This window comes from Phaseolus vulgaris, chromosome 1 (genome assembly GCF_000499845.2).
Source record: "Phaseolus vulgaris cultivar G19833 chromosome 1, P. vulgaris v2.0, whole genome shotgun sequence".
NCBI lineage: Eukaryota > Viridiplantae > Streptophyta > Magnoliopsida > Fabales > Fabaceae > Phaseolus > Phaseolus vulgaris.
The window spans coordinates 34,182,426-34,254,514 of NC_023759.2; the positions used below are offsets into that span (position 1 = coordinate 34,182,426).

General features: G+C 33.4%; 1 protein-coding gene across 2 annotated transcripts; it reads left to right on the plus strand.

The window, feature by feature from the left end:
- Nucleotides 1–20,757: 20,757 nt before the first annotated feature.
- LOC137813970 (ferredoxin-dependent glutamate synthase, chloroplastic-like) lies at nt 20,758–50,199 on the plus strand. 2 transcript variants are annotated; one of them, XM_068616477.1, is made up of 33 exons: nt 20,758–21,425; nt 23,069–23,381; nt 26,380–26,822; nt 26,903–27,034; nt 27,274–27,372; nt 28,702–28,772; nt 29,416–29,512; nt 30,080–30,172; nt 31,798–31,943; nt 34,042–34,201; nt 35,682–35,792; nt 35,897–36,112; nt 38,300–38,457; nt 41,320–41,449; nt 42,062–42,120; nt 42,280–42,385; nt 43,064–43,160; nt 43,291–43,406; nt 43,491–43,688; nt 43,844–43,954; nt 44,741–44,980; nt 45,067–45,165; nt 45,282–45,377; nt 45,473–45,670; nt 45,758–45,832; nt 45,988–46,116; nt 46,216–46,314; nt 47,692–47,834; nt 47,915–48,008; nt 48,403–48,641; nt 48,931–49,009; nt 49,433–49,516; nt 49,650–50,199. In XM_068616477.1, exons 1-33 carry the CDS (start codon nt 21,156–21,158, stop codon nt 49,809–49,811), a joined length of 4,863 nt encoding a protein of 1,620 aa, XP_068472578.1. In that variant the 5' UTR covers nt 20,758–21,155; the 3' UTR covers nt 49,812–50,199. The 2 variants fall into 2 exon arrangements, with proteins under 2 accessions (XP_068472578.1, XP_068472577.1); XM_068616476.1 differs by having other exon boundaries at nt 20,954–21,425; nt 23,054–23,381.
- The last annotated feature ends 21,890 nt before the right edge of the window (nt 50,200–72,089 follow it).

Below are 72,089 nucleotides of genomic sequence, written 5' to 3' on the forward strand. Positions count from 1 at the left end.
GTCAAGCATACCAATTGAAGTAGTATAATGGATAAATCAAGTCATTTTTATGGTAATTTTTACTTGTTTAAATAATTTGTATATTTACTAATAAAGACTTAAGAATCTTGCATTGGAGATTGATGTAAAAAAATCAATTATAGTTCTAGCATTAACACAAACAAGATAAATGAGTTTTTAGAAATTTTCCAAAGAATGTCAAGCACAAAAACAAATTGATGATGAATATAAAGAGATCATTAAAGTTGATTTCATGACGTCAAGTAAACAAATTTTAAGATTTTAATCCAATTTATCTCATTGTTCTTTCATTCATAATATTAGTTTGCTCAAAGCCTAATTCTTTAATGATTAAAGCCTAAACTTTAACATAAAAACACATTCTTTATATTTTTTTTCTTATCACAAGATTTGCATAAAAAATAAGTGTCACAAAGAATGACCAAGGCACCAAATATTATGTCTAATATAAAATTTCTTTATTGTTCAACCTGTAACATCCCTATATTTTTTTCATATCTATAACCATAATCTGTATGAAATATTAAAGTAAATATATAAACATAATACAAATATATCTAAAATTTCATTATTATAATGTTTCAAATTATCTCTCTCTTCATAGGACTTGAAACATTTACATAAATTTTAAAACAAAATTTCAAAAGAACAATAAACATTTTCCATTATCCATCTTCTCACCAAGAAACTTTATCACCTGTAACATCATCTGCTCCCGTGTAAAATACACGATCATCACAGATCAAAGAAAAACAACCACAAAACAAAACAAAGGGTAAGCTAGGTATTTTTAAAACTTATAACACAAATATGAGTTTAAACATCCACATAAATTCATCATTTCTCCTGCATTTCACATAACCATCAAGTGTCTATCAACAATTTCAATATTCATCTTTCTCATGTCAGACTTCTACTGACTCATAACACATAGACACTTGACTCTACTTCCGGAAGACTCGTGCGTTGACTTAGACTCAGAGATCTGCACCTGTCATACTACATCACTGTGAAATCCACACAGCTATGCGCATAATTAATCTCAATATCATCTCTCTCCTAGTATGACAGGGTTAATTCATATAACAGGTCAAGTTAATTATCTTTCAAACAACTTACCCATTCATATGAACCTCCTTCGACTCTCACCACCTGAATAACTTCATCTATATGATTTCATTATCTCAGGAGAGTCAGGATATCTCCTTCTAGACGAATCCCTAGTCAATGCACATCCTAAACAATCTTAACACGGTATTTTCTTTCCTGAAAATACTATGTCTTGATTAGAATTCATATTTTGAACCTCAAAATATCCACCATCAAACAATCAAATCATACCAATGTTTAAAATTTCCAAAATACACAACAATTCATTGACTAATCATATAAATGTCTAATTAAAGAGATTTTCAATTAACTATACATGAAATAAAAGTTTACATACTTTATAAGAAAAACTATATATAAATAAATAAATCAATCTTTTAAAAGCAAATAAAAATTAGTTTAATATATTTTATTTTTATTTATTTATTATTATTTTATTTTTTTAGACTTTAGCTTGAGCTAGAATTCGCTAGCTTGACCTAAAATCCACCAGAGAGCACCCAGAATTTTAGCTTGAACTAAAATTCACTAGCTTGGGCTAAAATCCTCCAGAGAGCACCCAGAATTTTAGCTTGAGCTAGAATTCGCTAGCTTGAGCTAAAATCCTCCAGAGAGCACCCAGAATTTTAGCTTGAGCTAGAATTCGCTAGCTTGAGCTAAAATCCTCCAGAGAGCACCCAGAATTTTCTAGCTTGAGCTAGAACTTGCTAGCTTGGGCGAAATATGCAGAAAAATTCTGCATAACTTAATATACCTATCAGATTATAAATCAACATCTCATTCGATTCATAAATTATAAATCTACACATTACATTGGTAGTTCCTGTTCAACATGATACAATCACTCTCATTGAATCATTGAGTTATTATCTCCATCTATACATATATATATGATTTCTAATTCTACAACCATTTAAATCAAACAACCAATTCTCAATCACAACACTTTCAATTTCAATCAAACTACAATCTACTCAAAACAAGAAATCTTGCAACAAAATTTGGAATTGGTGATCACGTCACACTCACATTCAAATCTTCTAACCTAGGGTTCTATTGAAGATTTTAAACTAGCTTCCCTTACCTGGACTTTAGCAGATGCTCACTAAGAGCTCCAAACCCACCAAAAGCTTAAGGATACCCTAACCTGCACCACAGAGTCCTGATCACAAATCTAACTACATCACTAGGACCCTGAGCTAACATAGACTAATTTTGAAGACAAAAACCTCACATGCAAACTTAAATTAAAAGGCAACCCAACCAGATCAAAACTAACTGAAAGGAAAAAGAGTCAAGAATGAACTTACTCTATCTAAGATTTTGATCGGTCAATCTTGTAGAGTTCGCTGCCAAGAGTCCAATGGCAGACTCTGATCATCAAACTGACGAAAGAGGAGGTCAAAATCTAAGAGAGAAGGGAGAGGAAAGGAAAAAGGGAACAAAAATGAACATACTCTATGAAAGATTCTGATCGGTCAATATTGTAGATCTCGCTGCCAGGAGTCCAATGGTGGACTCCAATCGTCAAACAGATGAGCGAGGAGATCGAGATTTTAGAGAGAAGGCAGAGGAAAGGAAAAAAGAGTTTTTAGAGAGATGATAGTTCTTTTTAAAATGAAACCTGAATAACTAAATTTCTATTTATATAGCCTTTTCACTTTAATAATAAAATATTCAGGTGCCACTTTAATTGTACCATTTCTACTCTAAGACTATTTTTCTCGGTCCTTACACAACCTTAGGTCTATGGCTTTCAAAACATTTTCCAATACAATGATAATTAAACAAGTATAGATAATTAAACCATGCAACACAAAGCACAAAGATAGAAAAAAAGAATAAGATAAGAAATATATTAAAACACATAATATTACATTCATTACATGCAATCCCAATAGATATGAGATTTATTATTCCAAGACATTTGGAGCACAAAAAGTGAGCAAGAAAATGTAAAGCTTGAAGTTGAACGTCCATTTGTTGCTTTCCACATCTCATACATATGCACTAAGCTCCCCACCAATGAAAAGTTGCTTCCATAGTAACAAAATCTTCCTTTTTTTTCTTATGTCCATAAAAACGAAGTTTGGATTTTTAAAGGATTTTCACTTAACAACATATTCATCTTGCTGGAAGAAAAATAAAAATTTGTTGTTCACTTCATGTACTAGTAGCTTAGCAAGACTCTCCTATAATGACTTCCTTCATCTCAAGTTTTCAAGCTCTCATTTTTTTACAAAAAAAAATATGAAAAAATAACTACTAGTTTAGTCAACAATGAATCTAGATGATTTGGTTATAATAGCTCACAAAATTAAGAAAAACTCATTTTCTAAATGTAAATAAAGAGGTTTAAAAAGTATTATGATATAAGTAATCACCATATATGTCAACCATGATCATTCACTCACTACCACCGTTGCACTACTAAACAACTACACCCAATAACAACTTATCACTGCATCATACCACTATCACCTTCTACTGATATTTACTACTAACCACCTAACACATCAAAACTTCCATAAACTACCACAATTTTTAAACCTTTCACTACACACCATCATTTATGTTCCCCAACCAAACCACTACAAACTATCTTCATGACACCCACAACCACCATATTTATACCATGTCCAATGAATGAAAACAATTCCTTTACTAACCAATACTCCCGCAAAAGAAATACTTATAGAGGGAGTTTTCATAACTAGTTACATATGTTAAAATTTCGGTGGGAGAAATTTTACCACCAAGCACACAATAAAGTTATAAGTTGTTGCATAGTCTTACCTACACAATATTTGGTTTTTTTCTTAGATGGAACACTAGGAATCATATATGATTTTACATTCATGTTACAAAGATGAGATGAATGCACTTCTCATACATCTTCGTAGCTATACTCGAGGATTGTTCTTTAATATTTTAGCATTTTGCAAGCACAATTTGATTACAAAAATTCATTATAAGACCTAGTAAAATCACTTTTCTATTGTTCAATAATTTCCATGAGATTGATCTAATTGAATTTAATGTCACGAGAATTTTGGATTTTACAAACATTGGTGGTTCTCATTGAATCCCTAAAAGTTGGAAATTTGAATATACAATCTAATTACTCATTTCTATCTTATGAAAAATATTGAATATGAAAAGTGATTTCACTAGCATTTAGTAGATTTTTTTAATCAATTTGTGCTTGTAAAGTGCTTTAGGGGACATTCTTCTATGTTCATTGATATGAGTGTCCATTAAGTAGCATGGTTGTCTAGTATTTAACATTGCCATCTAGTACTTTTGGCATCTTTCGTTTGATTCGCCTATTCTTCATTTGCTTAGCACTTGGAGCATATTCACATATTCTTGTTTTGAGCTTTTACGCATTTAGAATCTTCAAACTATGTATGCTCTTGATTTCTTATGTTTAAGAAACTTCATCAGATTTACACTTGGTAAACTCATTAGATAAACCAAAACTTGGTATTTCTTTTTATTGTCAAAACCTTGGATGATAGTTTAGGTAGACGTTTGGATGTAAACTTGCACTTAATCTTGTATAAATAATTTATGCCTTAACAAATGAGTCACATATAACTAAGATATCATTGATCAATCTTTTAGAAACCCTTTGAAGCTCTAAGAGGGTTAATTGTGCATCTATATCATGGTAAAAGGAAGGGAAAGTTTAGTAATAATGAGGTGACAACTAAATTGTGTCTTTCAAGCAAGATTTTTCAAATTAAAATGGAAGAAAATGATGTTAGGATAATCCAAGAAGAAATGAGATTAATTAAAATGATGTGGATGATTATATTACGGGACAATATGGTACCCAACAAACACATATCTAACATGACCATACCCAATTGTTACCTAACATATCCTATCTTAAAGGACAAGTTTTTAGTGTACATAAATGGGATCATTTATACTAAAATTCATCATTTTATCATTGATGAGCCAAATAAAAACCCAAGAACCTTAGGATCCCTTATTTTCATCACTATCTTGGGTCAGTATCATAAGGAAGCAACAAACCCAAATGTAAAGATCAAACTAAGTATTGATGTCAGTTATGTCATAAGTATTGCATCAACACTGATAAACACCCTCAAATGTAGCCTAAGGAATAAAAGCCTCAAGGACATCACCATCTTCGCCAGTTGAGACAACATAGAACCTGATCCTTGAGAGATTATATTTCTTATATGCAAACCTCCAGATATGTTTCATGCTCATGGACATATCCAAAGCAATTTAGCTAGTGTACTCACAATGGGACAAGTGAAAAAATCATCTTGATGAGAAAATGTGAAATTGAAAGCACACATATTTCAAAGATAAAAATATTTTGTGTTGTTCATTAAACTCTTATGTTGCATATATTTACATTAAATTTACCTGCTTTTGAAATGAATCATTTTTCTATGCATAAGAAATCGAAAAGAACTTTTTATGTCATTTAAAAAAAAATTATCTCAATCTTTAACATTTCGCAAAAAAACAGGAGAATAAAATAAAAGAATTAAAAAAATAGAAGCAGACTCGCTTGAGCAACAAAATCTCACTCAAATTAGAAGAAGTCAATTGTTTATGCAGGTACCTTGTTTGAATGGTAATCTAATGCTTAAGGAATGAGCGTCAATGTTTGAGCTCTAATTACCATATTCAAACACGTTATGAAAGCGGAATACATCTCACTTGATTCATGACACAATGCTTTTAAGTGGGGATCCTAAAATTCAATTCAAATTATGGAGGCAAATATCGTTCTCAACCATAAAAATGTAACACTCAAGTAAGGAGGGCTACCTTTAGATCCAAGAAAACATAACATTTGAGTTCTCATGCAACACTAGTGTTGTCCTTATTCTTCATTAAGAAACAAACACCTCACTTAAGTATCCAACTAAAAGTTCAAGCCAGGAATGAATGACAGGACACTATAAACAAAACTTGTTATTTTTGGAGAACACATATCACAGAGTTAGCATAAATACTAGATTAGTTTTCCTTTTCTCTTGTAATATTAGTAATGGGAAGTTAATGTCATGGCTTTATGCTTAACAAATATCAAAGAAAGTAGCAGAAGATTTGAGGAAGAATTCTTCTACTTACTTTGGTAATAATTCTTTGAATATAAGTTACTATTTTTTGAGATTAAATGTATTATTCTTTCTTAATTGATTATGAAAGTAATTTATTGTGTTTTCTATTTTGATGTTAATAATTTATTTATTTTTTTAATGTCTATATCTATGTGATAAATCTAATATTCTTAATTTCAATTTTTAAAGATAGATTTTGGAAAATATTTAAAATTATATTTAATTAAATTCATTTCAATATATTAAATTTTAATAAATATATTTTAATATATTCATTTATTTTCATTTTAATGTCTTAAGTCAGGAGAGAAACCCATAAATCTTCATGTTTTAAGAAAATATTTAAAAAGTAATTCTTAAAATTAGACTGATTAAATTCACTTAATATAACAAGATAATAAGAATAGATTTTAATATATTAATTACTTATAAATATACACATAACTGATATATTAGAACCATGATAGAAATGGATAAGTGATTTTCTATGAAAACAATAGCTACTACTTATAAAAAAGAATCTATAAAACAAATTGATACTTCTATATTAAGAAGACTATTTTTTTCAAAACTCTTCTTAAATATTACCAAAATGGGTATGATTTTATAAAATAAAAAATATTGCATTACTGCAAAAAGGTGTTTAGACTACATTTTTTAAAGTCTTTAGGTGACAGTTAATTTATACAGACAGTTGTCTAAAGTAATTTAATATAGATGACAGACTTGAACAACCGTCACCTATTTATATCCCATAGCGACAATTACTTGATCAATAGTTGCCTAATGTGAATCATATAAAAAGAACTCAGAAAGCATAGACTTACAATATGCAAATCCATAAATTATAGTGATTTTTATCCTTTATTCACCTTTTAGTGTGTGTAACAACACAAAGACCAAGTGCAACATACAAAGTCATATTTTGGGAACTTATATACTCATACTAATCTAACAACATAAACACAATAAGGAAACACCACAAAAACAATCAAATGTACCAACGAATTATTATCCACAAATTTGAATTCGTAGGTAAATTAATCATTATCTACGCATATTACTCACAAATTTGAATTTGTATATAAATTCAACATTATCTAGGAAATATTACATACGAATTTGAATTCGTAGATAAATTCAGCATTACCCACGAATCTCTACCCGTAAGTAAATTTTACATTACCTACGATTTTATACATGTAGGTAAATTCAATATTATTATTGATATTAATAATTTTAATAATATTAATTATATGTGTAATATTAATAATATTATTATAATATAAATAATAATCATAACTAATATTCATAAATAATAATCATAAATAATAAGAAAAGATAAAAAGAATAATGAAAAAAATTGTAGAAAGATATGCAATATTACTTTCGAAATTGCCCACAGACTAGAGTTGGTAGGTAATACTTACATACTAAAATTGGTAGGTATTACCTACGGATTAGAGTTAGTAGGTATTACCTACGGACTGAAGTTAGTGAATATTACCTACTGAATAAAGTTGGTAGGTATGTATATTATTATCCACTCATTCACTTCCTCCATTATCACACCATTTTAGATCTTCCTCATCTCCTTGTAACTCTCATATTGTACCAATCTTGTCGCACGTGGCTTCCAATCTTTGTCTACTCTGACACTCCATCCCACTTGGGGTCCCCCATTACAGTCCACATCTACTCCATCATCAGTACATGTCTCTAGTGCTCCATCGGTTCATGTGCTCTCCCCTGGTATGTTAGTACAACCTATCGCGCCTACTACGTACCACGATATCCCTGATGAGGAGGTGCAACAAGATGGTAGTGGGAGGATAATCATACGACCAGTGGGTAAAGGGTAAGTTTATGATCACATTGAACTTTATTATGAATTATTTACTATACTTAATGTTTAACATTTTGTTTGCATGCTTTGTAGGTGGACACCTAATCATTATGCTATTAAGGCAATTGGGCATGCAATTAGGTGACAGTTTAGGGGTCATTACCATCACTAATACGAAACACCCGAGGAAGTCAAACTTAAATGGTGCAATGAATTTAAGGTGATATTAATATAACATTTTCACTCATTTCGATTTAAGCATTTATTGATCATCAAACTTTATTTAAATTTGTTGTTCTATTTACAAACTCAAGTGATTTAGGCCCCTCATGATGAGTGAAAAATTAGAAAAGTGTACGAGTTAAATGCAAGATAACGCCTTTGTGATATGCTTGGTAAAGCTAGGGTCAAAGCGACTAAACCTAGCTGGATTGGTGAACAAGCATGGATTTGTCTCTTAAACTATTGGGATTTTAAAAAGTTTAAAGAGAAATCAATCCAAAATAAATTGAATAGGTCATCGACTCGAGGTAGGGCATTGCACTCTACTAGTCGTAAATCACACCTCGACATTGCATTAGGCCTAGTAAGTATATATATTTCATTACATAAGCCTAAATTCAGTAGATAATACTAATGTTAGTAACTTTTTCATTTATTTCAAGAACGTAAATTTGGTCGATCGGTTGAACTCAGTGAGTTATTCATGGCCACACACACTAAGAAGGATTGGGTTTGGGTAGATAGTCGTGCCCGACAGAATTACATAAGTTATTGCTCTACTTTTGTGTACATGAGTTATATTTCTAATTTAGTATTGCCTCACTTACAATTTCCAAAATGCACTAAGAAACCTATCATGAGCAATTGAAAACGCTCCAACTAGACAACTCTGAAGGATCACCTTCCAACCTCTAACACATCAATCTAGCAACAAAACTTCAATGCTGGAAGGATGTTGCTAGAGGCAAAAGTAGACGTCAATGTTATGACACTGTAGATTTGGCTACCAACATTCGCCATGGAGTGTCTTCCCTACCCCAACCTTCATTACTTACTCCTTTCAGTGATTACTTACCTTATAATAAACAACTTCATCAACAAGTGTTGCAAGCAAATGAAAGAGTTGATCAAGCAAATCAAAGAGCCGATGAAGCAAATAAAAAATATGAAATGTTGGAGGATAAAATAAAGTTCATGGAGCAAAAATTAGTTATAATGGTGGAGTGAAAATAGGGTGACACCTCAACAGGAACAAGTCAGGTTCACCCTCGCTATGCTCCGAACTTTGATGATCAACCCCTGCCTTGAGTTCATTTTTTTGTTGGTAAAATTAACTAATATGCATATCTTCATTTTAATTGACTAATTCATAATTTTATGTGTCAAGTTCATAATCTAAAAAATGTAAACCATTGTGTAAATAAACCAATTTGGGTCTGTGCTTTGAGGGAAATTTGGAAATGAGAAAATAATAGATAATATGTAGAGTGAGACTAAAGTGGGTGATGAAGATGAAAACAAGGGTTATTGAGATTATTTATGCACCCTTTTTTAGTAGGAAACTATTATGAATAAGACTGATGGTGATAGAACTATCTTTTCTCATAAAATTTTCATGCTTTGGATGACCCTGTGTATTGTGGTAATTGCATATGTAGTAATTAAAATTTCATTTTAATTGTAAAATGACATTTGGAATGGTTGTTGAACAAATTTATAGCTGGTAGTAAATAAAATTTCATTTTGATTGGAAATTGATATTTTGATTGGTTGTTGAAAATAATTACAATTGTTATAAATGAAATTCCATATTAATTTCAAAATGAGATTTTGATTAACTCTTGGAAAAAATTACAGGTCTTGTAGTTGAAATCAAATATTGATTTCAAAATGGTGACTACTTGATACAACCCAACTCCACAAGCAGATGACTAGGGACACCACGAACACTTTACAATTAGGTCAAAAATCTCAACATCCAAGACAAGGCCCCACCAAACATAAGAACGACCTTAGCAAAAGAAAAACTGAACATAGGCCAGAGCATCATATGTTCTTTCTTCTGGTAAATATTTTTACAAGACAAGTTTATGTAAATAATTTTGTCTCTTTTGGGGGTCCAAATAGAAGAATAAGCTAGATTAGGGTGTACTTAGTAAATTGGGCTTGTGTCAAACTCACCTTTCATGACATGTGCATGTAGGTTTAGGGTCTCTTTGACCTACCTTCTAGAAGGTTTCTCATAAATTACGTCCCTACCCCTCTCAATCGTTCTCCTCAAGTCACTTTTTCCTATATAAAAGGTGTTTTGTCTCATGTATTTTATACATTGAATTTTGAATAGAAAAGAAACTCTATCAGAGTGTTTAGTGAGCTAAGTCTCCTATAATTTGGGTCTTATCTTGAGTGCACTACATATTTGTCTTGTTTAAGTTTAGTCATCATTATACTTCCATTTTGGTTTAGCTTTCTTTCTTTAAACTTTTCTTGCTTGTCTTTAAACTTTTCTTAAAGTTTTGTTGGAGTTCTTTGTATGAGCAAGTGTTAAGAGCTTTAACCTTTTTTCACTTGAAGTGTTGCTACCAAGTGTAGACCCTTTGGGGAAAATTACAAAACCTTTCTTGAGTGAAGTTAACCTTTTTCCATCCTTTACCAAATAATGATAAATGCCTAATTTCAATAATATTTCATATTAAAATATAGGCACTTATGATGATTTATTGCTAATTTACATATAAAATAATCCATAATTTATGAATTTATACATTTATACATTTTTTATGATCTTTATTTGAATAAGAGCATTTTATTCCTAAATTTGGTGTTAATTGCAGGTTTCTAGGAAAGATTGGAGATTTGGGTTAAAGAATAATTATTTGAGCTAAAAAGACTAAGCTAGAAGGTCCCAAAATAGAGAAAAGCGCCGAAAAAAACCAATTTCGCAACAGGAGTATCTCGCTTGAGCGAGAATGCGTCAAACAGATTGGGTCTTGTTTATGTTTTATCACTTAGCCCATTAGCGTGACATAGGAAGCAACCTAACTCTAGAAAATTAGGTTAAATAAGGAGCTAGAGACTCAACCGTAGTGTGCCAGATTGAGAATAAACACCATTGTATGAATTGTAACCCAATTGGGAGAATGGAAGGTGCTAGAAGTATGTGTGGTTAATTCTACCCTTTGGGATTGGGAGTAATCTACTCAAACTCTTATGTATTGAAGTGATATCTTATATATTAAAATATCCAAATCTTGATTGATTATTGGTATTGTTGTTTTACTTCTAAATTTTTGTGACAAATTGAGAATCTTAAATCTGACCCAGAGGTATTTTTAGGGTTCTTACCTAAACCGCAATACTCAACATATTTGAGTGCTAGATATAGACTTGAAATGTTAATTGTCATTAACGTCTAATTGTAATTTCTAAGTTGTTTTTATAAGTATGCAAGAGATCGATACAAATGAATTTTCTACCGGCATCAGTTTCAATCAAAGAACTTAATATTGACATTCTAATCAAAATACATGAGAGTGAGAGAGATGAAACCTAATCCCTATTTTTCCAATTGAAGCAAACACTTTTTGATTTGTTTTCGTGTTAATTCTTGCCATTATAACAATTCTCAACCAAATTTTATTATACTGTCTTTATATTTAGCGAATCTTGTACTTGATAATTCACTGGTCCTTGTGGGATTGATATTCGTCCTTAAGGACAATTATTATTTCTGACAAACGTGGTGCATTTGTCGTAGAGAGTCATCAAATAGCCGAGTGATACACATGAATGAGTGCATTATTTGTTGTTAAAAACTAATTGTTTAATTTTTTTTGTGCGCAAATATGCATAATTTATCTTCAGGAGAATCTTCCAAACCACAATCTCCTCAAAAGGCGCGTTTTTTGGGGGAGCTTGAGGATACCAAAAGGAGTTTGGTCCACAAGGAAGAGGAAATGTGGCAACTAATGAAAAGGATGCAAAGGCTAGAGGATACACAAGTGAGACAAAATCGCGAGAGGATATGAGATCCTAGAGCAAATACAAGGCATTCATGCACTATGGAAGTCAAGAAGAAGAAGAAGATTGGAGAGTGCACAATTTTGAAGCTAGGAACCATCATCACCAATCAAAGAAGACCCTACCTTTTGTAAAATTACCTAGTTTTAATGGGGATAGTGACTCAAATGTATATCTAGGATGGAAGCTAAAGTAGATCGAATTTTTAATTTGTATGAGGTAGAAGAGGACCAAAAGGTTAAGTTAGTTTCCCTAGAATTTGAGGACTATGTCATGCAATGGTGACATCAAACTATAATGGACATTGGGCTAAAGAGGAGGTCAATCGTGGTCTCTTGGCATGATTTAAAGTTATGCATGCGCTCGCGGTTTGTTCCTCCTCATTATAGGAATAAACTCTTATTGAAGCTTCAACGGCTTCACCAAGGATCTAGGAGTGTAGATGAGTATTTCAAAGATCTAGAAGTAACTTTGACTAAAATTAATATGCATGAAAGTGAAAAGTCAACGATTGCTAGATTTGTAAGTGGATTACACAAGAAATACAAGATGTTGTAGAATTATATAAGTATACTTCTTTGGAAAAATTGGTTCACCAAGCCATCAAGGTTGAATCACAAATTTTGAAGAAAAAATATTTTAAAATACTCATAATGATGGTTTTTACAAATCATCTTAGAAGGACCAACACAAATTTCAAAACCAAGACTCTGCTTCCAATTTCTCAAAAGAAACAACCCCACATCATAAAAATTTTAAACCTTCTACTTCTACTTCTAAATCACCCACCAAAACCTCAAGTAAAAAATGTTTTAAATGTTTAGGTTTGGGGCACATTGATGCTAATTGCCCAAGTAAAAGAATAATTATAGTTAAAAAAGGGATAGTCATAAGTGACCATAGTTCCCAAAAATTTAGAACTAGCTCCCTTTTCTTCTTCAAAAGCTCCAAGTCAGGACGAGTGTGAAATGGCATGTGAAGGTGATTTATTAGTAGTAAGGTGCATGTTAGGGAAACTTTAAAAACCTTTTTATGAAAGTCAAAGGAAAAATATTTTCCATACCCGGTGCCTTATTAATAACAAATTATGTTCCTTGATAATTGATGGGGGGGTAGTTGTACAAATGTGGCAAGTACAAGAGTGGTGGAGAAACTTGGATTACCTAACATTTCTCATACTCAACCCTACAAATTGCAATGGCTAAGTGAAGATGGTGAAATAATTGTTAATAAACAAGTCCTCATATCTTTCTCAATTGGCAAATATAGAGATGAGGTGTAATGTGATGTTGTGCCCATGGAAGCAACCCATATTCTTTTAGGAAGGGCATAGCAATATGATAGGAAAACTTTACATGAGGGCCTAACTAACAAGATTTCTTTTCACTTCCAAGGCCATAAGATCATATTGAAACCTCTATCTCCAAAAGAGGTAAATAAAGACTAAATAAAAATGAAACAAAAAAGAAAATCTCAAAAAGATGACGAAAATAACAAAATGGGGCTCATCACCTCACCAAATGTGGTGAAAACCGTAATGTTAATCCATCCAAAAATAGATATATTTTTGTTTATCTATTCATAGCTCTAATTACATGCAACATTTGTTAGAGAAATGTTGAAATATTTTTCAAAATTCTTCTAAAGGTTTACACCTTATAAGAAGCTTTTCACACCAAATTCCCTTTGATCCTACTCATTCTCGACAAACATTACATGTAACTAGAACCATTCCACCCAAACTCCTAAAATTCAATGAACATAAGTTTGCTCCACAACTCATATAAAGAAATCAAGTGAACAAACTAACTATGATACTTAAAGAAGTTCTAAATTCGAGGTCGAATTCTTTCCAACTTGGAGGGCATGATACAACTCAACTCAACAAGCAGATGATTAAGGACACCACGAACATTTCACAATTAGGTCAGTCATCTCAACATCCAAGACAAGGCCCTCACTAGAGCATCAAATGTTCTTTCTTCTGGTCTTTTTACAAGACAAGTTTATGTAAATAATTTTGGCTCTTTCTGGGGGGCCAAATAGAAGAATAAGCTAGAGTAGGATGTACTTAGTAAATTGGGTTTGTGCGAAACCCACCTTTCATGACATGTGCACCTAGGTTTAAGGTTTCTTTGACCTACCTTCTAGAAGGTTTCTCATAAATTACGGTCTTGCCCTTCTCACTCTTGCTCCCCAAGTCATTTTCTCCTATATAAAGGGTGTTTTGTCTCATGTATTTTACACATTGAATTTTGAATAGAAAAGAAACTTTGTAGAATTTGGGTCTTATCTTGAGTGCACTACACTTCAAGTGACTGATTTGTATCACTGATCTTGGAGTATCCCACCCTCTAAGTCTCATGACAACATCTCATCTTCATAAGCTTTCTTCATCTCTTCACCTTTTTCCTTCATTTTCTTTGCGCCACTTTTCTTCCATTCCTTATGTTATTTGTTCTCTTTTCCTTACATGTTTTTCATTTCCGCCATCATCATCTAAATCATCATATAATTGTGTTTTCATTTCGTCTTTTTCATAAGCTTTCTTCATCTCTTCACCTTTTTCCTTCATTTTCTTTGCGCCACTTTTCTTCCATTCCTTATGTTATTTGTTCTCTTTTCCTTGCATGTTTTTCATCTCCGCCATCATCATCTAAATCATCATATAATTGTGTTTTCCTCTTTGTCCTCTAGAAGTAAACCTTCACACTTACTTAACCACTTGGTTAAATTCGTGTCCAATGAGAATCTTCTTTGGGTTTTTCACCATATTCTGCCTAAAACAATAACTCATAAACAAAGTGCAACCCATAAAATGTGTAATCTTAAAATCAATTCGCATCACTACTATTATGGTAAGTACAAGTGATGAAGTGTCAATTATTGCAAAGACATGTAGAGTAATGTAATTGTAGACTTAGTCGTTTGTTTTAAAATACTTCTTTAGTTTCTCATGTACAAGTGAAAGTTAAGATTGTTTCTGAATGACTGTCACGCGAAGGCAAAATTCAATCATTAGCAAAATTTTGATGAAAGTTATTATATCAGAATATCTATATATAGTTAGCAAAATTCAGTTTTATATACAATTAACTCATGAGGAGAATGAGTAACATTAATAACTGAAAACAACAACCAGAAATAGAAAACATGATCAAAACAATCCCTACACTCCATGTTATCCAGTAATGCCTTAATTATCCAGTAATGAATTATCCATGTTTTGGTTTTAGATGAACACAACTTAGAGGGTAATCAATTCGACGATAATAATGTCTTAAATGCTATGATTAACTCTTTCTATTTTTTAGAAGTTTTGTATGAAATATATTTTAATAAATTTATCCAAATTAGCAGCATTGAGATTAATTGCATAGAAAGGACGTGCTTCTTCGAATAACACAATCATATTTAGTTTACAAATTATCCTACTTAAGTAAGCTATAGACTTTTTTTATTTATTTTAAAAAGGTCTATTAATTATTGGCCCGTGTGCCAATGTCATACTACTACGACGTGAGTATTGAAAAATGATTGGTGGTCTCAATGTTATGTAATTTTTAACTGAGTTTAATTAATTTTTGTTGTAAATTATTATTATTTTATTAAATGAGTTATGAAAGTTGGTTGAAATCTTAGACACTTCATGATTTCAGATTATGTAATATTTCTCTTAAATTGTCATGAGTTAAATCACATATCCTTAAAATCGAAAGACCTTAGCAATAACAATAGAAATTGAATCCACATAAAAAATATGACCAAACTCCAAATTCTAATATGTCTATTATTTAATTGCGAGATTAAATTTTCCAATAACATTGAGTTAGCATGAAAACCATAGAGATATTTCGTAATATTAATGGAAGGATATATATATATATATATATATATATATATATAGCTTTTAAAATGTGGTTTGTGTGGATAAGGTTATGTAGAGGCAAAAGTGTGGCACGTGAAACTCATGAATGTGTTGAGATATTAGCAAAAACCAAGCACAGGAGAATCCCTAGAAATGAATAGGTACAGAAACTGGAAAAGGACAGGATCATGTGAATGTGTATGCATTGTTGTGTTCAAATATAACCAAAGGACAAATCAGTTGGCTTTAGGATGCTGGAAAAGCCGCTGTCTATAAACAATTTTTTGTTATCAATTTAGAAGGGAAGCATGTCCACAACATCACTTTGTTAATGCTTATGTTGTCGTCATTTTTACATTTTTAGTTAAATTTGTATACGTATATATAGTATATAAATAAAAATGTGTTACAAACAAGAAATATGGCATATTCTCTTCTTATTAAGCAATTTGTGGTTCTTTTGATGAAATATGGAATTTCTCCCCTTTTTTCTATTTATAGTCATCATATTCATAATAGCTGCTTTGGTATTTAATTCGAAAGCATCCTCATTCCACAAAAGTATAAGACAATTGGATCAGCATAGAAAAACGTGGACCCTTTCCAAGTCTCTAAAATCACTTAAATACTTTTGAAGAACAAAAAGAGAGTTGCGCTGTTTCCCTTTGCATCCGGTTCCAGTCAAAAGTGATTTCAAAAAAGAAACTCTCATACTACTTTTCATTCAAATAGTACTATTGTTTACATCTTTTTCTATTTCCCTAACGTCTCATTTTTCTCCATCCAATTATTAAAACCATACTTCATCTTACTTTTTTTTTTATTTAAAATATCATATAAAAGAGGATTTGTTTTAGTCCTTTTCAATGGAAAAAATAGTAAAAAACTAAAGAGCAAATTAATAAAATACCAAATTTGAATTAAGATGATCAATGCTAAAAACTTTGGAAAGTAATATAAAATAAAACGTCTATTAGTGACTTATATCCTGAAAGTCTTTTGACCTTAATCAATATTTTCATTCCAAATCATTAACAAATTATCAATTTGATTAAAAGTATAAATTAACCAGGAATATTCTATATTACATGCACTAACCTTTTGCCGCATAGTCACTTCTGGAATTTAGCCATGATTGTCCTTTTATTGGTGTTTTATAAGTTCATCAACCACTTTCATTTCTTTATTGGGTTTGAAACTACATCACCCTACGTAACTTGTATAAAGAAACACAAATTATTGAAACTATACTAATGCCGATACAAAAAAAAAAACACATTCAACACTTAACCATTGCATCATATACAAATTTGTGGTTATAATTAATTATTTTTATAATGATGATAATAATAATAATTATTATTATTAAAATTAATAATAATATCAATTATAGTAATAATATTATCAATATTAATAATAATATTATCAATATTAATATTATTAATAATAATAATATTAACAATATTAATATTAATATTAATTAATCATATTAAAAATATTAATAATAATTAATAATAATGATAATAATTAATATTAATATTAATAACCATAATACTAATATTAATAATAACAATAATAATATTAATAATAATATTAATATTGTTAATAATATTATTAATAATGATATTAATAATATTAATATATGTTTACTTCTCTCTTCTCTTCACTGGTTAAACAATTATTTTTATTTTGTCTTTAAATTTGCGACTTGAGTTCACGATTTAAGTTTAGGGTTTAGGGTTTAGTTCATATTCTATTTAACTCCATATGAAGTCAACTATTCTTATGATTTTTGTCTAAAGCTTATAGTCATTTTAAATATAAATTTAAATATACACATAATATAAATATAAATATTTATAAAAGAAGGGTAAAAAATAAATAAATAAAATTATTCTTTTCCAATACCACTCTTGCACTTGTGGATATATTTGTTTGCGTATACATTACAATCATCATAGTTCATAATACAAACATTGAAATAAAATTTTAATATACAGTATGTATGTATATATATAAATAATCTAATTTATTTTTCAATCAAACATAGACAAACTATATTCATGTATCAATCACATAATCCAATTTCATTCCATTACAAATATACAAGAACCATATAGATCACATGAATTTATACATCAAGAACATTCCACAACCATATAGAACACACATGGATCTATACATAAAAAACATTCCACAACCATATAGAACACACATAGATCTATACATCAAGTATATTTAACAAGTGGAATATCGAAATATCAATTGACGTTTTTCCGAAGATATGTATTAATTATGTCCTACTATATACTAATACTTGATATAATTCAGTACTCAAATTTACAAGGGGATCTGAGAATCAAGATATCATGGTAAGTTCAATACAACTCAAGTCATGCATTTACATGTGTTAGGTGTGCAAGAACTTCCACATCAGCTTCTCACCACCGGATGTCTTAGTTTATGTGACTTAGACTATCAATGAAACTATATGATCTCTGTCAGAACATAAATGTCAATACTTAATACACAAATCAACAAAAATTATAATAAAAAAGTGAGAAAAAGATATTTTGATACAAATAATTATAATGACGGTTAAATATATATATATAATATTTTTATTTACCGTTAATTTAAATTGATTTTAAAATGTTTAGTTGCTCTGTATTTTTTTATTTAAATTTCAAATTAAGTTTAGTTAAATATTTTTTTTTATCTTAGTGATTTTGATTTCTTGTAAAATCAATATTAATAAATTAAATGAAAATTATATAAAAATCAGTTATTCTTTAAATTAATGTAATTTTATGAAAGATTATTAAGAAAAGAAACTCAAATATTATTTTCAATTTTATAAATTAATTACTTCATAATTAATCATTTTTAATTTGAATTCATACCCATTCTTATTAAAATTAAACTAAACATATTTATGTAATTTATGATATTACTTAATTAATTTAACTTTCTTTTATCATATCAATGAAATATATGGCAAACTTTTTAACATTTTACTTTTAGTTGTACTCTTCATTATCTTCTCCTCAATCTAAACAAACTCTAACACAAACTAAACATCCTCTAACACATTTTCTTTTGTATTTTTTTTTCCATTCCTAAAAGGTTTTATTTTTTTTTTATAGTTTTTTTCTTTGTATTTTAGTCCTTAAAGGAAATTTGATTCTAGTAACCATAATATTTTTTAATCTTTTCAAATTTTGAAATTACTATTTACAGTCCAGAATATTTGAGATAATTAACTTACTTAGAAGAAAAATAAATTGTTACTTTAATGTAACATTTACTTCTGGTAACATTCTTTTTAAAAACTAATTATGTATATTTTGATTCAAAATAATTTAGGCAATTAACAACTATATATTATTTATTTTTTAAAATAAATGTTCCATTTATTTTAATCATAACTCTAGGTAGGTATGTAACATTCATTTTATAAATTTATAAAATATTTTAGAAATATCAAATATTGATATTGTATCACATAAAGAATATTATCTACCTGACCTTTCACTAAAACACGTAAATCTTTAAGGACCATAGCAAGAACAAATTTTTTCAATTTTTAAAATTAAAAAATAAAATAAAATAAATAAAATTAAAATTCATTTAAAAAAAAAGATTAAAACCGTATTGACATATAAAAAATATATGTAGATTCTCATATATCATAAGGTAGAAAATATAAAATAACTGAACTTATCTGTATAGACTAAATTTCACACAACTTTTTTAATGTAAAACTATTTGAAAATACAACTAAAACTAAAGTATTCTTTTTATATATATACTTTAATACTATGATGAAATAAAAAGTCCTATATACACATAATCTGATAGATTAATAACTCTTTTTCTTCATACACTTAAGAATCCTTAATAAAAATATTTTAATAATTTTTTATATAATTTAATTACACACTTTTGTTAAAACAGTCCTATCAAAATCGTATGCAACTCCTCACATAGTCAACATATAATTTTTCTGTTACTATTATTCCCCTCCCACACGTCAATAGACAAAATGTGATCTAACAGTAACCGGGAAATACCGGTTGTTCCCGCGCTGTTACTTTTGTCAACGGAATAGGAAGTTGCCGGTTAACGTTTGATAGGAATCTTGTGACGTCATCCTTCTTTTTCTTAAATAAATATAAATTTAAGTATAGATTGAAATATAACACTGAAAATGTGTGATGGACAGAGATTCTCCGATCCAGAGGTCTTCCATTAAGAAAATAATCTGGTGCACCCGATATCATATTGTGTACATAAATCACCTTATAATATGAATGATCATACTTATGATATCATATCATACAGACTAAAACTATTACAATAAATCTTGCTGCAATAATTTCATTATTTTATTTTTATGTCTTTACAAAATTATTTCTTTATTCAACTAAATTAAGATTGAATTCTGACTTTTTACATTTCTTTGTCTTTTGTAATTCTCTCTTCCCACCAAATATTAACCTTTCCAACTAAACCAAGTGGTAAACTGATTTAATATTATTTAAAAATTGAATAAACTTACACTATTTTTACCGTGACGTAAAGTTTTATGTATTTTGAAAAAAAACACAAGATCATAGTATTTGTTGATAAGATGAGATTTACAATATAAAGAAAATATAAAAATATATTTAAAACATTATTTCTTCATTTAATGGTAATAAACTATAAAGGAAAAGAAAGTCAAATTATAGAAAACCCTTTAATTATTATTATGAGAGTTTTGTTTTGTGGACAGTTGAGGGAATAAAATAAACCTCCTGATTAGGAATTTGAATTGAATGGGAAAAGGCGAAGTGGGAGCGAGAATCACGTCTATCCAGTAAGAAGGGAATCTTGGAAGATGGGTGTTCCACGCGCGCGCACAGGAGGTAACCGTGGGACCTAGCACAGAGTGCAGAAACCCAGCAGGGAGAGTGGCGCGGAGAGAGTGCGGATGCATTTGAGATGAGGTCCACAGAGGAAGAGAGGAGAGTGAGGTTTGGGAGTTGGTGGTGTGTGTGTGACTCAGACAGTTCCCGTGTGACTCAGCCTCTTCCTGACCTCTCCCTCTTCTCCCTTTTATCTTAATTCTCACTCACCCACTCCATTCCATTTCTATCCTCCACACACTCACTCTCATCACTCTCTTGCCATGGCGCTGCACTCCGTCTCTTCCGTTCCGCACCTGCTGCGCCTCTCTGAGCCATTTCCTTCCCTCCACAACGCTCATGTCCTCCTCGACCTCGCTCCTCTCCGCCGCAAACCTAAGCGCCGCACTCGCAAATTGAAAGCGTTTCCCTCGCCCTCGCCCTCCCCGCTATCTCATTCCACCGTCAAAGCTGTTCTCCATCTTGACCGCTCCTCCTCCGACAACCGTCTCCATGCTTCGCCTGTTTCCTTTTCTTCCGATTCCAAACCGCAGGTCTGCTTTTGCTTTCCTGTACCATTTTTTTATTGCTTTTCTGTTTCGTAATCTTTCATGAGATGAGAAGTTGTGGATCGGAAGATTGAACGGTGGAGGAAAACGCTGTCGGATTGTTCTACAGTCAATCGCGTCAACGTGTAGACAATATCGCGAGAGAATGAAAATCAGAAGTTAACGCATGAGAACTCTAAGGAACTTTATACAAGCTCATTTGGCTGATATGATTATTCACGATCATTTTGATTTTTGATATGAAGGTTTCTCAGTACTTTACGCTATAAGCAGGGAAGTTTCTAAAGCAAAATGGCACGGTTATTTCGTTGGCAGGAGAATGTTTTGTGTAGCGAATTTCCTAGACCTAATTGCTGTTCATTTGGAAGAGGAAAAGTGTTTTGTTGGAACTCTTGATTTCTTTTTACCTAGAGATAACTTCAGAGAACTTGGGATAAAAAGGACATTCCAAAAGTGATTCCGTCTTCATCTGGAAAGAGAATTTGTATAACCAGAAAACTGGAGGCAAGAGAACAAGTCCTCAACTGAATGTTTTTAATAGAATCCCTGTAAAAAACTCCTTAAAGCAAACAACCAAATAGACATCAATCACGAAGGCCAAGGCAAGGAATAGAGGTTTCCTTTACCCAATTAGTAACAGTCAGCTGCCAGGCTCTAGAGCTTACCACTGATGAAGTTTTTTAATTAATTAATTAATTAATTTTATATATATATTAGTATGGAATGCATTCTACATCAGGTTCCCCCGATTGCATTTGTTAGAAATGTATTGGAGATGTTAATCATATCATATATAGAATAAAAGCAAGCCACCAAGCTGAGTGTTATTTTTTAAACGTACTCTTGTTTGTTCTTTCAATTTTGTTTAAATGATGGTTTAGCAAATGTACAAAGCTGAGTGTTATTTTTTAAACGTACTCTTGTTTGTTCTTTCAATTTTGTTTAAATGATGGTTTAGCAAATGTACAGCAAAACAAGTGTCGAAGAGAGTGTCATTTCATGAATGGGTACAATTCCTTATTGACTTTGGAGGTCAAAATCAAATCCATATGCAGGATGGTAGCAATTGGTTGTACGTGAATGTACCCTTTTTTGTTTGTTTTTCAATGTGCTTTTTTGGTATTATACCCTTGGTTGGAAACCACATTGGACCACAGGTCTACAAATAATCTTAGTCGAGTTGGCTTGATCCATTTAAGAGTAAAAACCTCTCCCAATACATATTTTGTCCATTCACAAGATACAACCAAGATCCTTATCCTTACCCACATGAACCAACATTTGTTGTCTACTTTCAATTTTGTTTAAATGCTGCTTTAGCAATGGAATCTGGTTTAAGTGTGAATATGGTTTAACTATTCTATGAAAAACGTTATAAATTCTAAATAAACTTAAATATAGAATGTGTGTTACATCTTTTTCTTGTTGTATTTCAGTTTTTAATTTGCAGTTTGATTTGCAATTAATTTAAAGGGTGACTCTGGCCTGATGCATAGAATTCCAACAATTGTGGAGTCAGATTTATTTTAGAACATAATTTTTCAAATGCTTTGCTAATCAACTTTTAAATATTTTGTAATGTGATCTACACGATAACATGTTGAGTATCCTAGTCACTTGTTGGGCAGGTTGCAAACTTGGAGGACATATTATCAGAGAGAGGAGCCTGTGGGGTTGGATTCATTGCCAATTTGGAGAATAAGGGATCACATGAGATTGTCAAGGATGCTTTAAATGCTTTAAGTTGCATGGAACATCGTGGTGGTTGTGGAGCTGATAATGACTCCGGTGATGGTTCAGGGCTGATGAGTGCAGTTCCATGGGATCTACTTGACAATTGGGCCAACAAGCAAGGGATTGCTTCCTTTGATAAGTTGCACACTGGTGTTGGAATGGTTTTCTTACCCAAAGATGCACAACATCTCAATGAGGCGAAGAAAGGTCAATGTGTTCTTGTTTTGAATTTTTGATGATTAATTGAGGCCCAATTACGTCTTTTGATTGTGGTTTCCCTAAGAAAATTATGCTTAATTGTTTGTAAATTTTGTTGACTCCTTTTGCAAATTAATGTTGCATGATGTTCTCCCCGTTTTGTATAGCAAAAATTTTCTTATTTCTTATAGGAAAAAAAATCTAAGTTTTACATTGGTTATAGGGTATATATAACTGACAAAAACCTTAATCTTATGAGTCTATTTTGTAGGGTTGAATTGTACTAAACTCATTATGAGATGGTATCAAAGTCTATCTCATCCCTTACGGAAAGAGTTGCCTACCATATTATCCACACACCTAGGCATTGGTGTTGGATTGTGAGGAAATGTATTGGGAAAAACCCATTGACTAGAAATAGAGCTTGAAAAGATTATATAAGTAGGGGACCTCATCTTATAAGTTGGTTTGTGAGATTGATTCATATTCAAACTCATATTATAAGATTTCTCATTGATTGAGCATACTATTCTCTAGTTTGCTTAGTCATTGATGACATGTCATACAAGTTTATTGTTAAAGATATGTTGAAAGTCAAAATGACAATCAATCTTCAATATGCTTCGTCCTTTCAAATCATATCTTTTAACACTCCCCTTCAAGTTGGAACTTATGTATCATATGAATCAAGCTTGTTAAAAGTGGTCAGAGAGTAGAACTACTACTTAAAACAAAAATGGTTACATGACATAGCAATTGTTGGAAAGTGAAAAATGCTCAAAGGCCATGACAATTGTCAGGAAGCAAGAATGATCAAAGAACATTGATATTTCTTAGGCGTGATTTTCTCTTTTTTAAATGTAACAATTAATCTTTAATTTTGTATTTTCAAATCATATCTTTTACACCTATGAACCACAAGCTTTGTAGAACTTGTAGTTGAAGCATGTTTCAATTAAGACACTGAATAAAACAAATGAGAAGAGTACATACATTGTAAAATCTTTGTTGTTGCATCATAATTTGTGTAGTACAGCGTATGCTGTTTGATATCACTTTACTTTGTGTATCTTTGTATTTCCGTATCATTACTGTATTGAAGAGAAGCTGACCTTATATAGGAGCTTTATTTCCATTGTTAAACATGTAATTGTTTTAAATCTTATGTTTATCATGTGTGGTGCTTTGTAGAGCCCTTTGCTATGGAATTTTAGTATGGATTCCTCAAAAGTATAAATCATGAAATCAGTCATAACCTTAGTTTAATCAAAACCATTTCAAATGATGAAACTCTCAACATCATACTTAAATTCCAACCATATACGCCAAATAACTGGAAGCTGAGAGCTAAAAGCTTTTTGTTGTCCGTGGAAGTCTATATCCTTTGAAATTAGTGAACAAGAGCTTCTGAATATCCTTGAGACAAACCCAATATTAATTGAAAATGTGTAAGTCTCTCCAGAGAATGGAAGCTTCTTAACAACGGAAAGCCCTTGAGATTAGCAATATTTGCACCTGTACCCTGCTTATTTTAGAACTAAAGCCCACCTGCCTAGCACCTTACTTTGTTACTTTTAACAATAAGGGACCAATGTCTAATTTTTAAAAGTAAAGGGTTTTACTCTATTGGAGATCCCTCATCGATTAAAGATATGACTAAATTATAATATATAATCTCATATTGTAAGTTGGTTTTGTGAGGTTGAATTAAACTTAAAATCCACTTTCTAGTATTTGAAACCTATCCAAGCAAGATTTGTTGAGCCGATCATGCCACTCTCTATTGGACCACCTAAAAATACCTATTCCAAGTTTGAAATGTCTAGTTCTTGGCGTGAGGGGATGTGTTGGAAATCCCACATCAACTAAAGATATTACCAAATTATAATATATAATATATAATTGGGTGTAAATATCAACCTATAAGTTAGTTTTGTAATGTTGAAGTAAACTTAAAGTCTGTTTTCTAAGATGGTATCAAAGTCCATTCTAGCAAGGTTTGTTGGACCTATTGTGTCACCTGTTATTAGGCTAGTTATTATGCCACTATCGAATCACTCACAAATATTTAGTCTCATGTTAGAGATGTCTTGTTCTTGTTATGAGAGTGTGTTGGAAATCCTACATTAACGAGATATATGACCAAATTATACATCTAGTAAGCCAATTTTGTGAGGTTGAGTGAAACAGTGAAAATCTGAAAATAAGATTTCTAATAAAATAAAATATACCAAAAGTTTTTACAATAGGCCCATTATGCAAGTGTATAGTTGGAAAGGAAAAAGAGGGCAACAAAATGATAATGAGCCTTGATATAAAGGCCTGCAAGTGTATGAAAGTAGAAATAAAAAGGTTGAACAAAGAAGAATTGGTTGGGGGAGGGGTACAAAGGGAAATCATGTTTATTGCTCAAGTGTGATATTCTCTTTGCCCAATTATTCATTGCTTTAGCCCATGACTGCTTCTTTATAGAATAGGCAACACATATGAGCATAATAAAATTCTAAGTAATAAAAAGTTGAGTTGAAAGGGTAAATGTTTTAGAAAACGATGTGGGGAAATGCTCTTTCCCGTATATATATTGAAGGCTATATACAAATCATGTCATGAACAGTTTTGATGGAGTAAGCATATATTTGCAGACATGCTAAGGTTTGTTAACCTCTCATTTAGATTCAAATGTTCAAGGTGGTTAATGTTTAAGTTTAGGGATGTCTATATGAAATTTCTCCGTTTATTTTGTTTCTCTATTTTTTTAATTCTGAGGACTTTTACTACCCTTCATTCTTATTACTAGTTACTCTTTGAAGAAAAAGAAGCTTGTACATGACCATGCAAACATGCTTTGGCAACACTAGTGGTGTATCTTGTCTTCATAAATACGTTGTGTGCATGATAAATGGTCAATTGTGTTATATTAGTTTACATTCTCTTGAATGGGCCAATGTGAGTTTTTCACTCTAATACCATGTTTATGTTCTGACATGTATTTTAATTTTTTGTTTAGTTATCGTAAATACTTTTCAGCAAGAAGGTCTTGAGGTTCTTGGTTGGAGGCCTGTTCCTGTAAATACTTCTGTTGTAGGTTATTATGCAAAGGAGACCATGCCCAATATACAGCAGGTATTTGTTAAGATTGTGAAAGAAGAAAATGTTGATGACATTGAACGAGAACTGTACATCTGTCGGAAATTGATTGAAAAAGCAGTAAGCTCAGAAAGTTGGGGAAATGAGCTTTATTTCTGTTCTTTATCCAATCAAACCATAGTTTACAAAGGGATGCTTCGCTCAGAAGTGCTGGGGTTATTTTATTCCGATCTTCAAAATGATCTTTACAAGTCCCCTTTTGCCATTTATCATCGAAGGTACAGCACAAATACTAGTCCCAGATGGCCTCTTGCACAACCAATGAGGCTTCTTGGTCATAATGGAGAAATCAACACCATACAGGTTGAGTTTTAATGGCATTTAAAAGGGCTATAAATTTTTTCTTTTGATTGATTTATGAAATTTCCACATATTTTGCGCAGGGGAACTTGAATTGGATGCAATCACGAGAACCATCATTGAAGTCACCTGTATGGAGAGGTCGTGAAAATGAAATTCGTCCTTATGGAAATCCTAAGGCATCAGACTCAGCAAATCTTGACAGTACTGCAGAGGTATGTCAATAATGGAATATAAAATTATTAATCCCTTCTGCTTGAGGATCTCGATAATAATGATTCATTTTGGAATTTATTGTTGAAAAATTTAAAATATATGATCCTTTTACACTTATGGTTCCTATACTTGTAATGCTATCTTTTATTTCAAATTATTTTTCATAATCCAATTTTTAAAATTTCAATATATCAAAGTTATATTTATATCTTGATATGAATGGTCTACTATGGTTCAGTTATTGATAAGAAGTGGAAGAAGTCCTGAGGAAGCCATGATGATTCTTGTTCCAGAGGCTTATAAAAATCATCCAACTCTGACAATCAAATATCCTGAGGTATTTGTTTTATGTAGCTGACGTGTTAAATCTCATGGTTGTGAATCCTGGCTTGTTATTGCATGTTCTGTCAACTTTATTTTTCCAAATAAGAAAAGCAAGTTCTGTCAGTTTTTCATTTACTGTAAATCATAGTTTCTATTATTGCTTTTTGTTTCTCAAATAATACAAAAATCTGCAGAGAGATGCATGATTGAAGAACAATTTTGGTTGCTTGAAATTTATTACTATTTATTTATAATGTGAGTTATTAATGGAAATACAAAATTTAAGGAAGTTTTATATATTTGGATAAAATGTGTTTTAGCAATTTTTGGTCAAAATTGGTCTTAATTCCTATATTTTAGAAATGGAGATTTCAGTTTTTGTATCTTTGATAGTTGATAAATTTTGTCCCTCTGTATTGTTCTTAGGAAGTATACTTTGGTGAGGGACAGAATTCATCAATTATAAAAAATATAAGGACCAAACTCATTGTTTTAATGTATAGGGATTAAAACTAAGTTTTTACTGAAAATTGAGGGACCTAAATCATACTTTTTCTCTATAGCTTTTGTTCTGTATGCTGACAATCTAAATAGGGTTGAAACCCACTTAATATTTGGCAAGGTTTTGATTTTATGACTCCCAATTTGTGTTGTGCTGTATCTTGTCTCTTTTCAGTTCTCGGTATGATCCCATTAAGTTTTGATGAGATAGAAAGAAAGGGAGAAGTAATTGTAGACAGTTAGAATTAAAACAGTGATGTGGTTAGTTAGAGGGAATCATTTACTGGGGATTGATTGAGAGGAAATGATTCATTAAATGAATTAGAGTAATTGAATGAAAGGGGTAATCCTTTGTGAAAAGAAAACCCTTGGAGAGGAGTTCCATCTCCCGATCTCAGTTGTTGAATAAAATTATTCATTTCCTTTGTTTCTATCAATTTCTCATTTCTCTTTTTCTGTATTCATAACTAACAACCTTGATTTTTTCTTTATTAAAAATCTGAATATCTTGATTTTTCAAATGATCAACATTTGAAGTAAAGGACAAGTTATGAAAGTAAAACCAAAGTTAAATAAAATTTACCTACCCATTATGATGTAAATTCATAACTGAATCTAAGAAGTAAAAAGGACTTAGTAACTATTAGAATGACTTATCTAGAGTGTTTTTGGCCCTTGTCCCCTTAAGATGAATGCTTTCAGTTCTTATTCCTCATGCCTGCTCTTAAAAGTGCAGTCTGTCATGTTTGTTGCATCTTATCTTTTATTTCTTACAATCTTTTGAACCAATTATTTTCAAATTCTGCATGGAAGTGTCCTTACTGTTGCTTTTACTTCTTAGGCGATTGACTTCTATGACTACTACAAGGGTCAGATGGAAGCTTGGGATGGACCAGCCTTGCTTTTGTTCAGGTATGAATGCTTAAAAAATAATCCATGGGAACATGGTTGCGTTGTTCGTCTATCACTGTATCCTATTCATATCAAGTGACGGAAAAAAATTCAGTAGCACTAGTCTGCAAGGTGTGGTTACTAGAAACTGATAGCAAAACCAGAATTTAATGGTCCTAATCCATGTAACATATAAGCTTTGTGAAGGGGAGAAGGGTTAGGTGTCCCAGAAAAACTTTGCTATGTGATTATTGTTTTACTCTCATGTAGCAACTCTTCTTTAATGAACTAAATTTTCTTGATTACATATTGTTTTGTAATGTGATTCTTGATTGATTTTAATGGTTATTGGCTATAGTAGTGTTTAATGGGGTATCCAGTGTGAATATAATGTAGTAGTTAGGAAAAAAAATTATTCTTTGGATCTTTTTGTCATGCCATTTTTACATCATGTTAATATTTACCATTGTTTCTGCTTTTTTTAGAGAAAATCACTGTAGATCTGAATTTAATTATGGGCCGCTCATTTTCCTTGACAAACAGTTTTTCCATTGCTTAGTAAATTTACTTGTAGGACATAGGTATAAATAATACTTTTAGTTTTAATTTAACCAGAAGTTATCATTTTGTGGTGATTGCTGGTAATCCAATTGTTGTGTCACAGTGATGGGAAAACAGTTGGTGCATGCCTTGATCGAAATGGACTTAGACCTGCAAGGTATTGGCGAACATCAGACAATATGGTCTATGTTGCCTCTGAGGTGAAGTTCTGAACTTTTATCTCCTCTAATTAATATAATGTAGTAAGATCATGCTGTTCAGATGACAGTTTTACTCTATTTTCTAAATTTAGAAATTTTAGGTGAAGATATCTTTTGGCTCCATTTGAACTTGGAAAAGCAAAGATTTGTTCAACTTCATCTTACTAAATCTTCTATTATCTCACCTTGTGTCATTTTCTTTGGTGCATTAAAATTAAACTGTTATGTGCCTTTTGCTGGTGGCTTTCCAATTAATACCACATTAAGTATTTAGATTAAACAAAGATGAACAGTATTTCAGATATTAGTATCTGACCTTTCTTCTATTCTTTTGTTCGTGCACATGATCTTGCTTTGCCTCTGATGTTTTTACTTTATTGTATGACTCTTACTTAAGGATAATGATAAATATAAAACAATTTGGTCTGTTTAAAACATTTATTTGAAAATTGGCATATCCTGAACTTATGTGCAGTATGACAATCGCAGTTCTGAAGCCATAAGTTCAGTTTCATGACTTTCAATTATTGTATTTAAGATATTTTACATTGTGTCATTCATTTTTAGGTTGGTGTTGTGCCAGTGGATGAATCAAAGGTTATCTTGAAAGGCCGCTTAGGTCCAGGCATGATGATAACGGTTGATTTACCTGGTGGTCAGGTTTGTACTGCAGTGTTTTCTTATTTTACCTGAACTTGTTATGTTTTCTTCTGTTATCTGCTTGTTCTTGCATTATTAATATTGATTTAAATATTTTTCGAACTTAGAAATTTTCTTTTATTTGCTGCAATGTTCCGAGTTCCCTAGTGATATAAAGTCATTAATTGAACATTTTCTATTGATTATGAAATTTTGTTTATGAACCTAAATTTTCTTCTTATTCGATTGAATTTAGAGGGTCAGAGCTTAGAGAGAAAGAGAGAACTTGAAATGAAAACACTTATTCAAGAGAAATAGTTTACTCGTTCTGCATATCATTCATGTGAGATACACAGAGACACACTCTTACAGTGGGGTCTATTTCCTAGGCCATTATTTAGATACATTTTATCACGGGATACATGAACATACTGTTTCCTAACTAAGTGCATCAACTATTATTTTTTCCAGCATATTTGACAAAAATCCTCGGGGTTTGTAGCCCTATAGAAGAATAGGGAAAATATAGTGAAGAATATACTTATTAATAGCATCCCAACCTTGGGATGCTATAGGATGCAAAGAACAGAGCTGTTTTTTTGGCAACCCTTGCAGCTAACTATGTATGTATGTATGTATATAACTATAACTATAACCAACTCTAAAGTTAGTTATAATCTCAATTGTTGATTTTATAATTGGTGGCTTAGTTAAGTCCCCAATCCACCTTCTTTCTCTTTTTGCATGCACTTTGTTCTGTCAATTGTTTGCATATCCTCTATTCCTTTAGTTCTAATGGAAGTCTTCGGAAAGGTTTGTGTCCTTCATCTGCCTTTATTCTGTTTCATTCTTTATTTTGTGTGTGTCATAGGTCCTCATTCTGTTCTCCTGCTGACACCATCTGTTCAATATGAATGTTCTGTCTGATGTTTTCCTCCCAAATTTCATTGGATTGGACATCCTAATAGAGTTGTAGCATTCTACTTGGATGCTTACACTTAATTTCTTGATATCTGTTCAATGGTTAAGACTACATCATATGAGATTCAGTCGTATAAGAGATTTAAGAATTTCCTGTCAAAGCAAATGAATTAAAGTTTTACAAGTTTTCAAGAAATTCCATGTGAGTGTATCTTCTGTTTGACAATGTTATTGGTTGGTTACGTTGTTACAACTGTCAGTGTCTGTTCTGTTTTAGTGAAACTGTTTGTGAGACAGTTACCATAGTTTGTTTCGTATATTGTTAGTATAGCTGTTTTGGTTAGTTATAATATTAATAACTAACTTGTCTTGTAACTGAGCTTTGCTATATAGAGTTTTAGTATTCTTTTTGTATCTTTGAACTTTACACAATAAAATCATTGTATCAGGGTTTTCTATCATTCTACCCATAAAAAATTCACTAAGATCATTTTGTAATACTGTTATATAGCTAATTGATTAATAAAATCCATTTATAGTTTTACCTCAATTATGATAAAGTAATAATATATGGGGTGGAGGGTCATGGTCTGAATTTGAAATTGTGGTTGCCCATCCCTGTGTTCTTATAGTAATATTTTTAAATAGTTAATGTTTTGTTTGCTGTAAAAAGTAGTATATACTTTTGTGGCGTTATTTTACATTCCAAATGTTTTTTGTGGTAGGTCTATGAGAATATGGAGGTTAAAAAACGAGTAGCCTTATCAAAACCATATGGGAACTGGGTCAAGGAAAATTTGCGGTCTTTGAAGCCTGGGAACTTCCTTTCAACCTCTGTGATGGACAATGAGGCAGTATTAAGAAACCAACAGTGAGAGTTCTGTGCAGATATTACGTTTTTTATCCTTGATGACAAAATGTCTGTTTTTAAGTGTTTCTATTTATATATCCTATCAAATCCATTGCTTTACACACTGCTATTGCTAAGCATTCTATGTGATGAGGTTCTCTATTTTTCTTACTCTTTATGAGGGTCATGAATTGTGATTTAAACTCTTAGAATTTGGGCTTAGAGCTAAACAAACCTCACAATTGATCTGTAGGGTGAGGACCATTTGGGTTTTATGTAAGGTGACTGTAATTAAGGAATCTTTCCCTAGATAAACAATAAAATAAATTCCTTTTGGAGTGAAATATTCTTCCCTAGATATGATAGTTGAAACCTGGGGTGTCAGCCTAGCTGAGATGTCAGGTTTCATTGTGATGCCTAACATGAGTTTTATAAAAAAAAGAAATACTCTTCCCTAGGATGTAGGAAAAATGATCTTTATGTGTAAAATTTTATTTTTCAAGATTGAGAACTTGAACCCAAAGCAGCAGTCTTGGTGATGGATGTAAGAGTTGAGAATAGATTTGGGAGGAAATATGAAGATAGTATTTGAAGGATCAACTGGTGTCCAGTAAAGGCTGAAAACAGGAGTCTTCAGCGAAGAGTTATGGAGGAATGGTGTGGGAAAGCCTTAGGAAGTTCTTATACATGTGACAATATGGCCAAAGAGATCCAGGAAGGTGGCTAAAGAGACTCTTGATGGTGGTATGTAGGTGTGCTAGATAAAGTCCAGGTCAAAAGAAATTGTCATGAGGCATTGTCTTTGTGTACAAATGCAAAATATTGGGGGAAATGTAGTAGCTAAGATAGATGAATCCTTGGGCACCAGAGATGTGAGGGGTAATTGTAGGCTTGCTTAATGCAGGGAAAGAAAGGAGACTTGGCTGAAGTTTTGATGCAGTAAGGATGCAGAAGGTAAAGTCTGGGTAATAGAAGAAGTATTAGAGATGCCAAACGGAAAAGTAGTTGAATCAAATAACATAGCCATTGAGGTATGGAAGGATTTGGGTGAGAAAGGTATTAGTTTGCTTTGCTCAAAGTTAGATTACGGAATTGTGGTTGAAGAAAATGTTGGAAGAGTGGAGCAGTGTTCTTTATCTCTATTTATAAGAACAAGGTATATATTACAAAATTGCTCAAATTATATGGGGATAAAGTTCATGAATTATACTTTTGAATGAGACAATTTAATCTATAAGATAGTGGGCTCACATTGCGAGAAGTCCCTTCTCTAGCAGCTGAGTGTGAAATGTTTAAGCATTTCAACATTCCTAACTTAAAAAGGAAAATTTAGGAAACATACTTTGCCAGTAGTTACACAGTTTTAAGTATTTGGTGCCCATTATACAGAACGATTTAGAAATAGAAGTGGATGGGTGGAATGGAGGGGTGCTTTGGGAGCTATCTGTGGCAAAAAGGTGTATTTCTCAAGTTTAGAAGAAAAATTTATTGCATTTTGTAAGACTACCAATGTTGTATGGAACTGAATGTTGGGTGATGAAAAGCCATAAAGAGAAGAAACTTAATGATGCAAACATGAGAATGTTGCTTTTGTTGAGTGCGTATACTGGACAAAACATAATTAGGAATGAATGAAATGGAGAAAAAAATAGGGGTAGCACGTTTGGTAGAAAAGATGGTAGAAATCCGCCTTAGGTTGTTTACACCTGTGTACAGAAGACTTATAAAATACCTAGTGGGTAGAGTAGATCAAAATGCTGGCAGTCCCTTCTCTAGCAGCAGAGGGAGACTGAGAAAACCTGTAAGTGAAACTGTTAAGAATGATTTAGAAGTCAGTAGTTTGTCTATAGACATGACTTATTGTTGATAGGACATTATGGCATTGCCTAATTCATATAGCAAACCTCTCCTAGTGGGTTTTATTGTTGTTGCTATTATCTTTTGTTTTATCAAGATCAACTTTAGTGGATTGTAGCTGGTTTCCATAAGCTAATGCTGAATGTCCTATAAGCTAATGTTCTATACCATGTTGATAAGAAAGTGTTTGCTTTTTTACTGAAGCTTAGAATACAACATCCTATATGGCTGTTACTCTTCTGATCTTTGGTACTACCACCAGGGCATTTGGCTACTCTAGTGAAGATGTCCAGATGGTGATTGAAAGTATGGCTTCTCAAGGAAAGGAGCCCACATTTTGCATGGGAGATGATATTCCACTGGCAGCATTGTCTCAGAAACCTCACATGCTTTTTGATTATTTCAAGCAACGGTTTGCACAGGTAAGCTAGAGTACTTTCCTACAATTTCTTTTAGAATTGATTTGCTCTGTTATCCTACAGTTTTGCAATGGTAGTGGAAAGCTACTTATCTCATTTGTCTTGATCATGTTTACTGTAAAATGTGTTATTGTTTGTTCACAATGTCATGGGATGTATGTCATTGCATGATACTGTTTGTCTGTATTATTCATTGTATGTCACTGCGTAGGCTCTCTGCACTTCCCTATCTATTTGTGTGTTTCTATATTTCTGGACTCAAATCACTAATGCCAGATGAGCTGAGGTAATGTATTGGAAAGCTTTCTTGCTGTCATAGATTTATACACCTGTACTGTATCTCATTTGTTCTACGTGCATTTGTTTTGAGAATGGTGTGTTCTTTTCTTTCTTTCATTAGTTTCTCGGGGGTGGGGTGTGACACATGGGAAACTGTTCCGATGAAAGGTTATTCTATTATGCATCACTTAAATCATGATAGATGATCTTGTTGAAGTGAATTATGAACTAGAAAAGCCTTTGATATGATCACTAGGATTTGGATGCCTTGATTGTTAGGAATTTAGCACAATAGGAGAGTCCAACCCAAAAAAGAATAGGCCATTAGGTGGGAGAACCTTTAGGCTTAAGTGCCACATTAAGTAGCTTATCCTACTCAATGTGGGCTCCTAATTGACATTCAGGTATAGTTTATGGAGTGGAGTATGTCTTGTGCAGCGTCAAAGAATGATGATATAGATGACATGGACAAATTTCATATGCTTTGCTGATGCAGCCTAAGGTTGGTATGGGTTGGGTAGATATTTGAGATAAAGGGTATGTGGGGGAAATCCATCTCCTTGAGAAGAAATCAGATATTGTAAGACTTTTAATCCAGTGTTGAAAACTAACACAGGAATATATCTTTTGAATATACTTTACTGAATATTGTTCAGAGAAAAGAGAAATGACTATTTGTATACTCCACACAGGAATCTTGAACTGATTGGATTTGATATTCTAAATTTATGACCTTTGACTCACTTTTGGATTACCTCTAATTAATTGGACTCCCAAATATAAAGGTGCACCTTTTAGGCTTTATTAGTTTATCAAATACATAAAACCATGTACTCTTTAGCAGTTCTAGACATAAGCACATTTAGTTGACTTGATAAAATATCAATAGCACTTAATAATTATTTTTCTGCATCATTCCTGTATCTATAGAATATCCAAATTAGTGAGTAAGGTTGACCATATTTGTTTAAAACGACAAGTCTTGCATTCTGATTTTTGTTGCTTCTGTATACTTTATTCACCTTGACTGACTAAAGAAAGATGGCACTGCTGAGATAGGGTTTAATAAGCAGATTTACAGAACCGTAGTTGGAAATTGTGTTTGATGTTGTATAGTTGATATTTGCATGTAATTTTTTTTGATAATGTTCTTTCATTTACTCTAATGCCATCACCCAAATTTTCTTCGTTTTCCAAAGTACAGGTTACGAATCCTGCAATTGATCCTCTTCGAGAAGGATTGGTTATGTCTCTTGAAGTGAATATAGGGAAGAGAGGGAATTTATTGGAAATTGGGCCAGAGAATGCTTCACAGGTATCTTAGCATACATCTGTAATATTTAGTTTGTCATTGCCATATAACACCTGTGGTTTTGTTGTCTTTTCTTGCCCTCGAGATGATGGTGTGTTTTGGAGCAGGTTATGTTATCCAGTCCAGTATTGAATGAAGGGGAGCTTGAATCATTACTAAAAGACTCCCAATTAAAACCACAAGTATTACCTACATTTTTTGATATAACTAAGGGCATTGAAGGTTCGTTGGAGAAAGCATTAAATAAGCTTTGTGAAGCGGCAGATGAAGCTGTTAGAAATGGTTCCCAGTTGCTTGTTCTATCAGACCGTTCAGAAGCACTGGTTAGGACCATCTAATAGCACCTACTTCTTTCTACAAAATATGGTTGTTATATATAAGCAGTGCTGTTTTTCTCTTTTTGGTGAATAATAAAAGCAATGATTTGGTACATATATAATTAGATGACCACAAGACATGATATGCTATTGTTTGTGCAAGCGATGATGACAAGTCCTTTGCATTTTTTAATTTAATTTTCAATTCAAATTTTTGTTTTAAAGTCTTTTTCTCATATGCATTGTGGAGCTGTTTTTTTCTTTGTATATATGAAGTGATAAAGACCGTTGAATTTGTGAACTTCCTTTCCATTTATCAAGTGAGGCATTCCCCTTATAGTTATGAATCCTCGCTTAACTTTCCTTTTCCTTGACTAGGCACCTACCTAAAAGAGCTCTCCTTGTCAAATGGTGGAGACACTCGGGCACAACTCATCTTGTATCTTGGGCTCTGCAGGAATCTGATAGGAACTTGAGTGTGGGGACTTAGGCACCCCATAACACCTAAGTTCCTATTAGAATTCCATGATTCCTACTGCAACCTTGCTCGTATAAATGCTCTCCCAATCCAATCTCATAGCATTCATTAGAAATACCATATAATACATATTTCCTCTTTCATTACAAACATTTCACCCAAACACACTATTCTTTATACTATTACTACCAGCAAGTACAGACCCATGCTGCTTCCCCACACAATAACTAGGTTGTCATCATCATTCCTTTTCTTTTCACCTTAAAACTTATTTCTCTGCCATAACCTTCTACAACCTTAACCTGACTGTTACCTCCCACAATCTTAAAGTTCTCTTGCTGCTTCACAACTGAAGTGCTACTAATCTCATATAAGGCAGAGACATGGCCTAAAAGATGCCTAAACCTCATATAATCTACTTGGCTACTTGAGTTGTCCTCAATGATTGTTCATCTTTCCCAGACGGCTAGACCCTAACCATATATTTTTTCAATGTGCAAACAACCCATTATAAATCAAGAAGGAATATAATGAATTCCGTGTGTTGGGAACACATGTGTATACTTATTTATAATGAAAAAGAGATACAATAAGAACGAATAAAATCAATATCTAGTACCATTCCAAGGAGAGAGAAATCGAGACAAAATATGAGGAATTCGTGTGTTAGGTACACACCAGTATGCTTATTTATATTGAAAAAGATATACAATAATAATAAATAAAATCAATATCTAGTACCTGAAATATAACTTTTATCTTGGAAAATGTGATCTTACTGTAAAGAGAATAAAGGGAGTTGAATATCATATAATGGAAATGTTAGAAACACACTTTTTGGTCATATTTGTGAGTATGAGCATGTTTAGACAAACTTCTTCATAAACACTTACATGAGAGAAAAGTAAAAGAAAAATAAAATAAAATGATCTTCTCCATAAGCTAAAATTAGTTTATGCAGAAGCCAATTTGTACAAACTATATAGTTTCTCTAAATTCTTATTTGTGCATAAGTCTTTATTGCCGAACTAGTTCTCAATCCTTCCCCTTTGTGGTTACAGTAGCATGAAGTGAAACATTATAAAGTACAATGAATAGTGAATTTCCAGGATATTTGTGAGCCTAGGACTGATCAACTAACTAACGACTCTCTACCTTTTTTCCTATTTTTCGGCTACATGTCTTATTTCTCTAATTATTTGAGCCCTAACTAACCTACTGTAACTAACTACTACTATGGGGGTTCCCTAACAATATCTCAATAAATAACCTCGATCCACTATGCTTGGCGAAGCCACAAGAGATTTGACCTAATAATAGAAAGAATGTCAAAAAGTTTTATAATATTCCTTTCTTTATATGAGATCAATATTCTTCATGTTTATGTCCATCAAATTCCCATTTTTGATGAATATTGTAAATAGCTGGCAACTAGTTTTATTCATTTTGATTCCCTTTGTGAAGTTGGTTCTTTAGTTGACTTCATTTATACATATGTAAGGCCTATCTAGTGATAGGAGCTAATCTTTGGCTGTGCATTTGTGATATCAAGATTGTTTCATTTTTAAGTCTAAGTTTAACCCTCCACTATGATTGTATGGTCAAGATGACCTTTCATGAGAGCATGAATTCTTAAATGCTTCCTCTATTACATATAATACATTTTTGGATGTGTGTATCTGATCTAATAATGTGTTCCCTTCTTTTGTTCCTAGGAACCAACTCATCCGGCCATTCCAATTCTTCTTGCTGTTGGTACTGTTCATCAGCATCTAATCTTGAATGGCCTGCGAACATCAGCTTCAATTATAGCAGATACTGCCCAGTGCTTTAGCACTCATCAGTTTGCATGTTTAATAGGATATGGTGCAAGGTTATTTAATGTCCTCTTTCACATCTTTGTTAAATGTAGTGTTTTCATTTGTGGTTTCTTTGTTATTTTAATTTTATATTTGGAGTTTGTTAGGTGATCTAATTTTCATTTATTAGTCTCAATGTTGCTGGGCCTAGTATAGATTAAGGAATTTTATTTTCTGTTTTTATGACAATGTACAAATACTGTGTACCCATACATATAATTCATTATCTAATAATGATACAACCAAGGATATAATTAAGGAAATAAAATGCATGGAAATCCATAATTCCTAGAAATAAACTTTTTTCTATATTTGTATCTATATATAATTAAAGAATATGTGTAACACTCCCCCTCAAGAATAAGAATGTATTGCATTTGAGCCAAACTTGTTACTAATGTATTCAACATGTGAGATTTTGAGAGCTTTATTGAACATGTCTCTCAATTGGTGTTTAGAGCTAACAAAGTCATTGGTGATTTACTCTAAGATCACCTTCTCTCTAACTAAGTGTCAATAAATGTATTTGGTCCGCTCATGGAAGATCGAATATGAGGCAATGTGGATGACAACTTGATTTACAATATGTGTCTCTTTGTTTCTCTATTTGATCATATTCCCTCCAATAGGAACATTATATCCAAAAGTGGAGCTCATATCTAATGGTAGTCCTTCCCAATCAGCATTAGAATTAGAGACAATTTTGGCATTGCCTTTGTTTTCATATATAAAGCATTCTTCATATATATAACATGCCAATGACTATCACAAGTAGCATTAAGGAGTTGAATGACCATGCTATCAACAAAGATGATGTTTGGTCTAGTAAGGGTAAGGTAGTAAGTATGCCTACTAGACATTGATGTCCTTCTAGTTCTTCCAATTGCTCCCATTGATTTGAATGAAGCTTCATATTGACATCCATAGTTGTATCACTACAATAAAGCATGTTGGTCTTAGTAAAGATGTTCAATGCATACTTTCATTGGGAAATGGCAATGCCATATGGAGATTGAGCAACTTTAAGAAGTTTGAGCGGACCCAAAAATCTACTTTCTAAGATGGTATTAGAGTCTATCCTAATAAAGTTTGTTGGATCTATTGTAACACCTACAATTGTACCACCTACAAATATATCTCATGCTCAAGATGTCCAGTTTTCAAAGGGAGTGAGTGTGTTGAAGATTCTATGTTGACTAAAGATAAGGCCAAATTATAGCATATAAGTGATTTCAAATCTCACCTTCAAGCTGATTTTGTGAAGTTGAGTTAGACTTAAAATTCACTTTCTAAGGAGAAAGTAGACAGAGTTCAATAATCATAATTAAGGATAAACTCTTCAATAGGGTTATATTACAACATAATCAAATTTCGTTGCAAAGGAAAATAGGAAGGTTAGGTGGTAGTAACATTGCTAATAGGTCATATGGAGCCTATTGTTGGAGGATCAATAGGTGAGACTTTTGTTGAAAGTTATGTGTGCCCATGGTAGATGATTAGTGGAGGTAGAGTAGAGGCAATAGTTGGAGTCAGAACAATGGGTGGAGCATTATTAGGACCTTCTTTAATGGTGCAAAAAAAGAATAGGCTGGCCACTAGCAAAGATGGTAGCACACTGTAAGAAGTACATCACCCAAGAAGCAAAGAGGAACATTCTTGGGAAGGAGCGTGTGAATTGTGTCATCCAAATGGCAGTTGTTGCATTTGGAAACTCAATTCTTTTATGGTCTATGGGAGTTTAATGAAAGATACCCTACGAGCTTAGAAATGACTACAACTGAGAAGACATTGGTGGGTATTATAAGCATGCAAATTTTTAATTCAAGAGACAAACTAATTAGAAATTTCATTAATTTGAAAGAAAACATCAGATTGTTTTTTCATTAGAAAATAAAAAATACTCAACTACAATGAGAATAATCCATAAAAAGACACAAAATAAAAATAACCGTAGGTTGGACAAACTCAAATAGGACCTCAAATATCATCAAATAAAGGTGACAAAATAAAACAAAACACTAAAGATGACATTGACAAAATAAAACAACTTAGGTTTTATGTTACAGTTGTATTCTTACATTTGTCTTGAAGCCATTTTTTCATTTAAACCGTTGGAGGTCCCACATTGATTAGAGATAAAGACATTTCACAGTATATAAGTGGGTGCAAACCTCACAATATAAGTCAGTTTTACAAGATTGAGTTGGATTTAAAGTCCACTTCTTAATATGGTATGAGAGTCATTTTAGAGTCTATCATAGTGAGAGTTTGTTGGGTTTATCAGACCATTATCAGACTACCCATTATCAGACCGTTATTAGACTACCTATAAATATACAGTCCCACGCACAAGTTGGCAGTCTCGGTGCGAGGGGGTGTGTTGGAAATCCCACATCGACTAGAGATAAGGATATTTCACAGTATATAAGTGAGTGCAAACCTCACCTTATAAGCCGGTTTTATAAGGTTGGGTTGGGCTTAAAGTCCACTTCTTAATATAAACTTGAATAAATATAATTTTTCCCCACACTAAACAGTTGCTTACTGGTGTTAGTGAAATTAACTCAAATAGGATCTCAAATATCATCAAATAAAGGTGTCAAAATAAAAGAAAATACTAAAGATGACATTGACAAAATAAAAACAACCTAGGGTTTATGTTACAGTTGTATTCTTACATTTGTCACGAAGCCACTTTCTATTGAACTTGAATAAATCTAATTTTTTCCCCACACTAAACAATTGTGTACTGGTGTTATTGAAATTAATTCTACCTTGCAAGTTGGTGACAGCAATGGAAGATGGGAATCATGTGTAGATAAATCCATTTACCTTTTCTTATGCATAGTGTGATATATCTGTTTTGTTTGTTTCAGTGCTGTGTCTCCATACTTGGCATTGGAGACATGTCGGCAGTGGCGTTTGAGTAATAAAACTGTTAATCTGATGAGGAATGGAAAGATGCCGACTGTATCAATTGAACAGGCACAGAACAACTATTGCAAAGTTAGTCCTCTAATTCAAACCACTCTTTTGGCTTTATTTCAGATGCAAAAGTAATAAACTTAATTCTTTTTTCATTCCTCTTTGTATATCTATTTGTAATTATGATGGCTGTGTATATTCCCAGGTTATTTAATTTGTATTTTAATTAGGATAAACATAGGAGAGCTGGATCGGTTGAAAATGAAAATAGGACAAACACATTTTTACAGAAGGGGAAAAGTGAATCCAGATTCCAGAGGAGAATAATGTGAGATTGAAGATAAATAGATAAAACTTCACATAAACCAAGAAAGACCTGGTTACTTCATCTCAAATAGGAGTTAATCCGAAAAACTTGAAATAATTTGGTGGGTTTGTAGTACAAATACTAACCCCCCTTTATAGAGTAAACCTAAAACAAAATAGTGAAAATCTAAACATATTAAGGGAAATATAGTAAGTAGGTTACAAAATGAATTTTCCCTTCAAATTTTAACATTTGTAAACGTGGGAAAGTAAAATGAGTATAGTAATCTCATATATCTATTATTTTATGCTAATAATCTAGGTCAAATATGAGTATAGTACAAGTAATATTAGCATGTTTAATATGTGTTTTTGCATGCATTTCAGGCTGTAAAAGCAGGTCTTCTTAAAATTCTTTCCAAAATGGGCATCTCATTGCTTTCAAGGTAAGTGATAAATGAAATAAAGGGCAACTAATGCCAGAGACTGCTGGTATATTTTTTTTTTTCAATAAGTAGCTTATCTATTGTTTTAATAGTTTATTTTCTTTTCTTTCCTTACTGACATGCCTTTGGAAAATGTATTTTTCAATTCCTTGTTTATAGTTACTGTGGTGCACAAATATTTGAAGTCTATGGATTAGGAAAGGAAGTTGTTGATGTTGCATTCAGAGGAAGTGTGTCTAAAATTGGTGGATTGACTTTTGATGAGGTGAGGAACATTACTGACTAAAGCCTGAGAATGAAAATTCAAATTGTTTTGATACTATACTAGCAATATAAATTAGTTCATTGTGCCTAATAACACTTGATCGTCATTGTTGTTAGAGCTAGCTACACATCACCCAGTTCATTAGACCTTTCCTTTTTTTTCTTTCAACTTATTTGCTCTTTGAAACATTTATCCTATGTATCATTTTGTGAATTTATCAATGTTTCCGAAAAGAACATTGTCACATTTTCTGTAGTGCATTTTTTTACATGCATTGTATACACAATGCGCTTCAGTCTCTTAATAAAATTTTCAATTCAGTTTCCTTTGTATTCCTTTACTGAACATAATTCAGAAACTGTTGAAAGATTAGACAGTACAGTGTACAGTAATATGTACAGTACGAGGAAAGAATGAACTGACTTTTGTATCAGAGTGTTATCACACACAGTAGTTACTTTAACAGCTACACTTTTAATAATTGTACTGCATCTTTGACCTTATAAAATTTTACGTTTGTCAACACCCTGGGTACAATTATAAATTATTTCTTTTCCACAAGAACTTGTGAATGTGTTCAGGTACAGAGCATCAATTCGAGAGTGGACTTGTATTGGTGAATTTTCATTATAACGAATATCACTTACTTTGAAACTCTTCTCTTCTGATGCGGTGCAGGTGGCTAGAGAGACTTTGTCTTTCTGGGTGAAGGCATTCTCTGAAGATACAGCTAAAAGGTTGGAAAATTTTGGATTTATACAGTCCAGACCAGGAGGTATGAGTTCAGTGCTGATTCTCGTTTAAATTTAAGGAATCAGTTTTCTTTATCAATGGAGTTGCATTCTTAGACCATAGTATTGTTCTGGGTACTATATGAATTGACTTTTTGATTTACATTCTCAAAGGGGAGTATCATGCAAATAACCCAGAAATGTCAAAGTTGCTTCACAAAGCTGTTCGTCACAAAAGTCAAAGTGCCTTTTCAGTTTATCAGCAATATTTGGCTAATCGACCTGTGAATGTGAGTCCTGGAGATCCTATTTTCATGCTGTTAAAATTCATTTTATTATACAGCTTTATGAGAGATATCTATGGTTCATTTCAGGTTCTCCGTGATCTTCTTGAATTCAAGAGTGATCGTGCTCCAATTCCTGTGGGGAAGGTTGAACCTGCTTCATCAATTGTTCAACGGTTTTGCACTGGGGGCATGTCACTTGGAGCTATTTCCAGAGAAACTCATGAAGCAATTGCAATTGCCATGAACAGAATAGGTGGAAAATCAAATTCAGGGGAAGGTGGCGAGGTAATATAATAACTTTGATTCCATTCCAGTATAACTATGGGTATTATTAATACATTAATATTCAGTAACATGCAATTTTTATTTTTTTTGCATTTTTATTTCTAAACTAATTTGCATTTCAACTATGATCCAATGTATTCATGTATTGCATTCAGGATCCTGTTCGCTGGAAACCACTTACAGATGTTGTTGATGGTTACTCGTCAACTCTTCCACACCTTAAAGGTCTTCAAAATGGGGATACTGCTACCAGTGCCATAAAGCAGGTTAGTTCACTCAAAATTAAAGCATCTTAATCAACTTTTTTGACTATAGTAATGTTATTATTTCAATTGTGTAATGCTGGGAAATACGTTGGATGGACGTACTAAGCCATTTTGTTCTTTCTCTAATTAAAGTATTTTACCATTTTACAATATCTTTATAGCATATGCTATCTTGAAGCTAGTATTCCCTGCTGAATGTTGACATTTAATCAACATAATTATATACTTTGATCTGATTTGTTTAGCTGATACCTTGCATGTATGTGATTTTAATTTGATAGTCATGAATTAGTGCCAACTTTTCCAATTGCCAGTTCCCTGCAACTATGAACCATAAAAAGCCATTGTGAAGTAATTCTCTTTTTCTCCACTCACCCTAACCTAAGTATGGGAAATGTATTGTGTGTTCTTTTCTGTGAGTGCAATATGATTGTTGGGGCTGCCAACATATGATCTCCTTCCTTGCGCTATTAGCTTAAGAATCCAGATGCTGGAAGGAAATATTGCAACTAAATTTTTATGTAGATTAGGTCATATATCTTTTCTTACATTATATTCTTTGGAGGGTGTGATTTTCATTTTGTGGACGAAAGAAGTATTCGTTCCTTTAAAAATTCGTGAATACAAATTTAGTTCTTAATCTAATTGAATGGCTGACTAACCTCCATAGTCAATCAATCTGCCTGATTTAAATAGTATTTATTATAAAATTTCAGGTAAATGTTATAGTCATATAGAAATTGTGGTAGGAACTTATAATCTGATTAAACATTTTGTGTTTTCCAGGTTGCTTCAGGAAGGTTTGGTGTCACGCCAACATTCTTGGCAAATGCTGATCAGTTAGAAATCAAGATTGCACAAGGTGCAAAACCCGGTGAAGGTGGACAATTGCCTGGAAAAAAAGTTAGCATGTATATTGCTAGGTTGAGAAATTCTAAACCCGGAGTTCCTCTTATATCTCCACCTCCTCATCATGACATTTATTCTATTGAGGACCTTGCTCAATTGATCTTTGATCTTCATCAGGTGACACTCTTGCTTGCTTTATTCGTTTGTTTCGGTCGAATGAAATTTAGTAATTAGGTACTCAGGAAAAATCTATGGTTGAACAGGTGAATCCAAAGGCAAAGGTGTCCGTTAAACTGGTGGCTGAAGCTGGAATTGGCACTGTTGCATCTGGAGTTGCGAAGGGGAATGCTGACATTATACAGGTGCCTATTTTGACCTGTAACCCATTACATTTTTTTAGCTTCAATTTATATTTCTCGGATGTACATTTCTCCTTTGTGAAGCATAACATAACATATCATATGCGATCAATTTCCAGATTTCAGGACATGATGGGGGAACTGGAGCAAGTCCTATAAGTTCCATCAAGCATGCTGGAGGTCCTTGGGAACTTGGTCTTACAGAATCTCACCAGGTCATAATTGAATCTTGAAATTGTGTGATTAAAATATATTTTCATTATTTCTACCTAGTTATATGCTATTTGATTGTGGATGATTTTTCTAGCAGACACTGATTGAAAATGGACTTAGAGAAAGGGTTATTCTCAGAGTTGATGGTGGATTTAGAAGTGGAGTTGATGTCATGATGGCCGCAATAATGGGTGCTGATGAATATGGGTTTGGTTCAGTGGCAATGATTGCTACTGGATGTGTTATGGCCCGCATTTGCCACACCAATAATTGCCCAGTTGGTGTTGCCAGTCAGGTATTTAGAAGACTGATTTATTATTTAATGCTTAAATATAATCATTACTTGTCATTTGTCTAATATGAATTTATCATTGCATTTCAGAGGGAAGAGTTGCGGGCACGCTTTCCTGGTGTTCCTGGTGATCTTGTCAACTACTTTTTGTATGTAGCTGAGGAGGTATTTTGGGGCACTTTTGATATATTTCAAGTTCAACTAGTTTTCCTCTTTTCGGACTTATTGTTACTGATTTAATTTTCATTTACCACTTCGAAATTTGGATTATGTAATGATTTCTTCATCCTTTCTAGAATAAATATTATTTTTTTTATCAGCTAAGAGGCATATTGGCACAACTGGGTTATGAGAAGTTGGATGATGTTATTGGCCGGACTGATTTGTTGCAACCAAGAGACATATCTCTAGCAAAAACTCAGCATCTGGATCTGAGTTATATCCTCTCTGTACGAATTGTCTATATATCATATATATCTTTCCTTTCTTTTCCTTTGACTTGAGTTATCTGCATCTCTACTTTTGTGTGATTAACCTTTCATTTTCAGAGTGCTGGGTTATCTAAATGGAGCAGTACAGAAATTAGGAACCAGGAGCCTCATACCAATGGTCCTGTACTGGATGATGGTTTGCTAGCAGACCCAGAGGTAAAACAACTATAGATGTTATTAAAATTTAAAACCATTATTAGCGTCCTTTTTTTCAATATTTCTTCTTTATATTAGTTTGTATGTCAATCATATTCAGTGCTCAAAGGCTAGGACTCCGTCTAATTTCTAGTTAATTTTATCTATAAGCCTCATATGCTTAAAATCATCATATAATCTTAAGATTGTAGACAGACAGGATTATGACTTTCCAGAGTTTGCACTTGCCATCATTCTAAATTTTAGTTATACAAATTTTATTTTCTGTTATATTTCTATCTAGTATCACACGTGAAGAAAAATTCTGAACCTTTTGTCCTATTCCTCTTAAATAATTACTTTCACCAGGGTAAGAAGGTCCAGTAATTATTCAAATTTATTTCCCCTCTAATCTATCACAATTAATAATGGGGATTTTTTTTAATTGTATTTTAGTGTACACATTTTTTTACCTTTTTTGCCCTTTGCTCTCTCTCCATTAACCAATTTTTTAGTTTCTATAATCTGTAAGAAACTTCCCATAATGAGCAGTCATAATGAAAAATTAAAAGTATTTGTATTGTTATAATTATAACAATTAATAAAGAAGAAATTTATTTTTATGTACACACTTTATTACAATTGTGTTCTTTACATTTTGATAATTATTTACAACAATTAATAGTGGGGATTTTTTTTAACTGTTTTTACATTTTTTTACTTCTTTTTACCCTTTGCACTCTTCTCTCCATTAACCAATTCTTTAGTTTCCATAATATATAAAAAAAAACAACGGGCACACGTGATGAAAAATTAAAAGTTTTTTTTATTGTATAATTATAAAAATTAATAAAAAATAAATTATTTTTTATGTTAATAATTTATTACAATTGTATTTTTATATTTTGATAATTATTTTTCATTATGATAATAGTTGTATCAATTTTTTTAATTATAAAAGAATGGACATACAATAATGAAAAAGCGTGTATTTCTACTAGTATACATTAGAAGGTGTGCTATTTATCTTCTATTTTATATTTTTTTCCCTGGAGATGATTTCATAGTTCTCAATGTTTCTTTATTTAAACAAATGTTATTCTTTGATTAAAAAACACTTAACAATTAATGTCTCCTGAAGTTAATTTAATTCATAAAAAGTGTCAAAAAGGTGAAAATTGAGAGTCTGAAGTGTTGGATGGGGAAAGTATTCCTACTTCACTCTCTCATGGAGCCAAATTCCCAGCACCTCTAATTCTGAAACGTGCTTGTTTTTCCCTTTTTAATTAACTGTCTTATGTTTTTGAGAAAAATGGGAATGAGATGTGGAAAATGTTTGTATGTGCTTTATAGGAAAATATCACACAAGGCAGAAATATTAAATATGTTATTTCTCAGATTGCAGATGCCATTGAAAATGAAAAGGTGGTTAGTAAGACCGTAAAAATATATAACATTGATCGTGCTGTTTGTGGACGTATAGCTGGTGTCATCGCAAAGAAGTATGGTGACACCGGTTTTGCTGGACAATTGAATATAACGTAAGATGTCTTAATTTGCAGCTTAAAATCCAATATTTGTATTTAAATTAAGTTAACAAAGATGTTCTCCCTGCTTCCAGATTTACGGGAAGTGCTGGGCAGTCATTTGCTTGCTTTCTGACACCTGGAATGAACATTCGCTTGGTAGGAGAGGCTAATGATTATGTTGGGAAGGTATCTTGCTAAAACTCTTCTGCTTTGCGTTACCTAAGTCTGATTCAGGAAATTAAACATGAAATGTGTGACTATGATGAATTTATTTAGTGATGAAGAGTGTGGGACCTGGTTACTTGATTATTTTATCCTAGTCTTGTTCTATATTTAGCGAGGTACTGTACTCAATCAGTAAAATTCTTGACAAATTTCTTCTTTATTAAGCGAGGATATGATGCTATAGTTTTTTGCCAAGTGTAATTAAGTTGTGCACTATAGGGTTAGCTTGAATTAAGACCCCTTTTGTGACTATAATGAATGAAAATGTTTTTCTTGAGGTTTCTGTTCTGAATTGTTTTAGTTAGATACTAAATTGAGGCACATTGTTCTGATGTTTATTTGTGACTGTTGCCAGGGCATTGCTGGAGGTGAATTGGTTATCACTCCAGTTGACAAGACGGGGTTTCAACCTGAGGATGCAGCTATTGTAGGGAATACTTGCTTGTATGGGGCAACTGGTGGACAGGTCTTCGTTAGAGGGAGAGCTGGGGAAAGATTTGCCGTCAGAAACTCACTTGCTGAAGCTGTGGTTGAAGGCACGGGAGATCATTGTTGTGAGTACATGACAGGTGGCTGTGTGGTTGTCTTGGGAAAGTGAGTAATATTTCTTATCCAAGCCTTACCATTCTTTTCCTCTTCCCCACCCTGCTTTGTGTAATTAGGTTTGTTTGTTTGAACATTTCTTTTAAGAAAAAAGTACGTTTTTAATAAAATAATCACTTTAGAAATTTTTATGTTTGGGTAAACATATTTTAAAAAGAAGTTTTCTTTTATTCTGCTTCTGTTTCTCTACAATCACTTTTTCAAGCACAAACAAATAAATCTGTTATTTAGGAAAAATTTGTGGTATACTGAGGCTATCACTTATTTTATACGTTAATAGAGTGGGTAGAAATGTAGCTGCTGGAATGACTGGAGGATTGGCTTACATTCTTGATGAGGACGATACTCTCATTCCCAAGGTTTGTGCGAGAGTCCCATTTCACTGTACTTTCTGTTTTTCTATTACTAATGAGTGCATGCATGGCTATTGAAATTCTTTTCCTTATCTTGATTCCCTTATGATTTGGGAAGCATTTTCAACTGCTTAAAAACACCATTATACTGTACTACTGTTCGGAGATCTTCCTAAATCTCACAAGTGCCTTTGCATGAAACCCCAAAACTTCCTTTAAAACTTTACTTGTAAGTTCTAACTAATCTTATAGCAGTAGTTATTTAGTTTACCTGAAGTTTTCTTAACCACAGAAACGATTTTAGACCACCCATCCCCCTCGGAAAGAAATGCTTCTAAAACATAATCATAATATCTTGAAAGCCCTTTATTTGGTTGAAGGAGACCGTGGTATTGCTTTGTTATGCTAATATCTAAGATCCATCCACAGGTAAACAGAGAAATTGTAAAAATCCAACGGGTATCAGCCCCTGTGGGGCAGATGCAACTGAAGAGCCTGATTGAATCTCATGTTGTAAGTCCTCCTATTTAATTAACAAGAATTTATGCACGTAGAATCATGTAGGAAGAATTTTATTGTTGTTTTTAGAATTTGATTCAGTTGATTATGATAATGCACAAGTAAATTTGATCCTCTCTCTATGAAGGAAAAAACCGGTAGTACCAAAGGTGCGACTATTCTGAAGGATTGGGATAAGTATTTATCACTATTTTGGCAGCTGGTTCCACCTAGTGAAGAGGATACCCCTGAGGCAAATCCCAAGTATGACACAAGTAGCGCAGAGCAGATCAGTTTTCAGTCTGCTTAGGGTACCAATGGGAAGGTTAGATTGATTACGATAGGCTATGTCCCTGCTGTGTACAGGAAAGGGAGAGGCTAACAATAAGGTGGGATTAAACTATCGCTTCAAATCATGGTGCTGCATTGATTCTCAACATCATTTTTGCCAGCACTAAAACCCACCTCAAGCATTAGCCTTCTCTTACCTCAGTTTTTGTATAGCCCTGTCAAAGAAAACCTGTAAATAAAATGCACTTCATTCCAATCTTACGGACGCTGAAAATAAATTACTCGGTGAAGTCAAAATTTACCATCAAAATCTCTATTTAATAAAACATGATGTGATACTAACATTGGTCAAATATTGGCGGGTTTTGTTACATTGCTCATACAATACTTGAGATGAATTTTCAATAGCTTCCAAATCTTCACTTTTATCCCCACGTTATATCTACAATTGTTTGTTCCTCAATTATTTAAATATGGTTTAACCTATGTCAACATAACATCTTTTAATTTTGTTATAAACTTTAGTTTTTGAATAATTTAAAATTTCTGAAAATTTTCTCTTATTACTATTTAACAATGTATATTCAAATTCATCACATAATATAATATAATGGTAAATAACATATTTACACATACATGCCATTTTATAGGTAAAAACTGATTAGTAATATGTAATATACTATGAAAAAGTTATTTTATATTAGTTTTGAATCGTGTAAGAATAGAAAAAGCAGAGTGATAATTATAGGTTGTAACATATATATTTCTAAGTAAAATTTACTGTTTTACCATTTTTTAATATATTACAAAATTATAACTAATGTATGGGTAAATAAGTTATAAGTATTTGAGTAAATTATTTTTAATTGGAATGCAATATTAAACGTAAATTATTGAATGAAAAGTAAGAATACAATGCGTAATTATATTGTTTATATTAAATAATAAATATATCACTTGATCGAATTATGTACTTAAAATATAATCTAACTATTATTCTTTATTATCTTTATATTAATTAATATTTTTCTGTTTTAGCTCTTTATTAATTATAATTAATAATAAAGGCTAGAGAATCTATAAGGATTTTAAAAATAGCAATTATTTTAAAAGAAACAGAGAATTATATTTGCATGGCTAAAAATATATTTAAATTAAAAATATACAAAGAATCACTGACGTCACACTGTATTAAACCATCTGAGAACAATACAGAAGTAGAGCCTCTTGTACATGTGGGCGCTTAATTAACACTCTGAGAGTACGGAAAATTGTTCACCAAATTCATTGTCCTTTATTGAATATCAAAAAGAAACTTTTGCTCTTTTTGTTCTGGGATTCGGAGAAACATCGTTTATGTTTTCCACACCCTACATATTCCATGTTACGTTGTTCAATGTTCATTTCAATTCAATATTGACGTCTACAATCAAAACTATAATTACTTATTTTGGTGTGTTTCTACCAATTTCTCATCATGTTCCAATGGCCGAAACTTCCTTGTTCCCCCTCCAATTGTGTTACCTAATAAGGTAAGACAAACCTTATTGGTAAATCCTTCATTGAACCAAAATCAAGCTTTTTATGTATGGTGTAATAAATTTGTCACTTCCTCTACCTGTTTCCTTCAAGTTTCACCTAATGAATTTTAAACGTGAAAAACGATGCCCAGTCACACCAGTTCAAATAAAATCGAGAAAAATAAGGCCTAACGAATTTGTGAAATTTGCGCTATTTCTTCCCATTTGTGCTTTACCAACCGAATAGAATAAACTTTTTCACCAACCAATTACTATCCACCCATCATCTGCTTTGCATACATTTTTCTCATTCTCCGCAAAGATAATCTTATGAAAAGTTAATCATGAAATTTAACTAAGCAAAAGTAGAACGTACCAACTGTGATTACCGTTTGATATGGAATATGATAAATATTGTAAGGGAAATTGCTGAAAATGACAGAGTCAAATTAAGGTGTTAGACTTTAAGGAAAGGAGAGATGAAGATGATGATGATGAATGATAAGAAGGGTAAATGTGTGTAGTTGCAATCACGCTTCTCTTGCTTTTCTTTTTCTTTTTCTTTGAAAACAAAACAAAGCAACCAAATTCTATGTATTCCCACCAAATGTCGGCGTATGGTGTTGAAACCCGATTAACAAATGTTAAAACAATGAATTCTCTGAGTGCTTCTCTCTCTTTCTCTTGTTCTTTCTTTTAATTGATATTTGATCTTTTCTTTTCATTCATTTGTAATGAGAAAATTCTACATACTTTATTAAAAGATCGTAATATATAAGATAAGAATGAGGCTATATCAACATTTTTTTATTAGATACTTTAAAAAATATTTATAGAGGAGAATTATATGAACAAGTAATTTGCATAGAGTCAAATAATTCAGTTTTACTCTAATTTTAGTGAGAGTTAAAGACAATTTCAAAAATAATAGAGTATGAATAAAAAAAAATTACACTCTAATATTAAAAAAAAAATCATTTTACAATATTTTTTGAAATAAAATATTATACTATAATAAAATAATAACTTTTTTAAATACCAAGTGAATGAAAGTGAAGATACTTTTATACTCAAATAGAAAAAAAAACAACCACTCTATATACCCACATACATGTATGCACATACATACATGATTGTATAATATTATGAAACCAAATGCTGTGTTCTTTCTGGATAAAGTTATCACATTGCTCTGATTTCTGGGTTAAAGGTCGACTAATGAAAGAAATAAACATGAAAAGAAGAGACTATTCAGAACTCACACATTGATGAGTTATCACAAAGCATGCATGCAAAAGAAAATGGACCAAAAATAGCGAAGCATGCCTTGACAAAGTGAGTGAGCATATAGAGAATGGCATAGGTATAGGTAGCTACCAAGTAAAATTACAGAGATGAATCACTTCTGGGCCATGTTTGGAGGAGACAGCCAACATCACCAGAAGCAGCATTATCACAGCAGGCACCAACATCAGAATCATTGGCGGTGGCGGCAGAGGTGGCAGAATCAGTGGCAGAACCAAGATTGCTATGGTCAGCACCACCATAAACATGATTGATCTAACCCCAAAAAGCCTTCTCATAAATAATGCTAATGAGAAGCTTTTGAAACTCCTGTTGCACTGAATCAACCAAATGCTCATCGATCTACCCCAATCAAACTAAACAAAGCTTTGATCGCCCTCCTTCTTTGTGATCATCACAACCCTCATGGTGTTTTATTATTTTGAATTTGAGAAGACAAGAAAGATGAGATTTTGTGACTCCCTCTCTCTTTGATTTTCTTGTAGCACAGTGAGTGTCCTGATTCCACCAAAAGAGAGGTATTTTTGTAGTTATGGTAAAAGATGGCAGCCATCAATTTCGTTTTCTTTTCTCAGACTTTCCTACTTTTCTGGCATTCTCCAATACGGCAACCAAACTCCCTTTGATGGTAAAACCACTATCATGTGGATTTTCTTTGACTCAATTACTTGTAATTGCGAGTCTGCATCCTATTAATATAATTGATTTCTTTTGTCAATCTGCAAGTAACAAATATGATCACCAATTAACACAATTTAGGCAATTACCAGTTACCAAAATTGTGGTCTTATAACTTATAAGAGACTTGAGAGATACATTGCACCATTCAATAGAAAGAATTCACCTACCTGTTGCCTCTCCAGTAAAACGAAATTATACATGCTTAAAAATTATTTCTTTTCTTTGGAGTAATCAATTTTTTATTACAAAAGACAAAAGCAAAAACATGAACGAGGAAAGTGATTTCGGTTCTCCATTAATATAGTTATATTTATGGATTTTTTTGCTTCAGTTCTTAATTACTATACACAGATGAGAATGACAAGAAAATTAGTGTTTCCATTCACTTTGTACACACGTTAACACGACAACAAACGTAAACAATAATTTATAAACATTTTTATAGATACTTCTCTTGTTCGATATGTTTTTTATATGTTATGTTGTTATTTAAGAGTAGGGATTATTTATATATTTTCCTCTCTTAATATCAATGTGTTTTTTAAAATGAAATCGTAACGAAATTTTAAATTTAAAAACAGATAATATTTTAGATACGATAATCAATCTAAAAATATTATATCAATAAACTTAAAGTCAAACATTACTATAAATCAAAATAATATATATGATTTATTGGTAAATGTAATTTTTCGTTTTACTAAGTTATTGCAAGTCCTTGACATTAGAAAATGATATTCGCTTTATTATTTTCAGTATAAAGTTGTACTAAAAAAGATTATCCGTATTTTTTGTAAAGTAAATACTTATAATACCATAGATTATAAAAACATAAAATAACATTTTAAAATGAGAGTTTATTCAATCATGAAACCCAAAATATATGGACTATAACAAGCCTAGAAAATTGTTTTCTGCACTTTCATGTTTTCTAGCTGCACCCCAATATATTTTAAAATAGTAATATATTATATATCCCTGGTAGTTTTATTTCATGTTGAGTACAGACACTTGTCCATTGCTGAGAGTTTATGGTGAGTTGTTGGTTGCTGGTAATGGTGGTGCATTGTGATTGGTGCTGACCATAGTTACACGTTTACCCAATAAAGGTTCTAACACTAAAACACAATTATTCTATAATCGTTTTTAGATTAAAATATTATATTATAATAAAATAATAATTTTTAGATGTGAAGTAGTTGAAATTGGTATAAGTATGCTGTGTTTAAGGGAAAATGTGAGAGTTTTTAATTGAATAATCCAATAAAAAAGCACACCCCTAATCAACAATCTGAAACATCCGATCTGGGAGGCTATTAGCAACAATTCTGAATCATCTATTCCTGAACTTTCAAATGACACTTGCGTAATATAAGTACTCTAAAATTAAGAGTGCTATAGTTATGAATTGCATGTTTTTGGAATGACCAGAAAAGACCAGGAGGATGTAGCAAAAAAATGTTTTGGATTACACTTAAAAAAAAATAATTAAAAATTGGATTTATGATCGATTAGAAACAAAACTGTTGTGAGAAAAACTTAAACTCAAGTTTTGAGTCATCCAAAAATATTTAACCATTACACTAAACAAAATTTTATTGTATATTATAATAATTATTATACTTATTATAATTATACTTACCAATATAATAATTATAATAATAATTATTATTATTATTAATATTATTTATATTATAATAATATTATTCTTTATACTACTAACATTATTAATATTATTAAAATTAAAAATAATGTTAATATTATTAATTTTATTATTATTCATATTATAATATTATCAATGTATTATAATATTATTATTATTATATTATTATTGTTATTATAATATTACTATTATTTATTTTTATTATTAATGTATATTTTTATTTTTTATTATTATGTATTTAATATTTTATTATTATTATGTATTCAATATTTTAAAATATATAACTTTTGTCTTATATGTATTTAATATTATAATCATATTTAAGTTTTTTTTTAAAGTTAATTATTATAATTATACTTACCATTATAATAATTATAATAATAATAATTATTATTATTATTAAAATTATTTATATTATAATAATATTATTTATATTACTAACATTATTAATATTAATATTATTAAAATTACAAATAATATTAATATTATTATTATTCATATTATCAATAATAATATTAAAATTACAAATAATATTAATATTATTATTCATATTATCAATGTATTATAATATTATAATATTATTATTATATTATTATTGTATAATAACCAGCGAGAGCAAAAACGTGAGTGATCCTGTTTATTCACATTTTTTTTAAATGTATATCTGTATTTTATTATTATTATTATTATTTATTCAGTATTTTATTATTATTTATCCAATATTTTAAAATATATAATTTTTGTCCTCTATGTATTTAATATTATAATTATATTTAAATTTTTTTTAAAGTTATTTGAGATAAAATTGTAATTAATTGATAATGTAAAAATTACAACATACGTGAAAATTAATATTATATTTTAAAATATGTAACTTTTGTCCTCTATTTTGTTGAATCCATAATTTTGGTATTCTCATTTTAAAATAAACACATTTGGTGTTTCTATTCTGAAAATTCAAAATGTAGTTGAATTTTTGGTGAGAAAACTAAAAAGACAGAGAAAAGTGACTTACAAAACTAAAACAGTTGGACATAGATTGGTTTGAGTGTGTATTTCTAGTTATAGTTCAGTTCAATGATTCTCCACACCTGGTTTTTCACATCCACTGTTATCATCCTCACCAATATTCCATTCCAGCTTCACATATATGATGGTCTAGGGAGGAGCCAAGATTTATAAAATAATTGTTTTTTTCAAAATGTTATAATAGTGAGAATAAAAAGAAAAGTAGTTGTTAAAGTCACAATCTTCAAATAATATCTAGAACACAACATGACCATTGACTATAGTTTATGGTACATATATTGTATACAAATATTTTAATTGTAAATAACTCAAATATGTATATCCAAGGTAACGACACAAATCAACAATTTGTCAATGTGTAGATACCACTAGAATCAGCCTGGATAACTCCTCCTCATTAAAACCAGATGCAATACCAAAACTTTCTATAAGTTGTAAAAATGCATGAGCTTCCAAGGAATTCTCATTGCTAGCATCCATGTTAAGAGCATCGAATATGGGTCTCCATTCCTTAACAACTGTCTTTGATAACTTCAGAAATTACATTAGAAACACAATCTTAATTGCGGAGGAAATCACACAGACATACCATCAGCATGATACATGTTCGACGAAACCTTCTTGTATTTTTTTTCTCGACCATTCATAATTTCAAATACAACATGATATCGTTTCTCCTGAAGTCTCTACAGTGAAAAATTATTATCACCGATTACTTTTTATTATAGAAGATTTTTTTTTTAATTTTTAAAGGGAAGTAATGCTAAACTAATTATTAGAAAACAAACCTCTTATGATGCTCAAGAAGGTCTCCAACAAATTCTTCTTCCTAATAATTTACATCTGTATAAGCTAGACCCCTCGTTAGAGGGAAAAACCTTGCATACTCTGAAACAAAACTGAAACAAAACCAAAAACAATAAATTGTCAACTTCTTTTGTTCCTTGAAAAAAGAAGGCAACCTTGGAGAGATGTTCCAGAACATACCGCAAACACCAAAAAGCCACTACAAAAAACCATGAACATCCACAACGAATCAACAACAAAAAAGACAACACTAATTTTCACTCAACAGAAGATAAAAACAAGAAAAAGGGATTTTGCCAAGTGGGAATTTTTTAGAGAAACCCCAAACCCCAAATACCGAAAGGGAGAAATGGAGTCCCAATAAAACCACAAATGAATGAGAATTTGAAAAATAAAAGAGAGAGAAAAGGAACAATACGAACATCAACAGAGAAAAAGAGCATGTGCCAATACGATCGTAAGTTCTTTGATTGAACTAACTAAAATGGTAAGAAATGACGAAATCAAATGGAAAACTGATTAGTAAATCAAATAGAAAATGACTACTTATATCAAATGAAAAACTACTCCCTCGCTTATTCAAACTACGAAAAATTGTGGTATATCAAATGGAAAACTATACTAATGGAGTAATGAACAAATGAGCAAATGATTTTTATCCTTTTCAGATTCAAATTCGCTCCTCATTTGGTAACCACGCTCCTCATTTATTAACGTTTAGTAAAATGGTTGGTAACAATTGAAAAAAAATAATCTAAATAAAATTAAAAAACTGCCTGCGTTTTAAAATTATAAAATAATTAAAAAATAAAATATTAATAAGAATAAAATAAAAATAAATTTGTAAAATATCTCACAATCTATTTCAATTAAGAGAAAAAAAAGAAAGAAATGAAACCCGGAAAATCATATTTGGAAGTAACCGCTTACATTTTAAAAATTTGCTAAATTTCAGAAGTTTTCAAAACTACTCACGTTTGACACGGTTTGTGATAAAAAAAGGACGAAATATAATAATATATAAAGATAAAATGAGAAAAAAATATATATACAAAAAGATGAATCCCTTTATAGGTATAGATATTTTTATATTATTAATATTATTAGTATTATTAATATTATTAATATTATTAGTATTATTAATATTATTAATATTATTAGTATTTTTAATATTACTAATATTATTTATAGTAGTAATATTATTCATAGTATTAATAAAATTGATGTTATTAATATTATTTGTACTTACCAAAGCGCTCAGAGCTCAATGCTCGCTGGTTAGAGCTCAACATTTGTCTCAAGCAGGTCAACTCGGCTTTGGGCTAGGTTGACGAAGCCATATGGTTAGGCTCAAGATATGTGTTAATTCTTTCCTATATGCTTAACGTAACCCCCTATATACAAGGTCCAGATGGTCAATAAGGGGTAGTAATGGACCTAGGGGTGTGCTTAGTGCGTATGGGTCTAGCACGAGAAAAATGTTTCCTCCAAACCTAAGCCCATGTGTCCTAGGGCACAATGAGTAGGTCGCATGTATGATATGTAGCGCCTCGCCGAGGGCGCCTACGTGAAACATATTTGACCCCTGATGTTGGTACATGAGTTGGTACCCTAGCGGTTATTCTGTTAAGATTTGATGCACTCTAGAGAGGTAAGGATTTTGTTTAGCTACAACGCTAAAGAAAGTGTGCCCTAAACAGAATATCTTCCTAACGCATAGGCTTTCAGTTGAGAGAAGACTCTTGTGATAGAAAGTTGTTACAAGAGGTAGGCTATATAAAAGGGACTTGAGATCCTAGGTAAAGGGACGTTATTTCTAAGACTGAAACTAGTTAATTCTTGTTTCTTATAAGCCTTGTACTGACTTGATCGTCGGAGTGCAATCAACAGGTAGGGCCCCATATGTCTCAACGGAGCTGCGTTCCAGCATTCCAAAGGGAAGGACAAATTCCACTAGAGATAGACGGAGCCGGAGCTTGGGATCAGAGTCAACCGTCGACCAGGTTTAACCGGCAAGAACATTTGGTGGCCACAGTGGGGCCGGATAAAACCAGGTCCCACCCACAATTTTGTTAAAGCTCTTTAGTGAAATGAGGAACACGAGACAAGGTCCAGCAGGACCAGAAGGAAACGATAATCCCACCCTGCAACAGCTAATGGAGACGATTAATGCCCTTCAGGAGACGGTGGCGGCATCCAAGGCCAACCAGGACAGGCTCATGGCGGAGGTTCGAGCTGAACAGGTGCTTAGGCAAGACCAGTTTAGGGCGGAGCTAGATGTGCCACGAGCAAGCAACGAAGAACTACGTAAAGCCAATGAAGAATTGCGTAGAGACCTACAGCGGCTAGGAGAACGCTCCATGGGAGAACGGAGTCCAACGACTCAAGAAAGGGCTTGCCTCATGCCTTTTTCACACGCTATTATGGACGTTGTTGTACTGACTAACTTCATGACGTCCAAGATCGTCTTCACGGGTACAGAAGACCTAGAGGCCCATCTCACAGCGCTAATGCTCAGATGATGATTTCGGGAGGAACAAACGCCATGCACTGTAAGTTGTTCATGGGCACGTTCACTTCCTTCAACCAGTTTTTTGCTTTGTTCAAGGAACAATTCATAGTCAATCGAGCTCGACCACCTATCCCTTTTGACCTCTTCGAGGTGAAACAGAGGCAGGGAGAGCCTTTGAAGGACTTCTTGAAGAAGTTTGAGGCGTTTGTGGTAAAACTCCAAACTCAGGATGAGACTTTGGGCAAGGGATTATGTCAGGGCCATTCAGTGATTCACTGATCAGAAACTGGGCAAGGAATTTTGGATAGATTAGACGACGAGTTGTTGCCCACATCACCGTAGAGGAAGTTGTGACAGTCAAGCGCGGGAGCTCGTACACAGGGCAGGCTAAACCCAAAGAGAGCAGTCGAGCCCAACCAATGAGAGTGCATGAGGTTGTGACCGGGAAGAGGTCTGACACCTGGCAAGCACCTTATGCGCCGAGAAAGAACCAAACTAGGTCAAGGGCGAAGGATGACTTGCCTTTTCAACCTAAGTTCAAAATGTCTTACAAGGAATTGATGGCTTTGCCAGGTATGGCAGACCAGCTGAGGTTCCTCCACAAAGTCTGATAGGAATTTGGGGCCACGAAAGGAGATCTGGTGTGATTTCCACAAAGCCTTCGAACATGACGTGGAACACTATATAGCTCTCGACTACCATCTAGCAGGGTTGGTGAAGGATGGTTTCTTGAAGGAGTACCTTGAAGGGAACCAGGACCAGCCGAAGGAGGATCTACAACCAGCGGACCAGAGGCACGAGGTGCCTGTCCATGGCGAGATTAATACAATCTCGGGAGGATTTTCTAGAGGTGGTTGCACCGCCTCTCAACGTAAGAGGTACGCAAGGGAGGTGATGACAGTAGAAGCACGAGAGTCTGATCAGTCGGTCGAGCCCGACCTCTACTTCACCAAGGATGACTTGAGAGATGTAATCCCACACGAGGACGATCCAGTGGTGATCTCGGTCGTGGGAAGAAGAGTACACAAGATCCTCATCGACCATGGCAGCTCAGCCGACGTGATGTTCTGGGGGACCTTCAACAAATTGCAGTTGTCGCCTGATCAGTTAAGACCTTACGACGGTTGCTTGTATGGTTTCGTGGGGGACCAAGTTGAAGTAAGGGGCCATGTGGAGTTAAGGACGACCTTCTCAGATTAAACCTCATCTCGTACGACCAGTATTAGGTACTTAGTTGTTAATGTAGCTTCAGCTTATAACATACTTTTGGGTAGACCTGCCTTGAACAGGTTAGGCGCGGTGGCCTCAACGAGGCACATGAAGATGAAGTTGCCCTCCCTTGAGAGAGGGGTAATTGTCATCAAGTCTGATCAGAAGGCGGCAAGGAAGTGTTATGAGAACAATCTGAAAAACAAGAGAGGTATATGTGTGGTCGTCAACCAGCCACAGGAGCCTAAGGGAATCACTCGTGTAGAGATCGCCAGCAAGAGGCGACTTGAGCCTACATATGAGGTTCAGGAGAAAGAAATTGCGGGAAAAAAGTTCAAGCTCAGAACATCATTGGGCTAGAAGCTGCAAAATGACATCGTCGAGGTAATAGCAAGGCACTTAAACACTTTCGTGTGGTCCGTCTCTGATATGCCTAGCATCGACCCTAGTTTCTTGTGCCACCGGTTCATGATGGACACGAAGGTCTTGCCCGTAATTCAAAGGAAAAGGAAGTTTAATGAGGAGAGACGTATGGTTATTTGGGAAGACACCCAGAAGTTGCTCAGTGCTGGCCACCTAAGGGAGATCCAGTACCCTGAGTGGCTAGCAAACGTTGTGTTGGTCAAAAAAGCCCACGGGAAGTGGAAGATGTGTGTTGACATCACCAACTTAAACAAGGCATGTTGTAAGGATTCATAGCTGTTGCCCAACATCGACGCCTTAGTGGACAACGCCTCGGGTTGCCGACTTCTTAGTTTCTTGGACGCATTCTCGGGGTACAACCATATCCGTATGCACCCCCACGACGAGAGTAAGACTGTGTTCATGATCGAGCTCTCCAGTTACTGTTACAAGGTCATGCCCTTTGGGATGAAGAACGTCGGGGCGACTTACCAGAGGTTGATGGATAGGATTTTGGCCCCTATGATAGGGCGAAATGTGCAGGCATATGTGGATGACATGGTCGTCACTTCACCAGAGAAGGATCAGCATGTGGCTGATTTTGGAGGAGCTATTTGCCACGATAGTCAAGTATGACTTGATGTTGAATCTCGAAAAATGTGTATTCGTTGTAGAGGCAGGGAAGTTTTTAGGGTTCTTGCTCACTGAGCAGGGGATAGAAGCGAACCCTGATAAAAATCATAGGGATGAGGAGCCCTGCCACTGTAAAAGAAGTACAATAGTTGACTGGGCTAATGGTTGCCCTGTCTCGATTCTTGTCAGCAGGAGCGGATAAGGGATATCCTTATTTGCAATGTCTAAAGAAGAACAATCGCTTCGTGTGGACTAGCGAGTGTGAGGAGGCGTTTCTCAAGCTGAAGGAGTACTTGGCCAGCCCGCCTGTTCTTTGCAAGCCATTACGAGGTACTCCCCCCTGCCTCTACTTTGCGGTGATAGATCGAAAGATCAGCTCGGTCCTACTACAGGAACACGATCAGGTTTAGAAGTCGATATACTTCGTGAGTAAGGTGTTGCAGGGGCCCGAGGTGCGCTACCAAGACATCGAGAAAGTAGCCCTAGCAGTTGTATTTGCAGCTCTGCGGCTCCGCCACTATTTCCAGAGCTTCACACTGGTTGTCATGATCAACCTTGCCATACGAAAGGTCCTCCAGAAACCTGACGTAGTAGGTCGGATGGTACGCTGGGAAGTCGAGTTGTCCGAGTTTGATGTGCAGCATGAACCTAGGGGACCTATCAAGGGCCAGGTTTATGCTGACTTTGTGGTGGAACTCTCCTCAGAAGTCCCTCAGGTAGACGGGGGGGATTTCCAATGGGTTCTTTTCGTGGATGGCTCTTCTAACCAGCAGGGTAGTGGGGCTGATATAATCCTGGAGGGACCAAATGGATTGCTAATCGAGCAGACCCTCAAATTTTCTTTTTCAAGGCCAGCAACAACCAGGCTGAGTATGAGGTGTTGGTAGCTGAGATGTTGTTGGCCAAGGAGTTGGGTGCTCGGAGTTTGCTGGTGAAAAGCGACTCGCTGCTAGTCACCGGGCAGGTAACAGATGAGTACCAGGCCAAGGATCAGCAGATGGCCTCGTACTTGAAGTATGTCATGCTCTTGAAGAAGACCTTTCGCTGCGTTTGAATTAGTGCATGTCCCAAGGGAACAAAACGCGCGAGCAGACCTGCTGACCAAGCTCGCCAGCTCAGACAAGGGAGGCCGCCAGAGATCGGTTATTCAATAAACCCTGAAGTCACCCAGAACCACCACAGGTTGTGTAGGAGAAGTCCAACAGATGGAGACTTTGGAGGGTGGAAGAAGAGGGCACCGATTGTTGACGCAAGAAACGTTGAAGGCATCCAAGGTAAGTGCTTACGACTTGTCGAGAGAGGAATTGTTGGACGTTTGTTAGATCGACGTAGGCGAAACCTGAATGACACCGTATAAGCATTACCTTGCTGATGGAATGCTCCCAGCAGGGCCTGCGGAGGCTAAAGTGATTAAGAAGAACTCGGGCAGGTACACCCTAGTAGATGGGAAGCTGTTTAGACATGGCTACACACACCCTATCCTCACTTGCGTGAGCAAAGACCAGTGTACGCGCATCATGGCAGAACTCCATGAAGGAATCTATAAGAGTCATGTTGGGGGACGAGCTCTCTCCTTGAAGGCTATTCGGGCGGAGTATTATTGGCCGACCATGACGGAAGACTGTATGAAGTACGCACAACGATGCGATCAATGTCAGAAGCATGCAGATTGGCATCATGCACCCCAAGAGGAGTTGCGGTCCATACATAGCCCTTGGTCTTTCCACACATGGGGAATAAACATCTTAGCCCTTTCCCACTAGCGATTCGTCAAATGAAGTACATAGTGGTGGCCATTTAATACTTTACCAAGTGGTAGAAGTTGAACCAGTGGCACAGATATCTGCCCACAAGGTTTAGCACTTCGTGTAGAAGAACATTGTTTGTCGTTTTGGGATTACAAAATGTTTGGTGTCTGACAATGACACCCAATTCGCAAGCCAGCAGTTGGGCAAGCTGTGTACAGAGCTCGGTATCAAGCAGGTGTTCGCCTCGGTAGAGCTCTCCCAGACAAACAGACAGGTTGAGTCCGCCAACAGAGTCTTGCTCAAAGGTCTAAAGAAGAGGTTAAAGAAGGCTAAGGGGACCTGGGCTGATGAGGTACCTCGAATCTTGTGGGCCTACCACACCACTCCACAATCTACCACGAAGGAAACACCTTTTAGCCTGGTATATGGATCAGACGCCATGATCCCTATGGAAATCTAGGAGAGCTCGTCGCGGTTCTAGAACTTCGTAATAGAAGAGTCTAACGAAGGGAGAAAGGTGAACTTAAACTTACTGGACGAGGTGCGAGAGCAAGCACGCCTCTAAGTTGAAGCCCTCAAGAGAAAGGTGGAGCAGAAACAAAGGTCTAAGCTTAGACCTCGACAGTTCCAAGCTACCGACCTGGTGATGCAAAAAGCTCACCCCTACCAGTTGGAGAACAATCTGTCCCAAGTGGATCGACCCATTTTGTGTGGTAGAGGCACTTGGAAACGGAACATACAGGCTTGAGACTTTGGAGGGTGGAGCTATACCCCGAACGTGGAATGGGGCCATCCTCAAGTTTTATTTCAGTTAATGTATTTTTTTCAATCTTTATGAACAATTTGAATAATTAAGGGGACGCTTTTTTTTCCTTACCAGGGTTTTTTTAAATGAGGTCGCCCAATGAAAACTATTCTTGGAAAAATGTTTTGCCAGGATACTTCATTAATACATAAGAAGGTGACTTTACCGGTAAGTTATCCGAGTAAGCGCAAAGTGTGCATGATTGACAACTAAACGAGGTCACCTATTTCCCTGGTAAGTCTCCAAGGCTTAGGTGGCTTGACGATCAAACTATTCAGATATCCTCTCAGTAAGACACTGAGTCTTGACGCGCTGAATAGGGTTAAGATTATCTACCCAAGGGCGGGTAGACTTGATAGAATATATGACCTTAAACGAGAGGGGGGTGAATTGTTTAAGAGGGATTTTCACAAACTTTGAAGCTATAATGAAAATCAATGCTGAATTACGGAGAAAAGAATCAAGGAAACAAATACCCAAAATTGTTTTAAGATGATATCAGAAAAACAATCAGTTGTTTTGTCGAAACAATCGATTGTTTTTATCAGCAGTTTATAAAAACAACTTAAAACATATATATGTGAGATCAGGGAAAGAGAGAATCACACAAACAGATTTATACTGGTTCACTCTTACACCAAGAGCTACATCTAGTCTCCAAAAACCACTGGGTAATCCACTATGCAATCAAAACCAGATTACAAACATCACACACCAAAGTAGTGACCTTGAACCCCTCAAGAAACACACTACTTTTGGCAAACCACACCAAGAATGTTGATCTTGAACACCTCAAGAACACACAACACTCCTTGGAACCACAACTACAGAAATACAGTAATCAAGGAAGAAGGGAATACAATACACCTGGGTATTACAAAGCTTAAAGTTCAGAATTACAACCCAATCCTATTCCACACACTTAAGAATGATCCAAAGCTCTTTCAAATCTTGGAAAAACTGTTTTGATAAACTCTTTCTGTTACTCCAAGATTAAGAGCGTAAAACCACCTTTATATAGACCAACTAAGTGGTCAAAATCATTTAATAAATGAGCCAAGTTAGTTAGGATCATTTAAAACATATTAAAACTACTTAACAAAATTCTGTTAAGGTTTTCAGGAAAACAATCGATTGTTTTGTCGAAACAATCGATTGATTTGGTTTGACAGCAAAGTCAACCAAGTCAAACAACTTTCAACCTTTTTCAAAAACTACTAAGGTAAAACAACCTGTTGTTTCAAACAACCTATTGAAATTTTGACAGCTTTTTAGAAAACACATATTTTCAAAAGGTTAAGGATTCAAATGAACTTGGATCATCTTAAGGAGTGAATTAACAAGTTTCAAACAACTAGACAACACACACACACCTAGCAGCAAGGTCTTCAAGCTTTTCTCTTGTATTTGGAGACATTAAAACATCTTGTTCAACAAGACTGGCCTCCCTCGGGGTCAAGGAGTAGACTTCGTGTGTAAGCCAACACCATACTCCACAATCTTTCCCAAACCTAGTTGGGAGAAGTCCATTTCTGGGTAGATCCTCGAGGCCTGGGCAACGGTGTCTTCAAAGTCTACCATGAAGGACTTGGCGGCATCATCAATAAGAGCTTCCCTTTCTCTCACCTGCTCCTCATCCTTTCGGAGTAGCTCTTCGTACTTCCTCGCCAACTCCTCTTTCAATCTCTCTACTTCAGCTTGGAGCTTCGTGTTCTTATTAGATAATTCTAGGGCTTCCTTAGACTTCTCAGTCAGGAGAGCTCTAAACTCTTCTTGCGCCTAGTGGAATTTGGTTGCTTCATGCTCGAGACCATCCACCTGCTGTGAGAGCTCGACAACCTTATGGGAATCCTCTTTAGCTGAGCCTTTCCACCCACTTAGTTTGGAGATGGCTAGGCAGTTCACAGCCAAGGCTTACCCCAGTTTCCTTGTTGCTTGCTCCACCAGCTGGTCCTCATCCAAGCTCTCAAGTTTCTCTTTGGCTTGGGCAGTTAACAAGGTCTTCTCGAGGAAGGTAGGGGCATCCAAGTAGGATCCCAAAGTCCTCCCACTGGCACACTTGCACCCACGCTCTCCTGCACGACTATATCTTGAGAAGGAGGAGGGCTACTTTCGCTTCCTCTTGAAGATTGTCCCTGAGTAGGTTTCTTCATCATCGGAGTGGGAGACCTCAGCAACAACCTTGATCTTTAGATCCTTAGAGGAGAAGCTTGGGCAGCAGCCTTCATCTTCTTGGCCCTAGCCGCCTAGTCCTTCTTGCTAAGTCTGAGCATATGAGAACAGAGGTGGATTAGCAAGCAAGCACACAAGTTGATATCAGTAGAAGCAAGAGAATGAAAGATACCAATGTACAGCTTAAGTTAGTGGCGGTGTCAAAAACCACTTTTAAGCTGGAGAGGAAGAGGCACACCTCTCGTTCCCGTTGGGGCATCTCATCCAAGCACCTGGCGCCTTAGAATCTTGGCTTCTCAGTCTAATATAAGGGGAACCCATCGAGAAGAGTTGGGTCCCTCTTGTTACAGCGAATTTTTAAGAATTTGCCTTTGAAGTGTTTCTAAGATTGCTGGAAGAGTGATAGCAAGGCTCTCCCAGCTACCCAATTGAAGGATGCCCACAACTGGCGACCAAGGCGCGCTTGGCTTCAAAAGAGTGCAAGAAAACCTTCACTGATGACAGATTGCCAAAGTGAGTGCAGAGGATGGAGAAAACCCGAACAAATGCCCATTTATTTGGATGTAGCTGGGCTGGGACGACATTTATTTCGGTGATAAGCTTTTTTTGAAATTATATAGGGGAAGGCAAAGAAGAACTTTTTTAAAGACAATGATGTAGAAGTTACAAAAAGGATCACCTGGGTCCAAGTATTCATCGCAACAGACTCGCTCATCCTCCCTACAAGGCACTACCTTAAGACCCCTATCATTTTCCCTACCCATGATACACTTTTTGGGACACTCACGCTTCATATAACGCACTATTTCCTCAGATGAGGTGTAAATGGAGGTTTCTCCTAAGAGGGTATCAGAGGCCCAAGGGTACATGGATTGGTAATCCATCACTCAGTATATCTAAACAAGAAAAACAAACAAGCAAGGTACAGACACACATTCAGGCAATAAGAACAACGCACATTCAAGAGAAATAATGAAGCCAGCAAAAAATAGCAATCAGAATCGAATGAATGCAAAAACAATCCTAGAAAAGTTGATACAATTATAATGAAAGCATTAAATGGTATCAGTGCATGATCATGAATGGGGGGGGTACCTTGTTTCGAAGAATGAGGCAAGGAGAAGAGGTTGCCCAGGATAAAGAAGGAAGTTCAAAGAATTTGAGTAAAGGTGTGAAGGCTTTGTAGAAGGAAATGGAACAGTGAGAAAACGACGAAGTTTCGAACGTTATAAAACCCACTGTTGGGAAGGGTAAGCGACAATATATCCTGGCTGTCGATGAAAGGCCACGTGTGCGCCTGTGATGGAGTGTGGTGAAACGTATACTCAAAAACGCTTCGTGTGTCGCGCCACGAGTGCCACTACCCACAAGACTTGTAAGGCACCAAGGGAGAGTAGATAGCCTCTTCGTAGAAGCAGTTTCAGCTCGAGCCTGGGGGGCTTGTGTACTGACCAGATCGCTCAAAGCTCAGTGCTCGCAGGTCGGAGCTCAACATTTGTCTCAGGCAGGTCAGCTCGGCTTTGGGCCAGGTTGGCGAAGCCATATGGTTGGGCTCAAGATATGTGTTAACTCTTTCTTATATGCTTAACGTAACCCCTTATGCATAAGGCCCAGGCAGTCAACAACGGGTAGTAATGGACCTAGGGGTGTCCTTAGTGCGTATGGGTATAGCACAAGCAAAATGTTTCCTTCAAACCTAAGCCTATGTGTGCTAGGGCACAATGAGTAGGTCGAATGTATGATATGTAGCGTCTCGCCGAGGGCGCCTACGTGAAACAGATTGGACCTCTGATGCTGGTACATGAGTTTGTGTAGCGGTTATTCTATTAAGATTTGATGCACTCTAGAGAGGTAAGGATTCTATTCAGCTGTGGTGCTATAGAAAGTGTACCCTAAACATAATATCTTCCTAATGCATAGGCTTTTAGTTGAGAGAAGACTCTCGTGATAGAAAGTTATTACAAGAGGTAGGCTATATATAAAAGGACTTGAGATCCCAGGTAAAGGGACGTTGTTTCTAAGACTGAAACTAGTTACTTCTTTTTTCTTATAAGCCTTGTACTGACTTGATCGTCGGAGTGCAATCAACGGAGCGGCGTTCCAGCATTCCAAAGGGAATAACAGATTCCACCAGAGATAGACGGAGCCAGAGCTTGGGATCGGAGTCAACCGGTGACCAGGTTTAACCGGCAAGAACATTATTAATATTATTCATATTATTTACATTATTAATATTGTTAATATGTTAATATTATTAACATTGTTGACATTATTAATATTATTAATATTAATAATATTTTATTAGTTTTTTAATATTATAATATTAATATTATGAATATCCAATAACTTCACTACGCAGGTAATACTCATCAATTTGAGTTTGTATAGGTATTATCTACCAATTGGAGTTCGTAGGTAATATCTACCAACTTGAATCCTAAGTAATATTCACCAACTCTAGTTCCTGAGTAAATCCACAAGTAATCTTGTATACTTTTTTTCAATTTTTTTCATTATTCATTTTATCTTTTATTATTCGTTATGATTATTATTTATAATTATTAATAGAATAATTATATTATTAATATTCTTTATATTATTGATATTATATAAACAATCTTAATAATATTAAATTAATATTAATGATTTCAATAATATTATTTATATTATTAATTTTATTTTTATTATTGATAATATTAATATTATAAAAATATTTTTTAAATTATTAATATTATCAATATTGTTAATATCATATGATTAATATTATTAATATTGTTAATGTTATTAATTATTAATGTTAATATTATTAATTTTACTAATATTATAATAATATTAATATTATTAATAATTTAATATAAATATTTATATTAATAATAATATTAAATTTATATACGGATAGATTTGTGAATAAATTTATTGGTAATATAAAATTTATCTATAGGTAGAGATCCGTGAATAATAATTTATGGATAGTGTTGACTATACCTATAGATTAATATTTGTGGGTAGTATTGCATAGGTAATGTTGAATTTACCTACAGATTTATATTCATGAGTAATATCCGAAAATAATACTGAATTTACATATAGATTCAAATCTGTCGAAAATAATTCGTTGATAAATCTATTTTTTTTTAGTGTTACCTTTTTCAAAAGTCATGAAAATTGTTTTTTTTTATTATTATAACTTTTTTCACACACATATAATATACATTGAGTATTGAAGTTAGTTATCATATAAAATAAGCATGTTTTCGAGTTTTTTTTTTCTTATATTTAGAATAGTTACTTATAATTATGTTATAACGTATTTCTGAAGGTTATTTTTACGAGGAATGACTTACTAAAGGGGTGTACAAGAAATTGTCTTTATGTTTGACTTTGTCGTTATTATAGTAAAGTTAGGTACATCAATTAAGAGACAAAGAAAAAAGAAATATATTTTGTTAGATTGTGAAAATGCAAGATGTAACATCCCTATTTTTACCCATATTTAATAAAATAATATGCATGCAATATTTAATTAACATATAAACATATACAACTATCTCATATTGTATCCCAAAATATATCTTTCTTCTTAGGGATTTTAATATATACACAAAAGTTTAAAAAAACAAAACATCCAAAATAAAAAGCATCTCATCATCTGGTTGTTCACTGATAAGCTCTATTACCTACAACCTCATTTGCTCCGTGTAAATTAACACGATCATCACATATTAAAGAAAACAAACACAAAACAACGCATATGGTAAGCTAGCTATTTAAAAAAAAAATTATAATATAAATTGAAATTATGATAACAAGCCTAATCCATCAAATTCTCATAATTTGCACAAAATCATCAAGTGTCTATCACATTCATCATTCACATTACTCATGTGAGATTTCTATTGACTTGCAAATTCAAACACTTGACTCTATTTTTAGAAGACTCGTGTATTGAAATTAGCATCTAAAGCCATGCACCTTGTCATACTACTCGTTATGAAATCCACACAGTCATGCGCATAAACATCTCAATATCTCGTCATCTTATAATCTCACATGACAGGGTAAATCCATATGATATACTCTGATCAGTTTTTTCAAACCTCAGTCAAATGAACCTCCTTTGACTCTCACCAACTGAATAAATTCATCTATACGATTCCATTATATCAGTAAAGTCAGGAACATCTCATTCACATGATACTCACAAATCAATACACCCTAATAATAATCTCAACACGGTATTTCCTATCTTTAAAATACTATGTCTTGATCATACTTTCACCTCATTGCATACTTGATTTAACACATCAATACATCACCCAATCACATTATATTCTAAACTTTCTAAACAATCTAAATATATCTCAAAACTCAAATAAATTGGACTCACTTTGGGAGTCCAAATAGAAGAATAAGCTAGAGTAGTGTTCACTTAGCATAAATTAGGGTGTACTTAGAATAAATTGGACTTGTGCCAAGCCCACCTTTCATGACAAGTGTGTTGAAGAAGAGCTTTGATGACTCCAAATCTCCATGGATTGCTTGAAGGCTGATTGTAGCTTAGTTGGGTGTGTTCTAGGGTAGTTTGATTTTGTTAATTCACTCTTAGTTTGAATTCAAAGCTGGTTTATGAAGAAGCAGAAAAACAACTAGTTGTTTTATCATTTCAATTGGTTGTTTCATACTTAAGGTTTTTGAAACTGATTTTAGCATATTTGAATTTGGTTGACTTTGCTATCAAACCAATTCAATCGGTTATTTCGACAAAACAACTTACTAGTTTTTTAATTGTCCTAAAAGAATTCGGTTAAGTTAGTTAAATCTACTTTAAATTATTTGAAACTGATTTGACTTTTATAATAAATGTTTTCAACTGCTAATTGGAGTATAAATGTTATGTTTTACGCTCCTAGCATTAACTTTACAACATCAGTTTGTGAAATCAAGTTTGCTCCAAGATTGCTTAAGGCTTTGGATATTTCTTTGGTGTACTTTGATTTGATTTGTACCAGGTGTGATCAATCCTATTTCTTTCTTCATTTATAATTCTGTAAGTACTGGTGTTCACAGAGTCAGAGGGTGTTCTGATTTGTGGTGTGATTGTGGTGTGCCAAAGGAAGTGTGTGTTCTTGAGGGGATCAAGATCACTTCTTTGGTTGTTGTGTGTTTGTAATCTGGTTTTTTATTACTTAGTGGATACCCAGAGGTTTTTGGGAACTGGATGTAGCTCTTGGTGTAAGAGTGAACTAGTATAAAACTGTTTGTGTGATTCTTTCTCTCCCTAAATTCTTTTATATTTGTTTTAGTTGTTTTTATTCACTGTTGATAAAAACAACCGGTTGAATCGTAAAAACAACCGGTTGAATTTCTAGTATTCAACTAAAACTGTTTTATAACTTGTGTTCTCTCATTCCTTTGGCTGTGATTCTTCTTTGGCTTTCTTCATACCTTCAAAATTTGTGAAAAATGTTTAAAAACAATTCACCCCCCTCTTGTTTAAGGCCGTCAATTCTAAAAATTGTCATTAAGAGCTAGGTTCTTTAAAGATATTCAAGTTGATCAAAACAACAAAAATAACTCATCCAACAGGTATGATAACAAGAAATCTGCTGAGTTTAACACTAACAAATATACATGCTTTGGGTGTGGTGAACAGAGGCATATAAAAACTGAGATTCCTAATAAAGAAAGTTAGGAAAACAAATCTAACAAGAAGATTGATAAGAAGACAAAATCAAAGAAAGCCTACATTGCTTGGGATGACAATGATGTTTCTTCCTCAAGCTCATCTTTAAGTGAAGAAGAAGAAGCAAA

Excerpts from the sequence above, each read along its gene's own strand:
- LOC137813970 (XM_068616476.1), top strand. The coding sequence starts at position 21,156 with ATGGCGCTGCACTCCGTCTCTTCCGTTCCGCACCTGCTGCGCCTCTCT. Across the intron at positions 35,793-35,896 it reads GGCCAGAGAATGCTTCACAG|GTTATGTTATCCAGTCCAGT; the intron begins GTATCTTAGCAT and ends GTTTTGGAGCAG. Across the intron at positions 47,835-47,914 it reads GCTGGACAATTGAATATAAC|ATTTACGGGAAGTGCTGGGC; the intron begins GTAAGATGTCTT and ends CCCTGCTTCCAG.